Source organism: Glycine soja, chromosome 15 (genome assembly GCF_004193775.1).
Source record: "Glycine soja cultivar W05 chromosome 15, ASM419377v2, whole genome shotgun sequence".
In the NCBI taxonomy this organism is placed as follows: Eukaryota; Viridiplantae; Streptophyta; class Magnoliopsida; order Fabales; family Fabaceae; genus Glycine; species Glycine soja.
Window position 1 is genome coordinate 27,517,280 of NC_041016.1, and position 72,089 is coordinate 27,589,368.

A 72,089-nucleotide genomic window follows, 5' to 3' on the forward strand; every position below is an offset into this window, starting at 1 on the left:
GTTAAGGGAAGGAGCCCAGAGTATCAAGAACCTCAGGATTTGAGGTCAAATCCTTTTCAAGGGGGAGGGAATGATGCAATCCTACTCCGCAAGGGCATTGGATAGAAAAACTCCAAGTAGATTGGGCCAGAGATGCAAGAGAAGGCCCTAGGGTTCTTATGAGCCTTAGGGTAGATTTCAGGCCCATGGGCTAAGTACGAGCCCGCTTATCTTTGTAAATATTAGATTAAGGTTTCATTATTTTTGGGCCTTGTATTTAGGGCTCCATAATGTAGGTAGGGTACCCTAGAAATATAGGATTTTTCAGCCCTTGTATTTTAGGGCACCTAGACTTGTTTTTGTATTAGGGGTAGTTTTGTAATTTCACATGCACTAAGTGGATATTTGATGTGTGTGGTTGGAAATAAATTTAATTGAATTGGTAGAAGCCCAATCCAATTAAATTTTAGAGGGGGAGGTGAGCATTTGCTTACTACACCCCATTGCCACATCATATAGTCACACTTTGTGCATGTCCTTCATGCTTTTCATGCCTCATGACACCTAAGCACACTTAGTGGAGAATCTTGGAATTGATCTTGGATTAGTGGGCTGAACCATAACTAAAATTCACTAATCATAATTAGTGAAATTTTGGCTCCAAAGTTTGGCTCCACAAATTCAATTTCAAATTCAAGTGAAATTTGAATTTCCCTCCAATTTTGTGTGACACTTAGGCTATAAATAGAGGTCATGTGTGTGCATTTTTTTCAACTTTGATGATTTGAATATTAAACTTCAGATTTCAAAGCTCATTTAGAGCACAAAATTTCGTGCTCTTCTCTCCCTCTCCCTTCATTCATCTCCTTCTTCCTCCAAGCTCTTATCCATGGCCTCCTATGGTGGTGAGCTTCTTCTAGACTCATCTTCTCCTTGAAGTGGCGTCTCCTCTCTCTTTCCCTTTCTCCATTCCGCTGCCATTCATCTTCCAAGAAGCAAAGGAATCCATTGATGAAGAAGATCCTAGGCCTACAAGCTCCAATGGAGCTTGCATCATATAGGAGGCTGAACCAGCTTACCAAAAAGGACCATTTTCCCTTACCATTCATTGACTAGATGCTTGAACGCCTGGCAGGTAAATCTCACTACTATTTCCTTGATGGTTTTTCTGGTTATATACAAATCACTATTGCTCTTGAGGATCAGGAAAAGACCACATTCACCTGCCCCTTTGGCACTTTTGCCTATAGGAGGATGTCTTTTAGCCTGTGCAATGCCCCTGGTACCTTCCAGCGGTGCATGATCCGTATTTTTAGTGATTTTTTAGAAAATTTCATAGAGGTGTTTATGGATGAGTTCATTGTATATGGATCCTCTTTTGATATTTGTTTGGATAGTTTGGAAAAGGTTTTGAATAGATGCACTGAAACTAACCTTGTTCTAAATTTTGAAAAATGTCATTTTATGGTTGAGCAAGGTATAGTTTTAGGCCACATTATTTCCAATAAGGGCATTGAAGTAAATCTTGCAAAAATTTATGTTATTTCACAATTGCCTTACCCCTCTTGCGTGCAAGAGGTGCGTTCTTTTCTTGGTTATGCAGGATTCTACAGGCGCTTTATAAGAGATTTTAGCAAAGTAGCCATTCCATTATCCAACTTGTTGCAAAAGGAGGTGGAGTTTGACTTTAATGATAAATGCAAAGAGACTTTTGATTGCTTCAAAAGAGAACTGACTACCACCCCCATCATCCAAGCACCCGACTGGACAGCCCCTTTTGAGCTTATGTGTGATGCATCAAATTATGCATTGGGGGATGTCCTTGCTCAGAAAATTGATAAATTGCCTGGGGTGATATATTATGCTTTTAGGACTTTAGATGTTGCCTAAGTGAATTATACTACTACTGAGAAAAAGCTACTAGCCATAGTTTTTGCTCTTGAAAACTTTCGTTCTTATTTGCTTGGTACTCGCATTATTGTTTATACTGACCATGCAGCTCTAAAGTACTTGTTGAAGAAGGCTGATTCAAAGCCTAGATTGATCCGATGGATGCTCTGGCTCCAAGAGTTTGACTTGGAGATCCGTGATAGGAGTGGAGCACAAAATTTAGTTGCTGATCATTTGAGTCGGATCGAACGTGTGTCTGATGAGGATTCACCCATTCGGGATGATTTCTCGAATGATCATTTGTATATACTATATAGTATTTCTGATTCTTTTTCTACTCCCTGGTTTGCTAACATTGTCAATTATTTAGTTGCTTCTGTTTTTCCTCCCTTAGCATCTAAAGCTCAAAAAGATGAAATTAAAAGTGATGCTAAGAATTTTATTTGGGAGGATCCCTACTTGTGGAAATTGTGCAGTGATCAGGTCATTAGACAATGCATTCCAGCTCATGAGACTGACTCAGTCCTGTGGTTTTGTCATTCTTTCGCACCGGGAGGTCATCTGGGAGTTCAAAGGACAACTCAAAAAGTGCTTGACTGTGGCTTTTATTGGCCCACCATCTTTAAAGATGCGTGGAAGATTTGTAGCACTTGTGAGCAGTGTCAGAGAGCAGGAAGTGCACTTACATGGCGACAACAAATGCCTCAGCAACCTATGCTATTATGTGAGGTGTTTGATGTTTGGGGCATAGATTTCATGGGCCTTTTTCCTGTCTCTTTTGGTTATGTTTACATTCTCCTTGCAATTGATTATGTTTCAAAATGGGTGGAAACCAAGCCCACTAGAACTAATGATGGTAAGGTTGTTGCAGATTTTGTTAGATCTAATCTATTTTGCAAGTTTGGAGTACCTAAAGCAATCGTTAGTGATCAAGGAACCCATTTTTGCAACAAATCAATGCATGCCTTGCTTAAAAAGTACGGGGTTGTACACAGGGTATCCACACCATACCACCCCCAAACCAATGGACAGGCAGAAATTTCTAACAGGGAGATCAAGAGAATTTTAGAGAAGATTGTGCAGCCAAGTAGGAAAGATTGGAGTACCAGGCTTGATGATGCTCTTTGGGCACATCGGACTACCTACAAAGCACCCATAGGAATGTCTCCTTATCGGGTTGTCTTTGGAAAGGCATGTCATCTTCCAGTGGAGATTGAGCACAAAGCATATTGGGCAGTGAAGACCTGCAACTTCTCTATGGATCAAGCTGGTGAGGAAAGAAAGTTGCAACTGAGTGAGATAGATGAGATCCGCCTAGAAGCGTACAAGAATGCCAAGTTCTACAAAGAAAAGACCAAGAAGTTCCATGATATCATGATAATTAAGAAGGACTTCATGGTTGGGCAAAAAGTGTTATTGTATAATTCTAGGCTTGGACTCATGAGTGGTAAGTTGAGGTCTAAGTGGATTGGTCCTTTTGTTGTTACTAATGTTTTTCCTTATGGTACAGTTGAGATCAAAAGCGACTCCACAAACAAGAGCTTCAAGGTCAATGGACACCGACTTAAGCCATTCCTCACAAACCCTTCTTTAGTGGATGTAGTGGTGGAAGAGACTTCCTTACTCCACCCTACTCTTCCTCCACCATGACTTAGGGTGTTTTTCTTTTCCTATCTCCTTCTTTACTTTTATTACATTTGTCCGATTCTATTTGATGGTTTAATTGCTTTTAATCTTTTACTTGTGCTACATTGAGGACAATGTGTTGTTTAAGTATGGGGGGAGTGTTCTTTGGTTTGGCTAGTTTTGTTAGTTTTGTTAATTTTGTTAGTTGTGTTAAATTTGTTAATTTTGTTAGTTTTGTTGGGTTTCTAGTTTAATATTTTAGGACAATTCTGTTTGCATGTACAACTTTCCATATTTTTCTTTGAATTATAGGATATGTTCAAGTAATGGGTAATTGTTTTGAAAATAAAAGTCGCTTGACATTTTGTGATTTGAAGTCCTTGTTTTTCCTCTACATGTCATGATAGTTTTGAAAGCTCAATTTGGAAGTGATAAGTTTACCTTTGTGAGAATTTGAGCCATCATCATAATCATTTGGTGTGTTTTGCCCCATTGATTGCTTGCACAATAGCCTTGGCTTGATTCTTGTTGATGCTTCCTAATTCACATGCATATTTGGAAATGATTTAGGCAATTTTGTTCTAATAAGCCTCTAGCCAAATGGACTTACCTTGAATTAATCCCTTTGATAGCCCTTTGAGCCTATGTTTCCCTTTCTTTGTTTTTAAGCTCATTACAAGCCTTAAGTGAAAGACCATGATCTCACCTTAACCTTAAGGAATTTTGGAGCTTTGGAATTGTTTTGGGAATAAGTGTGGGGGGTTTTGTTGGATAACATATTTCGTTGGCTATGCTTCATGATGTATTTTGGGCCATACTTGATGTACATTGTATACTGGTTAAATGTTGGACATGCTGAATGATATGCTATTTCTCAAATGCTATAGTGCAAAAAAATAAATTAGTTGAATCAATTCGAGAAAAAGAAAAAGAAAGCAATAAAGTTGAGTGTATAATATCTTAAATGGAAAAAGAATGATGAGACTCTTGGCTCTACTCTTTGCGTTTAAATTTTATCTTTTGGTTTTCTTATTTTTTTCTTAATATGCACTTATTCCCCATTGCTCCTCTATTCCTTTGGGATTTAGCTACTTATTCCATATTTTTCCCTACCTTGTCCTTGGCCCCATTACAACATTAAAAGACCTTTTGATCCTCATGTGCTTGTGTTTATGGGTTGATTGTCAATTTTAGAATCTTGCCAAGTTTATGTGGTGTTGGTTTTCATGGGTGCTTTGAGGGTAAATAGTAGCCTAGACACTTGAGAGATAGAGTGTATATCTTGTGAGGCTTTATCACTTTTCATTCTTGAGCTGATAAATTATTTTGCCATGATTGGGTTGCTTGGATGATTTTCACAAATGTCTTGACTCTTTGGATCTCTTCATGTTTGATGTTACCCATTTTTTTCATTCCTTGAGATTCATTGAGAAATATGTAATTGTTGTTGTGTCTGTTTGTTTCTCTTTAGTGTCTCTGAATTTGTCCCTTGCTTAGTTTTTTTTATTTTGCCCAAGAGTGCAAAAGGCTAAGTGTGAGGGGATTTGATGTGTCATCATTTTCTCATATTTCTTAACCCTTTTTGTTACCATTTTAATTACTTACTAGCCTTAATTGTCAAATTAATTATGCAGCTTTATCATTTGGGCCTACTGGATTAATTTTGTGTTTTTAATTTAATTTCAGGAGAATTATAAGCAATTGGGCTTGAATCCAGAATTGGGCTTAGGCTTGAATCCAAAATTAGGTTTGGACTTGAAGAAAGCAGACTATTTTAGTCAATCAAATTTTACCTTATCTAGATATTATTCAAATTTGATCTCATCTAAATATTATTTCATCTAGATCTTATCTTATCTTATCTAGATTTTATTTTATTTATGAGCTTGGATTTAAAACAAATTTGTAAGCTTTGGGGCTGAAAACTATATAACAGCACCAAGGTTCTAGTTTAGGCTCTCTTCTCTCTCTCTCTCTCTCTCTCTCTCTCTCTCTCTCTTTTGTTTTAGTTTTACAGTGCTACTCTCAATTCGTTTTAGTCTCTTTTTCGTTTTTGAAGAGTAATTCTAGTTTTCTTCGTTTTCTACTGATTAATGGAAGGCTAAGTCTCCAGCGTTGTTTTCTCTTGAGGATCAAACACAACTCTCTTTGAGGTTCTATTATTACTATTAAATTCTGATCAATTTTTCCTCTTCACCAATTACTCTGTATTTGTTGCTATTAATCCATTCATGCTTAGTGCTTGATTAATTGCCTCTACGCTTAATTTACGTTCATGCTTAATGATTGTTCATGATTAATTGGTGTATGTGTTGCTTAATCACATAATGAATGCCTTATGTTAAATTTCGCTTAGTAATTTAATTTAGGGTTGGATTAAGTGGTTGAATTGATAAAGGATAATTTCTCGTAACCTAGGATAAGAGACTTGCTTGTGAATCAAGGGGAAACAACGTGTTTTAATTTTGATATTTTTTTTGCTCGCTGTTTAATTTACAAAAACAAACAACCCCCCCCCCCCAATTCGTTACTGTTTTATTACTATTTGTTATGAATGTTCGGTTGACCATTGCTCGTTGGGAGACGACCTAGGATCACTTTCTAGATACTGCATTTTTAATGTTTATTTGATTCGGGTACGGCCTCGATCAATCATGCTTATGATCTTTAGGTGGAGGGGTGCCAACATAGTTGGGATGTCTTCATCCTATTTTGAAGCATAGTCACTACGGCCTTTATATTAAAAAAACATAGTTGGGATATTAATTAATCTCTTACCTTAAATAAAAAAATGATTTTTTAATGTCATTAACTTATACATTAGTTGAAACTAAATTGTTAAATGATATAAAAAAAAGATACTAGACACCAAATGTAGTAAATGAATTTAGCTTTAGCCCATTCCATACATAGAATCTCAAAGCTCCACAAGACAAAAAATCTATATTTTTATACTAACTAAAACTTATTTTTCTTATGAGAATTGAGTCAAGCGGCTAATTAACATCCCTTTCCTATATATAACATTCACAATTTTTGTGTAACAAAATAATTTTACATTTATTTTAAATTTAACATCAATTCACTATAGCATAATATATAATTAATGGCTCAAGTAAAATCAAATACTATCCTTATTGTATGTTTGTTGTTTTTCTCATGTTTTGATCTTAAAATCAATTATTTTATGTTTTGTTTTTCTTTGCAAGGAAATACTCAACTAATATATTATTTGTAGATATAGTTAAGTGACTCTTACAATGTTAAGAGTGTTTGAACCTTGCAAAAAAATTGTTGGGTGGGGCAATCTCAATTCTCAAGTGTGAATCCATTTTACATTCAAAGATTGTGAGAAAACTCATAAGAGGTGAACCAAAAAATTAGAATAAATATATAAAAATTAATCAAATCAAGGGGTTAGTAAATTATAGAGGGGACCAAACTTGAATATGTGGGAGACACTAAGGAGAAAAGAAAACCAAAAATAGTTGTATGCTTGAACAGAAAATTCACCATACTATCATTTCTGATTTGAGTCTTTTGTGTAACTATAAACATTTGAGCCAAATAAAAGATAAGAACCAAATTATTTAATACTTTGTGACTAGACACCTCAAGCCTCCAGTGGTACAGCAGATTCAAGTTTTAAGCGGTTTAATCTGACAGTTCCAAGTAAGTACTCTGGCAGCTCTCCTTCTTCTTTTGCCTACAAATATGCCATCAAAAAATATTTGGATTATGTGAGGAGGTTGATGAATCAAAGTTTAGTTTATTCATTCGTTATTATTGCCCACACTCCATTACCATGTAATAGATGTGGACATACTTTAATACAAGGAATCAAATACGCCTACTCTGTGTGGCCATTCTTTCTCATGATATTTACTTAATGATTCTCAGCTAAAATAACTTATGAAACAAAAAGTATGGACACAAAAAATTTAAAATGCTAGTTTCATAATTTGACTTTTGGAAAAGAGATATGACTATTGTTAATACTGATAAAAGAATATCTTAGATTTGGAAACAATTTTCATAAAATTCTTATTCTATTGGGAGTTTATTATTAATACATCAACATATGCTCGACACCTTCCCTATTAGTCATTCATATTTGAGAAAATAGTTGATGCACTGACAGTGTAAAATATTTTTATATAGTCATTCAATCACAACTCACCATGTATCATAAGTTTGTTGACTTTTACAATAACCACCTTAAAAGTCATACCAACGGTGATTTGTGATTAGTTGACAATATAAAATAATTTTAAATATTCAATGCATCACCATTAAACTCTTCATATTTTTCCATTATTTTATTTTTCTTTCCCACCTCTTTGTTTTTTCCCTAATATGTCATTAATGATATATATGTATGTTGTAAAAGGGGTCTATTATCTTCTTATAAATCATGAGTAGGATGCCTGTAGTATGTACATTATTTTTTATATATAATAATATTATAGACATTAGAATTCCCACCAAATACAAGAGCTAAAAAGACCAGAAATATAGATGTGTGTGATAGATGGCATATTTAACACATGCTAAATATGTAAATAGTTATTACTAGAAATTAGCGATGTAGTTACTACAATTTAGGTATTTGATTTATTCTTATGTATTTATGATTTTTTTTTGTACCTTAATATGTGATTATAAATAAGACTCATGTAAACATATATCATGCTACTCAAACATATTCGGATACTCTATAGCTTGAATATGCAACAAAGTTGTGTAATCTCTGCACATATCACTAATCTATACTCCATTTGGAAACCATGAGTAGGGGGACAAAGAGATGTCACATTACACAATCTTATCCCATAAAAAATGTATAGATAAACATCTTTGACCCTAGATCATATGAGCATCCCTTTCCCTAGAAGATACACCAAAGAAGAAATCACATAATTGCACATTCTCCATAAAATCACAAGTCTACTTGAAATGAGCATGGGAAAAAAGGATAGTTTGTCCATAACATTATGACCAAAAGGAACATACCTCTATCAAAATTGCAAGGTCAACAACTAGGCTTGTGACATATCCTAGAACAAGGCCAATGACACTCCTAGCTACAGAGGATGATCCAATATCTACATCTATCTGCATAACACAGAAATTGTAATCAAAGTGGAATCCACTAGAAATTATGACAATGGCAGATAAGTTAAAGGTAAATTGAAGTTCAATTCCATGACCAATTAGCATATTATTGCATGCACACATGATTTAAACAATGTTTAATTAGGAATCTTCAACAATTGGCAAGCTGCAAATTCAAACTTATGTAAAAAGTAAATGGTAAGGTTCCAAGAGTAAGAGCCATTAGTTGATTGAAAGTGAGACTTGAAATTTGCAAAGAAAATCATAGAAAGTTTGGTACACTAAACCACCATTAAAACTATGTTGTATTGTAGTGTAGTTTAACACCACTATTATCATAGTTAGTTTCCCTAAAGGGAGTGTATAGGGTACATGACTCACATATCTATAATTATTTTCAAATGATAAACTAACATGGATGTTAGCTTTCACGAAGAGTGAAAACGTGAAGAGTTGTGTTACTACTATTGTATAATTTAGTCATATAGAAAAAAAAATGGAATTGAGTAAAGGATATTGTGAAGTGAGTAGTTTTATGGTTAGAAAGACCATTCATGTTCATCTATGTCTTTATTAATTCAATAAATAAGGACTATGTTTAGCACACAATTCTCAAATTAACTGTGATAAATTATTTAAGTATGGAGAGATGTGCAATATAAGTTTCAACCGAAAAATTGCACAAGAATTTGATGGGCAAATATGAACCAAGGAATATCATTGAAAAATTCAATACTCTAAATCTCAAACTAATACCAAAGAATATATCCTATACACATAAAGGTAGAAAGTTTAAAATTTGTGCATAATATTAGAATTTTACTCCTTGACTTGCTACTTTAACTTTACCTCAAAAAAATTATCTTGTTTAAAGTATTTACAAGTGACAGCTTTCCCTAGTAGGCAAGCTTTTGTTCCTACAGCTCGCTTGACCATCCAATATCCCTACATCCGTTGAAAACCATTGGTTGCTCAATGCTATACAAAATAAATAAAAAAGGCATATGAATCATCTTAAAGAATCACACACCTCAACTATGCTTGGAATTAATTTGAATCTTGAGTCCCGAAACATGTCATTTCCATCCAAAAACTTAGCCAATAAAGAATCTTTATTTACAGGTCTGTCAGATGCATAATATAGGACCAAGCTGTAGTTTGGTTTAGCTGGAACCTAAGATCAATGGTCAAAATAAAAATATAACTTGATAAACAGATCCATCACTATAAGCATAAAACAAATTTTCCGTTTGCATTAATTTTTATGTACATAATTACATATATTCATGTATACAAAGATCTCTTTAGCTATTGCAATTTGACATTGTTGAGCAACACCTGAGATTGACTAAGAAAAAGTTGAACATATAAAATATTCATAATTTTAACTGAAAAAATTACATCTACAGTTAAAACCATATATTTATGCTTCCTACAGTATTCAATAAGTCAGCCAAGCTTCCAACATTTGTTTCTTGGTCACAGTGAGGAGCATTCATCAATGCACATTTTTAAAATCTACTTTTGTTTTTTGTTAGAGATTTACAACAAATAACATGCCTTTGCATGGTTCATACTATTTATAAGCAAAAGATTATTTGGTAAACTAAAGAACCAGAAAACCAAAAATCATAAGTTGTAAAGCCGTGGTCCAACAAAAATTTATCATGAACATGCTTCTTTCTTGGGATTATCTCACAGTGTGAAGGTCTGGATGGGAATGAATGTATTCCAACCTAACACATTACAATGAGTGGGCCTACAATGATATTGAGAGACCTAGATGAAGGATGTATAATGAAGATGCACAAGGTAATCAATCCTCCTCCCTTACATTTTCTCCCTCCATTTTGTATCTTACCTTTCTTTTATTGCAATTAGGGGGTAACATACTAACTATTAAAAAATTTAACTAACAGAGGATGGTTTGCTTGGCTCTTTGGGACTTGTCCTTATTTCTTTTAAAATATTTCCCTAGTTAGTTCCTAATTCAGCTATGTTGTGATTCCATTTTAAAAGGACACATGATGCCAAAGACCAAAGGATGGTTTTGTGATGCTAACACATTTATTAAACTTCACATCATGGTAAAACATGCATGAAAAACAATGCCAATAATATTGTTACCTGTAGATTGAGTACGAAGACAAATGGGAGATTTTTCCCTGCTTCGGACTGCATTTAGAAAGGAAGGATTATGTAGTGTAATAACTTTTATATAAAACAATTAAGAATCTCAAAATATTGGAATATACAAATGGCATGCTAAGCCATATGGTTGACCTTACACATAATTGTAAAAGGCATGAAATAAACCAAAGTTAAGCTCACAGAACCAAACTAAGGAATGGATATAGTTCCATATTAGAAGAGACACTAATAAGGAAATTAATTCCCATAAAGTCTAATGAGAAATTTAAAAGCTTGAGTTGATTAATGGCTTTGAGAAAATCTTAAATCAATCTCTCTAATCCAAATTGAGAATTGACAAACCTTAATTCATAACAATCTACATGAATTAAAAGAATATAAAAAATCTTACAGTATCAATTTTACCTGAACCAAACTTCTATGGTGTAGTGCAATTCTGTCTATAGATTTGTCGACTTTTAACCAATCAACTGCTATGAGCTTGAGAAGAGGGTCACCTCCAATTACCTGCATGAGATATATCATATGATATCCATGACGTTTAGCCAAAAAAAAATAATAATATATAATGCCCTTTGTCATCACTTTTTCCATAGATTAAGATATAAAGATTTAGTTCTTTCAAATATTGGTGTTTGAATTACCAATATGCCTAAAATGTTATAATGTTTAATCATCGAAAAAAAATTAAGGGACAAACCAAAATTTGATGCTTTACTAATGCTATACTTTGTTAGAGATAGAGGGAGCAACATGAAGACTTAAGCTTGGAGCTTGAAGTTTGAAGAATTTTTGTCTTTTACATGCTCAACTCTTGAGTGGTATTTATATTGATTGTTATATTGAATGTTGAATCTTAGTCCATATCATATCTTTTGTGCATCATGCCTTATTATGAGTGAGGGAGAATAAAATTTCTAAAGATAAAAAATTTCTTCAGAAGGAAAAACTCTCTTTTTTAATCGATTATAGCCTTATTGTAATCAATTACACAAGTTATCTTAAGCTTGTAGAATTATGTCTCATATTGGTTTAACCAATTAAAGTCTTATCATAATCGATTACACAATTGTTTTTGAGATAATGACTGATTTATTCAAGAGTCTCTACTTTAATCGATTACCATGTCATATAATCGATTACTTCCCTTTCTATAAGTGTTTCAGAAGTGAACAAGAACACTTTAATTGATTACTTTGAGTATCTAATTGATTACATTGTTCTTAAGTTCTTTCCAATTTTTGAGAAGAACAATTTAATCGATTAAAATGATAATCTAATCGATTACATCATTGAATTGATTGATTACCTTGTAGATTTAATTGATTACAGCCAGTTATAGTTGTTTTCTCTATAAATAACCAACTTGTGCTATCTCTAACAACACAACATTTTGATCTTTTGAAGAGCTTGGATCACTTGTTGTTATTAGTTAAAGAAAGAAGAGAAGAAAAGTGCTTAGAAACAGTAACTCACAACTTCAAATCTTTTGATTGTGATAAGTGAGTTATGTTACTTTCTTGAGTTCAAGAAGCCACCTTATTCAGTCAAGCAAGGTTTTGTGGAAAGGATTGATCAGGTTGTGTCTATCTTTGACTCCAGTTTTCCGTGTATGGTTTTACCCATGACTTATTTGTGCATGAATTCTGAAAGCAAGCTAGAATAGGTGTTTTTAGTTTGGGCTAAGGGTAGGTTTCTCTTAGGCTCTTATTCACAGAGGACCCTTGTGTTGGGTGCCTAAGTCTCCTTTTTTTGGGTAGGAATCTGTTCATATAAAGGATGAACATTTTTCTTTTTGGCAAAAGAGAATGCAAATCTTTATTCAATCAAATGATCCCGTGCATGGAATACCATTGTTAAAGGTCCTTTTATACCAACTAAAGAAGTGAATGGTGAATTGGTACCTAAAGAATGGGATGAGTTGAAAGATGATAAAAAAGCTAAAAACATCTTAACTTTTGGTTTATCTTTTGATGAATTCTTTCGTACTTCAAGGTGGAAAAGTGCAAAGGAAATTCGGAATAAGCTTGAAGTCACTCATGAAGGCATAGTGGATGTGAGAAGAGCAAGAAAGCACACTCTTGTATCCGAATATGAAGCGTTCTGAATTAAGAATGGATAAACCAAAGATTCACTCATATTGTGAATCATCTCCTTGGTCTGGGAAAATGTTTGAAGATGATGAGCTGAACATCAAGATCCTCAACAGTCTAACAAGAACTTGGGAATCAAAGATTACAACAATCAAGGAATCCAAGGACTTAGCTACAATATATGATGATGGAAGCTCTCATCAGTAAATTGATTGCATATGAACATGAAATGATTCAACAATCTCATGTAGAAGAAATAGAAAAGAAAAGAAAAGGAATTCCACTCAAAGTTAACTCCTCAAAGGAAGATTACAAGGACAGTTCCAACAGTGAGGAAAAGGCAGAGAATTTCAACCTAATGGTAAAGAAGTTTGGAAAATTTCTCAAGTCCAAAGACAAAAAATTCTCTAAATCCTCCATGAAAATTGAGAACAACAACAACAACTTCACATGCTTCAAATGTGGTAACTAAGGTCGCATCAAATTTGAATGTCCTATCTACCTAAGAAAACAAGTTGGTGAAAAGAAAGGAAAGAAGGACAGAAAACAAAAGAAAGCCTACACAGCGTGGGAAGATAATGCATCTACATCCTTCGACTCTTCTAGTGATGAAGAAGTAGCAAATGTATGCTTAATGGGAAAGTCAATGGATGACTCATCAACCATTGAAGAAACTAAGGTAAATCCTAAACTTGAAGAAGTTTTGGAAGCATTTAATGAAATACATGAAGAAGCTCAAAGGCTTGTTGTGTTAAACAAAAAGCTAAAAAGCAATCTAAAATTACATCTCACTAAATTGGCTTCAACTCAGAGTGAGCTGGATAAATTAAAGCAAGAAAATGAGAAAGTTTTTTCAAGCTATAAAGCCCCTAATTGTGATAGTACCTTTACTTCTTTTAACATGGATGATTACAAGTCTTTGCAAATTGAATTTGAAAATCTCAAAAAGGATCACTATGCTGAACTTATGAAGTTGCAAACTGAGCTTTCCTGTCTTAAAGATCGTTTTAGAAAACTAAACAAAGGAAAGAATGATCTCAATCACATGCTCAGTGTGCAAAAGCATACTACTAATAAGACTGGTTTAGGGTATAATAAGCAAACTACCTTTCCAAGAAAACTGAGTTTGTATCCTCAAAAGAAGAACATAGTGCATTCTAAGAAAAATGTAAAGACCTGTCATTATTGCATGAAAAGAGGACATACATCATATAAATGCTATGTTAGGAGATTTGATGTTCCTAGAGGAAAACGTATTTGAATTCCAAAAGATTTATTTGTGAAAATTAACCCCATTGGACCCAACTTAAATTGGGTACCACCTCTCTATCATTGATTTTGTCTTGTAGGTGTGCCTAAAAGCAAGGGACTCACTATGGTACTTGGATAGTTGCTCTAGGCACATGACGGGTGACAAGTTCAAACTCACTAACTTTATCTCAAAAGAAGGAGGATATGTTATTTTTAGAGACAACAATAAAGGGAAAATTATAAGAGAAGGAAATATTGGAAATCAGTACAAAACACAGATAAAGAATGTTCTATATGATGATGGACTAAAGCATAACCTCAAGAGCATTAATCAACCATGTGACAAAGGCTTCAAAATTGATTTCAACAAGAATTGTTGTCTTATTAGTAAAGCTATGTCTGGTGAGATTGTCCATATTGGCAAAAGGATATGTAATATCTATATGTTAAACATTGAACATGCATCATTTAGTTAGAAAAGACTTAGTAATTTGTCTTCCAAAACTCAAGTTTGAAAAAAATAAATTGTGTGAAGCTTGTCAAAAAAGGAAGCAAGTTAAAATATCTTTTCAAATTAAAAACATTGTTTCTACCTCAAAACCCCTTGAACTACTTCACATTGATTTATTTGGTCCCTATAGAACAATGAGTTTGGGTGGTAATTACTATGGCTTAGTTATAGTAGATGATTACTCATGGTTCACATGGACTTTGTTTTTGAAAACCAAAAATGAAGCTTTTGATGCTTTTCGCAAACTTGCCAAGGTTATTCAAAAGGAAAAAGGTCCCGACGTTGTTTCACTTAGAAGTAATCATCGAGCTGAATTTCAAAATAAGTCTTTTGAAAACTTTTGCGAAGAAAATAGAATTCACAACAATTTTTCTGCTCCAAGAACACCCCAACAAAATGGTGTTGTGGAGAGGAAAAATAGATCCCTTGAAGAACGTGCATGAAACCTTCTAAATGAAACAAAGTTACTTAAGTACTTTTGGGCTGACACTATACATACTATTTGCTACACTTTGAACATAGTACTTATTACACCTATTTTAAAGAAAGCTCCTTATGAACTATATAAAGGAAGAAAACCAAATATATCTCACCTAAGATTTTTTGGTTGCAAATGTTTTGTTTAAAACAACGGTAAAGAGTCTTGGTAAATTTGATGCAAAGGCCGATGAGACTATTTTTCTTGGTTACTCATTGCATAGTAAAGCATAGTGAGTATTCAATAGGAAAACTCTAAGTGTGGAAGAATCTGTTCATATAGACTGGAAAAGGATCTATATGGATTGAAACAAGCACCAAGGTCATGGTATGATAGATTGAGCAGTTTTCTAATTGAGTAATCTTTCACTAGAGACCAAGTTGACAAAACATTGTTTATTAAGAAAGTAAATAGTGAGTTGTTAATTGTTCAAACATTATTAATTATTCATAAGGAAAAACTATTTTTTTTCAGTCGATTGCAGCCTTATCCTTATCGTAATCGATTACACAAGTTGTCTTGAGCTTGCACAGATACATTTTTTATCGGTTTAATCAATTACAGCCTTATTATAATCGATTACACAATTATTTTTGAGACATTGATTGATTTATTCAAGAGTCTCTACTTTAATCGACTACAATGTGATATAATCGATTTCTTTAGGTATCTATTCTATTACATTGTTCTTGAGTTGTTTCCAGTTTTTGGGAAGAACACTTTAATGGATTAAAAAGATAATCTAATCGATTACATCATTCAATTAATCGATCACATTATAGATTTAATCGATTACAGGAAATTATAATTATTTTCTCTATAAATAACCACCTTGTGTTCTCTCTAACAACACAACATTTTGAGCTTTTGAAGAGCTTGGATCACGTGTTGTTATTAGTTAAAGAAAGAAGAGAATAAAGTGCTTAGAAAAAAGTAACTCATAACTTCAAATCTTTTGATGGTGAAGATATTTTGTGATAAGTGAGTTGTATTACTTTCTTGAGTTCAAGAAGCCACCTTATTCAGTCAAGCAAGGTTTTGCAGAAAGGATTGATCAGGTTGTGTCTATCTTTAACTCTAGTTTTCATGTATGGTTTTACACATCTCTTGTTTGTGCATGAGTTTTTGAAAGCATGCTAGAATAAGTGTTTCTAGTTTGGGCTAAGGGTAGGTTTCTCTTAGGCTCTTATTCACAGAGGACCCTAGTGTTGGGTGCCTAAGTCCCTTTTTCTGGGATGGGAACTGAGATTGCTTCTGATTGCTTGTAAGAATTCTATATGCATAGTGAAAATCTAATTTGAGTTTGGATTAGATAACTGGATTAGCTTCTCTAGTGATAGAGAGTGAACTAGTATAAAAAGATTGTGTATTTCTTCTGTTGATCTTATCTTTCTTTCTCATTCTAGTCTTAATCAGTTTACTAAAGATTCAAGAAAATATCTTTTTCGGAAGAAAGAACTTTAACAATGATCTTGTGTAAAGGGTTGATTGATTAAGTTTGGTTTATGAAAGTTTTGTGAGACGATCCGTACAAAAGATGTTTTTGCAACTCTGGTTTTAAAAGTTTACTTTGTTTCGAAAACCAATTCACCTAGCCCCTTCTTGGTTTGTGAGTACCATCACCTTTTTCATACTTAAATTTGATAAAAAATCACTAAATAAATGTTTATCACCCTTTTATTTTATACTATAGTAAGTTCACTCACAAATCTCCCTCCAAAGAATTAAAACACTTATTGATTTGAATATATCACAAGTCTTCAAATCTGTTGGTATCATCATCATTATCATTTGTTTAGGAAGGCAAACCACACCATAATCATGTCCCATGATTCCAACATATACTCAATGAATTTAAATGGTTAACTCACCTTAGAATTATCTTTTAGATAGTTCTTTCCTCTAATCATAAATCCTTCACCACTAGGAGAAGTCCAACAATTTGTGTCATTCTCATCAACACCTTTGCACAAAGAGCCGAACTTGCCACTCACATCAATTGTAATAGAACTTGCATCGGGGTCTAATTCTTTGCTTAGACCTATAGTTGCAAGCAGAATTACTAAGTATTCTAGATTAAAAGTCTGAATGGTAAAAAGAATAAAAAGAGAATTGAGAAATTAAAAAGCTCAAGTAACTTCAATACTCCTACTTAAAATTCAAGTATCTCTTAATCTAGCTTTTTTTTTCTTTTTCTCAAGAGAATAGCCACTAGACAAGTAATTAGATGATAAAGATCTTTGTACCAAAAATGCAAGAAATAAACACCAAAAGAAGAACACAATATAAAATGAAGGAGACTCCAACATATATACGAAATTAGTAGCATGTAATAGCTAGTATTATTAGATGTGTTGCCTCCTATTTGATTTTTTATTATTATTTGTTTTGCAGGAATCAAATATACATATTAACTTTAATTTTGATGTTAAAACAAAGCATGTTGTATTTCAGAATTGGATAATGTAAATAAAAAGAATTGTACGTAGAAAGCTAAACTGCCCTTAAGCCCTATCCTTTACAAATAACAAGAAACAAAGGTTGACCTGTAGTTCGCTTCAAAGCTAATGTTGTCATGGCCCAAGAAACATTCTTTAGTTTGACTTTATGCCCCTAACAAATTGGATAAGGTATTAATTTATATAACTTAACAAAAGAAGTACCTTTTCTTTGTTCCAAACCTGCCACACAATAATATCCATTTCTAATTAAAACTTTCTTGTAGTTGATAAGTATATTGAAGAAGGAAACCTGATCTAGTTCCTTATCCTCTTCACTTTCTTCATCAGATGATAATGACTCAGCAGAAATTGCATCATAAAACTCATCTTGGATTTCTGCATCTACAAATTCAGGGTTGGGCATAGAAGCATTGGAGATTTGGGAATGGATAGTAGTTGCATATTGTTGGAGGAGTGCCGGATTGGCTACAATATATTCCTTTAGACCTATCATTATACATCACATCAATAGTACATACAAACAAGTAACATTCATAATTTCTTTTGTGCTTTTGAGAGGGACAAAAATTTAAATAAGTTTTAATTTGTTCTTTCCATAAATCCCTACTTCCTTATTTGTTACGATTTAATTATTTATACATATTTATATTATTATCTTGATTTGGAAGTTCTGTATTTACATTATTTTATCCCAATATAATTGTGATTTATTGGTTCAATAGTTCTATAGAAAAATCCAAAGTTGAGAGCTAATCTCTCGAGTTATTTTTGCAACATATTCTGATTCTCAAGTTGGCACTAAAGCCTGGATTTTTTGTAGGCTTGAGAAAATGCATGAAATTGTTGGGTAACCCACTAACCCCCATTAGTACTTGGTTACAATGTTGTCTAAAGGATTTCCTGAATGTGCATTACTCACACATATGATGCTTTATTTATAATCAAATAAAGACAACTAAGACTACAATTAAGGATACAAAAAATAAAAGAAATCCCAAAGTTGTAGACATGGAAACTTTATATATATCCCTATTTATATAATAAAAGTGTATCTTTAATACTCCCCATCAGGGTAGATCATATATGTCAAAAACCAAGCTTTTTACAAATGTAGTCAACACAAGATCCCTTGAGAGATTTACTAAATATGTTTGTCAATTGCTCATTGGAGCTGATAAAGTAGAGGTGATTTCTTCTTGGAGCACTTTCTCTCTTACATAATGACACTCTATTTATATGTGTTTAGTCCATTCATAAAAGACTAAATTTGAAGCAATTTGGAAAGTGGCTTAATTGTCACAAATAAGTTTAAAAGAGAAGGCTCATTGTGCATGGAGATATACACTGATGCTAATTGTCCAAGGTTAATAACAAATAAAAGATCCACTTCCAGCCATTGTGCAAGGAGATATACACTGCTTCTCAGTGTGAATCTAGTAACATGTAGGAGTAAGAAGCATAATGTAGTTGCTCGATCTAGTGCAGAAGCTAAGTTTGAATTTATATGAAGAATTATGGATGAAAATTATTCTTGATGATCTCAAAAGTCAAATATAAGGGTACTATGAAATTGTTTTGTGATAATAATTTGGCTATCAACATTGCTCATAACCCAATCAAGCATGACAGAATACAACACATACAGATTGGCAAACACTTCATCAAAAAGAAGGTGGATAGCAACCTTATAGTTACCAGACATATATACCTACATGGCCTCAAGTAGTAATTGTCTTCACAAAGGGACTTCTTAATGCAAGATTCCAAAGATCTAATTAGAAAGTTAGGAATGGTTCATATTCATTTGTTAACTCGAGAGGGCATATTATAAATATCAGAGATATTTAGCAGGTTGTTTACCCTATGAAAAAGAGATTTGTGAATATACAAATATACAATTAATATTTAGCAGGTTCTTCTCCTTTCACGAGTGGTACTAAAAAACTCAAATATGCTCCTAAAGTGTTTGTTAATTTACCCAAACTTATCCTTTTAAATTCCATCCTAAATAAAATATAAAGCTTTTTCTCCATCCCCCAAGTTTCACCATTTTTATGATATTATGTCAAAAAGTTTCTCCTATATCTATGAATAGCTTATATCTCATACTTTTCATAGATTGAATTTGTTAACGATTTTAAAGCTTAGATTGATACAAGATGGAAAAAAAGTTCAATTACTTGACCTGCCACTTGGCACAACAATGCATAAGGGATGCTCTTCTCAAATTTTGTGCATTGTTGGTTGTTCTTCCATCGATACCATGATTGAGAGTGTATCTCTAAAGTATGGGTCACTAAACATCTTGGTCTATTTGATCCCATTGGCGTGTTCAAATTTCTTATTTCCCATGTAGATGCTGCAACCACAACAAAGTACATTTGAAGTTAAAATTAATCAATGGACATAAAGAAGTCAATAGTAATATTTTCTTATGCTTTTTCTTCTAATGAGTTTAAAAAAAGTTGTGAATTTAGAGGAAGATTTAATATTTTATCAAAATCACTTGTTGAAGTATTGGATTCGAATCAAACAAGCACACTAAACATTTTCAAGGTAGTAAGAATATCAATTGATGTTTCTATTTTCCTAAACTATATAGAGTCTTATTAGGGAAGAACAAGGTAATTAAATGGATTGTAAAAGTGTTAAAGAACATCTAAAACATTTAAAGTAAACATAAATCATAACCTTTGGCCTTAAAAATTATTCATGATGTATTAAGTGTAAGAAAATGAGCAAGTAAATGTATGAATAAGAAGCAAAGTATCTACCTGTGTAATGATACTTAGCAATTAATCCTAATATTTTAGACACCCCAATGACACCATGTTTTTGCCTCTATCTCTCTGTTATTGTCACATCAAATACTTATTATATCTATCACTTTCATCTTTTTTTTCTTTCTCTCACTAGGTATAAAATAACGCATGGGGTGTCAGAGAAACATTTATCTAGCTTTTAATACTTGTAGTTGATATTATTTCTTTTTGTTTTTTTGGATAAAGACAAAGTCTAAAGGATCAGCTATCTTTCTGAAGAAAGAAAACCATTGCAATAGAGAACAAATAAAAAAACAAAAAGAAGTAAAACTATAATGTCCTTAACATATTAGTAAGACTAAAAATAATCATGTTCTTTATACAAAGTGGAAGCCAAAAGCCTAATCTTATTGCCAAGAAGCTTTGAGGAAAAAAGTTCTCTTAATGGTGTTAGAGATTATACTCCAATCAAATGCATCAATGTGTAGCACAACTTACACATAACCACAACAACAAAAGCAGCTTATTTCCTTCTACCAAATCCCACAACTTGTGAACAAAAATTGTTCCAACCAAGCATAATCATATAATTCATTCACTTCATCATAGAACCGCGAATTGGTTCGTGTGTAGCAATTCATGGTTTGTTTACATCTTGGGTCACCAAAATTTGTCATTGAATTCATGAAGAAGATGAACTAAAAAATAAAATAGAATACAAGCCAGAACATTAGAACTTAGAACCACTAACAATGAAACAAATTGTTCAAGAAGTCAGAAAACAGAAATAGAACAAGCGAAACAAAAGGAGTAATTTGCCTTTGCAATCCAAAGACATAAGATAAGAAAAGAAAGGTGAGAAAAAAGATATAAAAGAATAACTAATAAATTAGAAGATGGAAAAAGGAAAAGTTGGAAGGTTTTTTTTCTTCTCTTAGGTGCAATTTTGATCTCTCTCTCTCTCTTATTTTAGTCCTCACATTTTAGAAAATTCATAATTTTACTATAATCTTCAATTTTAAGTGTATTTTATTTTTTTTATTTTGGTCCAATTGAGCCTTAAATCTAAGACATTTATTTAAGGTATTGTCAAAAAATAATTTAATTGATTTAAATGTAAAAAAACATATACGTAAAATTTAGAATTCGACCAAAATTATAAATTTTCTAAAATATGAAGACTAAAATTGGGGGAAAAATAGAAAACAAAAATCACAAATAAAAAATTAAAAAGAAATTAAAAATTACACTTTAAATATTTAATTTGTGATAAACCAATGCTGTTTTGACTTTTGAGAGGTGTTTTGTTGTCTGTTGATTTCTAACAATTATTCACTTATTTGAATAAAATAGAGTGCTTTTAATTCAGGTTTTTTCTCCTTCTATCACTTTTCTTGCAAGAAGTAACATAGTTAACTGAAATTTCAATTTTAGGGTAAACTATCTCTTTAGTCCCTATTTTTTTAAAAAAATTTATGTTTTTAGTTCCTAAACTTTTTATATATGTTTTAAGTCCCTTAATTTTTTTTTTCATTCTTACTTTTAGTCAATTAGTTTCTATTTTATTCTTACTTTTAATCCTTTCAAAGGAATAAAATGAAGGATGTAAAAACAAGTTAAGGGACTAAAAACAAATAAAAAAGTTCTGGGATTAAAAACAAAATTTTGAAGGACTGAAAAGATAGTATACCTTTAATTTTAAAAATATAAAATTACTTATAGCAATAAGTTATTTTATATTTGAAGAAAGTAAAAAAAAAGGGTAGATTAAAGTGTATACTTTATTATTTTATTTGTCATAATTATGATTCACTTTAGGATGGACAAATTAAAATCCTTATTTTTTTTAATTCTCTCTTAAATCTCATTCACGATTTGTATCGAGTACAGTACTATTTTTACTACTTATACTTTAATAATAATCTAATTCAATATTTTGAGCACTTGTACCACATATAATGTATTGCAACTTATGTGACTATGGTTTCAAGGACATAAGCACACCCAACACATTACAAAAATTTCAAAGAACGAATTCAATAAAGAAACATCTATAAAAAATGGAAAAAAAGTTGGAAAATTGATTATGAGAACACTCCAACTAACAGACATATATGGGTGGAAATATCCTAACATTACTTATGAACTTGCAACATGTCAATGGTACCAATTAAACATTATTTTCCAAAAGGAGATAACTTTAAAGGAAGTTAGGGTTTGCATGAAAAGAATGGAAGGTAAAATTTGCATGAAAGCTTCAAAAAAGATAAAAAGACTAAAACGTTTATGTAGGTTAGTAGGACAAAAAGTAGTGTTGAGTCTGGCTGTGCTCAAGTCACATTGAATTGTACCAAACAATTATATCCCTAAGGTTTTGATGCTAACAAACTATAAATTTTATGTACTGATCTTTTGTGCTTAAGTTACAAATTGTTTTATCTCTATGAGATACAGGCAAAAAAGCATGAATAGAAAAGCACTGGACGATAGGCAATGTCCTAGTCACTGGACAATACTGTTTTTGCATCCAGCCCTGAGAAGACAAGAGCTTTAGCACTTGGCTCGCAATGCAAAATCAATGGAACAATTACTCAATTCTCAAATAATCACAAGAAAGTGACTTCCACAGACTCAGTAAGCAACTCGTGCTTTATCGCACAAAAGGGAAGATTTAAAATCTTTTGTCTTGATATTCTTAATTCCTTTTGCCTTATGTTGTTAATATTTCTTTCAATTTGTACGCTCAAAGTCATCTCTAAGCACTAGGCGACACTGGCAAAATGTACTCTAAAGACATGCTGCAAGAAACCCTCGTCGCCCCACTCTCTCTCTCTCTCTGCACAGTAGTAACCTCATGTCAAGCGCCAAAGCTATTAAACAATGACTAGCTGGGATCTCTCAATAGATCAAAGCTCTAAAGTCTCAATAGATCAAATCTCTAAAGTCTCTAAAGTCTCAAACCCTCGTTGCCTAATGTTGTTAATCCACTGGACGACAGAAACTTGAGCGATTTGAATTAATCTTAGCATTGCTAAGTTAAAGAGTTTCATAGTATTCAAGCTTATTGTGTAAACACTCATTGAGTGATTAGATTACCTTTTCTATCATACATTTACTATTTGTGAAAGTCAGGAGTGGCTTTGTAACAAAGAATACTTGGGTCCTAATCTCAAGATGAGATTAAGTGTAGTGTCAGCAGTGACCTAAAGTGTACTTGTTGTAGCCAGAAGTGGCATAGAGAATAGTTGGTTGTAATCAAAGATTTTATTAGTGGAAACCTTCAAGGTTTGAAGGAGAACTAGACGTAACTCAAGAGTTGGGGTGAACCAATATAAAACCTTTTTGTTTTCATTATTGCTTCTATATAACTTGTTATTTTATTTAAGTCACTTCTACACTATCATATCCAAGTTTTGCAAACTGGTTTGCCAAGCACAAATCTACTTTGAATCCTTTGAGGTAAAATGCAACAAGTTGAGCCTTCTAACTCGTAAGAATGAACTCTTCAGCATGAAAGAGGGAGAAGATATCCAAACCATGTTTAGACGCTTCAAAACCATTCTGAATATGCTTCGCTCCCTAGGTAGACATTATGAAAATTATGATCACATTGATAAAATCTTACGAAGTTTATCTAGAAAGTGGAGACCACTGGTTATAACCTTAAGAGCCATCAAGAATCTTGACTCAATGACTCTTGAAGAGCTTGTCAGAATCCTTAAAGTTCATAAGCAAGACCTTGCTTAAGATAACGGAATAAAGAAAGGGAAATCACTATCAAAAACCAAAATGCAACCATGCATCCAAGGAGTCATCGTCCAAAGCCTTTGTCGTGAATAATGCTTCAGAAGAAGAATTTAATGATGATGACTCTGATGAAGAAGATGATGAACAAAGTTTGATCACAAGAAAAATCAGAAAGATATGGTGAAACAAGAACCCCTCCAGGTTCAACAAATCATCCAAAAGATCCTTCCACAAGAAAGAGAAAAGTTCAAATCTACTATAAGTACAAGAAACTAGGGCACTTCATGTCGAAATGTCCTAACCTTGGAAAGCCAAAAGATAAGAAAAAGAAATTCTTCAAGTCCAAAAAGAGGAGCCTCATGAGCACTTGGGGAGACTTCGACGATTCCTCGTCCAATGAGGATAGTGAGGAAGAAGCCAACCTATGTCTAATAGCTGATGCGTCCACCAGTAAAGCAAAATCAGCATTGGACGTGAGTTTAGACAATGAGGACTCTCAGCCCAAGGATACTTTCAACTCTGATGGTGAAGAGGTAATATTTGAATCTAGAGAAGACTTAATTAAAGGATACAATCAACTCTTATTTGCCTCTGCTTGCGTCACTAAAGCTTATAGAAAATTAAATAAACATTTTCAACATCTTGAAAAAGAGCATGAGGATCTCAGGAAAGCTCATAAAGTTCACTTAGTTGATTTTGTCTTGGAAACCTCTTCGCCTAGCAGTGAAAAAGATACTTGTGTTTGTGAGGAAGTCAAAGCACTACTAGACGAAAAGGTATTCAGTGGACGAAAAACTCTTCTTAAGGATTTTCAAGACATGGAAGAAAGGGTAAAATCATTAACCACAACTTTTGAAGATTTAGTAGAAGGACACAAGGAAATGATCAAACAAAAACTCATAAATGCAAGGACCTCCTTGAAAGAAGTCATAGTTTGTTATTTATATGGAAAAGTAGGTCATGAAACTCACAAATGCAAGGACCTCCCTGAAAAGGGAAACCCATCAAAGGGTTCATCAAGTGCTTACCAGCACCCATATGCTAACCAAAGAAAAGAACCCAAAAAGATTTGGGTACCTAAGAGCAAAATAATTCTTGTTATAGATCTCCTTGATAGCCAGAAAGAAACACCAATCATGGTATTTGGATAGTGGTTGCTCACAACACATGACAGGCAAAAAGTCTATGTTCCAATCCCTAAGACCTATGTCTGGTGGGGTGGTCACTTTCAGAGGGAATCAGAAAGGTTTGATAACTGGTGTAGGTAAAGTATGCATCTCTCCATATCTTTCTATAGATAATTTTTACTTGTTAAGGGATTGAAGCACAATCTGTTGAGCATAAGTCAATTATGTGATAGTGGATACAATCTCACCTTGAACAAGGATATGTGTATCATCTAGAACAAGTACAACTCTTCACTGTGATTTGTCCAATCAAAAGGTGTCATGCTTACTCTTTATCAAAAGAGCATCATTGGGTATGGCATAAGAAGCTTGGATATGTTTGCTTGAGGTTAATCCCAAAGCTTCAAAAGAACACCATAAGCTTGGGGTTCCTAACCCACAAGGATGACTCATTTGACACCCTTTATAAATTCTATAAAAAGATACAAAATGAAAAAGGTGTTTGCATCTCTTTAATCAGAAGTGATCAAGGGGGAGAATTTGAAAATGATCCTTTTGAAAACTTCTGTCAAGAGAATAGTATTCACCATAATTTTTCCACTCTAAGAATACCATAACAAAATAGAGTTGTTGAGAGGAAAAATAGATCTCTTCAAGAAATGGCAAGAATAATGCTTAACGATCACTCAACCCCTAAACAATTTTGGGCTGAAGCAGTAAAGATTGTCTGTTATTTACATAATAGAATTTATATAAGGCCAATCTTAAAGAAGACTCCTTATGAACTGTGGAAGGGACATAAGCCCAGCATCTCTTACATCCATCTGTTTTGATGTCAGTGTTTTATCTTAAACACGAAGGAAAACCTTGGAAAGCTTGACTCCAAATGTGATTCTAAAATCTTACTCGAATACTCTGAATCATCCAAGGCATATAGAGTGTACAACTCTAGAAACTTGACTGCAGAAGAGGCCATTCATGTTAGATTTAATGACAGCAAGCCTAACACTACAATGTCAGAGTTGGATGAGTCTTTTGTAGTGATGAAATAGAAAATACCATCATGTTTGTTGCTGCGTCCAGTCAAGATAAGCTTGCATCCAACACATCAATGGACGATCAACCTAAAGAAGTTAGAGAACCTACTAGACGCTTGCTAAGATAACATCATCCAGAGTCATAAATCATTGGTGATCCCAAGGACAAAGTGCAAACAAGGAACTCTCAAGTATACAATACTGCTATAAGAGATTGAGCCAAAACACATAGACGATGTTATGTCTGATGAGCACTAGGTTAAAGCAATGCAATAAGAGTTGGACTAGTTTTAGAAGAATGATATATGCATGCTTGTAGAACTTCCCAAAGGTAAATCAACTTTTGGAGCTAAGTGGGTGTTCAGAAAAAAGCTGGATGAAATGGGTAAAGTTGTGAGGAATAAGGCTAGGCTTGTAGCAAAAGGTTACTCACAGCAGGAAGGTATAGATTACACTGAAACCTTTGCTCCTATTTCTCGTCTTGAGGCAATATGCATATTACTATCCTTCGTTGTTCATCATGCTATGATCTTGTATCAAATGGACGTAAAAAGTGTGTTCCTCAATAGTATTATTATGGAAGAGGTCTATGTTGAACAACCCCCTGAGTTTCAAAGTTCTATCTACCCTCATCATGTGTTCAAATTAAATAAAGCTTTGTATGGACTAAAGCAAGCTCCTCAAGCTTGGTATGAAAAGTTAAGTTCTTTTTTAACCGAAAATAGTTTTATATGAGGGAAAGTAGATACTACTTTGTTTCACAAAGATTATGGAACCCTAAACCCTAATCATCTAGATATATATGGATGATATCATATTCGGTTGTACTATTGACTCTCTGTGAAAGGATTTTTCCAAGTTTATGCAGGCAGAGTTCGAAATGAGTGTGATGGGAGAATTGAAGTTTTTCCTTGGACTTCAAATCAAACAAGCAGACGAAGGCATATACATACATCAAACAAAGTACGTGAAGGAACTCCTGAAAAATTTTAGATGGACGATGCAAAATATATGAAAACTCTCATACATCCAACCACTATACTTAGACTAGATGATGATTCAAAGAAGGTGGACGAAAAGACCTACAGAGCAATGATAGGATCTCTTTTGTATCTCACTGCGTCCAGACTTGACATTATGTTCAGTGTATGTCTCTGTGCCAAATTCCAAAAGGAAATAAGGGAATTTCATTTATCTATTGTTAAACATATATTTAGATATTTGATTGGAACTCCGAACCTTTGTTTTTTGCTTTAAAAGAGAAAAGGAATACAAGTTGCTTGGTTACTGCAATGCAAATTTTGTTAGAAATTAAGTAGAACAAAAAAGCACTAGTGGATGTTGCCACTTCATTGTTGGATGCTTTGTTTCTTGGACAAGCAAGAAACAAGGAACAATAGCTCTATCAACAGCAAAAACAAAGTATATATCAGCCACAAGTTATTGTTCTCAACTCTTGTGGACCAAATATCAGCTTGAGGACTACAACTTGTTTGAGAGTAACATTCCTATCCTTTGTGATAATATTGCTGCCATTGATCTGTCTAAAAATCCTATCATGCATTTGCGTGCCAAACAGGTAGAAATAAAACATCATGTCATAAGGGTGTTCAGAAGGGTATTGTGGAATTACAGTTTGCATGCATCTAAGGAAAGCTTGCTTATTTATTTACAAAACCCCTTACTGAGGACAGGTTAATCTCATTAAGAGAAAGGCTTGGCATGCTCCCTATGGAATGAAGTTTCAAATCTATGTGAAAGGTCTGAACACACCACTATGCGTCCAAAGGACCTATCGTCCAATGCGCTTAGTAAGAACTAGTGCACTACACATATGCATCCAACATATGGACTATGACCACTAGACGCAAGTTTAATAACATGCAGTGTTTTAAGAGTTTGTGTGTTGAGTCACTTAAAGCGGGTCAGATCTTTATTTCAAAAGTCCCACTTCGTTTCAACTTCCCCCCATGTTTTCTTTCTCTTCAATCCAAGCAATTAACCATCACCATCATAAACCATCTCGACCTTTCACTATCAAACCTTTTGAAACTCTCTGCATTCTTTCTCCCCCTTAGAAAACCTTTGCACCCAAACCTTCTCGTTCTCTTAGAATCTTAAAAAAAACCCTAGAAATTTCCAAGAAATAGAACCAAATATGAACCACCCAGTCTGACCCAGACTTCAGGAACAACCCACCTTTTGCTTCATCCAAAGAAGGTGAAGTTGTACAAATCCCCAGACCTACACCAATGTCTATCATTGCTGCAAAAGTCTCAGTGAAAGACAAGGAGCCTAAGGTTTACATTGAACACTTCTTCAACATCGATTCATCGGAGATTGTTGGCTACGTCATCAAGGCACGCCTCATGTTATGCTGCATCCACCATTTCTTTGAAGACCCTAAGGTGGTGGTGCCTGAACTCATCTGCGAGTTTTAGAGGACAGCCAAGGTCTACTACAACGAAGTCATTGGCGAATATTTTGTTGGCCAAGATCTTGGCATATCTATAAAGTTGATTGCTAAAACTATTGCCTAAGCCATTGGGTGAGTGATGAGGAACAAAATTTATGAACAATTGGGGCAATGAACTTGAATACCACATTGGTCACTCGTTGTGGGGGCCCAACAGGGCCAATATTCCTAGGAAGTATGGTACCCTACTAAACAAGGCTATCATCCACAAATAGGGGTCTAAGGACTTCTTGTCCAACGCCCATAAGTTCCTTCTGTATCACTTGATGGAGGGAACTCTCTTTGACTTGCCCAGATTCTCTTCAATTGCTTTGCAACTAAAATGTTGAAGGACAATAGCATTGAGAAGGACATCTATCATAGCATTGTCCTAACCAAAGTCCTAGAGGCTCATGGAGTAATAAGGAAATTCTTGTACGAGACTCCTAAAGAAGTATAAGGCAAAATATATTTTGATGGGGTGTTCTTACCCAAACACAAAGCCTTTAGTCGGGAAAAAATCTCAAAGATAAGGTTGGTTGATGATGTCTCCTTCAAGCAGACTCCCCCAGTGGATGAATCCATTCTTTCTGAAATCCACCAGAAATTTAGACTCAACACTGGACGTGATGACCAGTTGAACGTAGTATGGAAAACTACTAATGAAGACCAAGTAGTGGACGTAGACACAATGGCTACTCAAATTGAAAAAAGAAGTAAGAAGAAGATGGATGCACTTTCGTCCAAGGCTGCTCCTACACCCCAATGTCCACCACCCTCTCTAGTTGCTCCCAAAGCAACAGGTGCCATGGCCCATGTCTCAAGAAGGGCAGTGTCTAAGAAGCAACAACCATCATCAACTACGGATCACTTAAGAGAGCTAAGTGAAATTGATGATGATGAAGATGGCTTGGTGTTTAGAAAATGCAAGGTTGCACCACCTTTGGATGATACCTTTATGCCTCAAGTGAAGAAGGTAAAGCCAATACCACAAGCCCTTCCTCCTTCAACTCAACCTTGCATCAGCAAGTGAGAGAAAAAAGGTGCTCAATGGACAAAGCGTCTAGTAAATGAGCAAGTTGATGTTGCTGCTGCTCATGACCCTCAATATGCTAAAATCCCTCCCATTCGAGAACAAACCTCCACAGTCCCACAGTTTGAACACAGTTTAAGAAGAACTGGGATTATTCACCTCAAGAAGAAGAAGATAGCTAAGTCCAATGATGATATGGACGATGAAGTTCCACTACAAGCACCTCCATCACCCATCCACCTTAACCGCTTCGTTTATCAAGGACCACTTGCCATAGACCCCAATCTCTCCGAAGAAGACCTTGCACGGTTATGATTTCCTGTGACCTTTCTCTCTGAGAATGTGTATAGCATTCAAAGGAGATTGGATGCGGATTTCCAACCTACAACTAATTGGACGCTACTGCCTCTGGATGTTGAGGAGGAGATTATCACATGCCCTCTGTCCATGCCCAAAGACCATCAAACTAGAAAGATAGGTTACACTAAAATATATAATATATTAAAGAATATTAAAAGTAACATAATATTTATTATATATAGTTAAAAAAACTAAAAGTTTAACATTAATTATAAAATGTGTTAAACCAATAAAAATTGTTTTAAAAAGTATACATATTAATATTCAAATTTTATATATTAAAACTAATAATTATGCTTTATTTTTTTATATTTATGTATAACCTTTTTATTCCTTTAAAATATAAAACTTTTATATATAGTTTTTTTTCTCTCAACATGGTTCTTGTACCAATTTTGTTTGATCTTTTCACTTGCTTGAACTAAAGAATTTTAAACAAAAAATAATTTTGTTGGAGGATATGTCTAGAAAATTTTGAATCCAAGCACTCCTACCCAATGTCATGCATAATATATTAAATTGTTATACTCCTACCTAAACCATTCCTTGCGTTGAGATGCAACTAAGTGTGTATGCTACTTTTGTTACAGAATATAGGAAAAGTTCACACAGATTGGTTGAAGTGGTACTTTGTTGTTGAAAAAAGAGTCTCACATCAGTAGTGTTTAACTTATGTTACATACTATAGAAAAATCTTGTATAAGTAGAGTGATATGATGTTGAGAACAAAGAGTCCTACATCAAATTGCATACTAAACATTTGAACTTTTCATCTTACACAGGAGGAGTGTACTGTGTTGCAAAATAGCAAGAGTCCCACATTAATAGTACTCAAAATGTGTGCGTTCACAATTCTATAAAGTAAAATACTTTCTCTGGTTAAAATGTTTGTTTCATCTACTGAGTCTAAGAAATGTAGTGATTAGTTAAATATTTTTTTAGCAAATTTCCCTAACCCAGTGAACCTTTAGTTATTGTCAGTTTATGGAATTTTAGGTCGAATTATCAGTCTAAAGTCGATTTGACAACAAAATGATTTCGTGATCAATTTGAATCTGTTGGCAGGTCAGTACTCGGTTGAACTAGTTCAACCAATTAGTCCAATCCAGTTTTAATAACCATGACTATAGCATGCATTTTGATTGAAACCATACTAATTAAAGCAAAATTTTAGTGCATAAGGTTGAAATATATCCTATAGAAAAAGGTTGAAATATATCCCTCGCATATTTAAGGATGTTTTGTTGGATCAATAATTAGTTTAGAAAAAGGATTAGGCCTAAGCATGTAACCTTGTAAGGGAATTTTCCTGACAAGTATGTGGAGATTGGGTACCTTTTTCTTTATTTATATTTTTGTTGTTCCTTGTTAGTCTTCTTTTTACACTACATAGTATCTCTTTTAACCCAAAATCTTTGTAATTATCTTCTTTTTATTATATTGAATTTCTTATTTTCTATACAAAACAAGTATTGTTTTTGATTGTGTGAGATCCTAAGCAATGATGTTTTAGTATTACATAATTGAGTAAAATTCTCTTTGCATGACTTTTCTTGTAGTTTGAATTACTTTTTTGTTCAGCTTTTCATTTACTTTCAACTATGCATGTGACTGGAGGTGGATAGTTGATTTAAAAAGTTGGATTTGTCTTAAGCCATTTAAGCTTTTAGTATGCCTGTAATTCAAAATAAAGTGAACACTAAAAATTTTGAAAGCTGGTATTGCAACAAAGAAGATAAAATACTTATAGTAATAAAAACATCTTACGATTGATTTTTGTACGTCGATATCCGGATCTTGGAGGCTTTTTCTTATGTATTGATGGGAATTGCAAAATAGCTGCATCAGTTAAACATATAAAATATGTCAGCATAATCAACCAAGTCAAAGTACTACATAATTTCATTTAAACCAACAAACATGAAATAATCACTTTGATGATCCACACCAAGTTAGCAACAATAACAATCACTATAGTAATAGTTCACTGTTGCACTTAAGTATTGATAAAATGTTGGCATAAAATAAAATAAAATTGATCCTATGCTTAAGGATAGAAACTTCACTTTTGGAGAGTTATTTCAATTTGACTAGTGTAATTTTAAATCTTTGGTATCTTGAAATTTTAATAGAAAAACTAATTAAAAGAGTAAAATTAATGTATTCTTACTGTATGTTCCATCTTGTGCTCGAAACCATTGCCTAGAGAAGACAAAATCTCGCTTTGAATGCCACCTAGATATGTAAGGTTTTGAGAGGAAATTTATTAATGGACATTTTTAAAAGTAAAACATGGATTAAGTCACAAATACAAATACAAATTAATAATATTCAATAATAAAAATACAAATTAATAAAGAAACCGAAAATGACGTAGATAATCAATGATATATAACTCATGGCAATTAAATTTCATCATAAATAACTATACCATGTATAGACACACACACAAAAAAACTATAAAATAATAATACATCTCTACTATAAAGATTTACAGGATGAAGTTCAATTAATTCAGTGAAGTTGATAGAGCATGCAAATATTTATCTATTATAGCAATCCACACTTAAAAAATTGAAAAATTCTTGAACTATTTTAAAAAAGAATACCTAATTGTTTTTTTTAGAATTGTAAATACTAGTAGCAATTTATTTGCAATAATTTTATGGCCTATTTGGTGTTCAAGATAGGAAGATAGGATTCCATAAGCTACCTTGTCATACATTAATCCATTGCATTAATTCGTTTTCACATAAGAGTTTTTAGTTTTTTCAAATTTATTTATGGAGTGGATCATATGATTAGATATCACTTGGTGGGAGCCTATCCCTTGATTTCTTAGGTTTCATTATTTCCACAATTAGTGTGGATTACCTTCTTTTCATATTTATTGATTGTTGTTCATGGGTTTTGGTCTACTCCCTCCATCATTTCTTGCTGCTTTTGTTCTTTTTATCTTCCTTGATAATATTGTAGCTTGTTGGCCTATGATTGATAGGTAAGGAGGTGACAACTTAGTTAGGATGTCTTTGTTCTATTTTGATGTTTGGCTAATTAATTATTTTTATTAAAAAAAGGTTTAATTACTTATTAGGTTCCTATAGTTTTATCATTTGTACCTTTTAGTCCTTATAGTTTTAAAGTGAGTTTTTAAGTTCTTATAGTTTACATTTTAATTGTCTTTTAGTTTTTGTAGTTTGAAAGTGGTTTTTTTAGTCCTTATAATTTATATTTTAATTTCCTTTTAGTCCTTATACTTTATATTTTAATTTACTTTTAATCCTTACCATCAAAATATGAGTAATATTATCAATTACAATTAATGACAAAAATATTAGCAAGTAATTCATAACTAATTTATCGTAAGATAATTTGTAATGAAAAAATAGTTGATAATTTATAACTAATTTGTAACTAATTATTTTTATATAGTTTTTTTGTAGTAAGGACTAAAAGGTAATTAAAATACAAATTATATGGACTAAAAATACCACTTTTAAACTATAGGGACTAAAAGAAAATTAAAATACAAACTATAAGGACTAAAAAGACCACTTTTAAACTATAAAAACTAAAAAAGAATTAAAATGTAAACTATAGAAACTAAAAAAACCACTTTCAAACTATAACGACTAAAAGGTACAAGTCATGAAACTATAGGGACCTAATAAGTAATTTAACCTTAAAAAAAGATATTATATGTATATCATGTTAGCTTATCTAACCTTGTTCATTATTTTAAAATTGATGAGCTGGGAGAGTTGGGTTAAGAAGAAGTGGAATAAGATATATAGATGTTCTTCGTTTTACAACCTCAACCCAATGCTAAAAATTATTCTTCCTATTTCTAAGAATCATAGATCAAGATGTTAAAGGAAGATGGGGGAACTATTTTTATAAGCTTTCCAATTTTGAGCATAGATCAACCTGAAATATGGAATAATAAAAAATCCAAGATAACAAATAAAATTTGTCTCACTATCATAAAATTTCGTTTAGATTGGTAAAATGAGCTTTTAAGAGACAAGTAATGGTAAAATTATTTGCCTAATGATATTCCTATTAAAATTTGGAAATGTGTAGGAGGACAAGATATTATTTGGCACACTAAGCTATTCAATAAACTAGCTTATAAGTTGGGGCACATCAACAATTTAAATTGCAATCATAGTCATAGTTACAATTTCATCCTAATCCTTGATAATATGAAAATTGTGGACAAATGAGATCAATGCAATTGCAACTGTAATTGTAATGCAGTCCTAGAAATTCCTAAAACCTTTATATTGCAACCAAAATCACAATCACATACAATTTTTTAATTCTCGGCCACAATGGCAAAAGGGGACACATGAAGCATTTTAGGTTTGTGCAACGTGAAACTATGGCTGAGTCAGGCATTGTAATTGTGGAAAAGAGATTAAGGTTTATAGATACCAAATTAGGTTTGGTAATTGTGTGCCTAATATAGATCACACACTATTGTATTTATATTTACATGAGGTACAACAATATTACAATAATGATAATCAAGTTCTAATCACATATACTTGTGTTGAAACTAATTTAAGCATGTGCTGCATGCGTTAAAGGTACTACATCTGACAAATTCTACCTAGGGAGACAATATTGGTGTGGCACCTATTGAGGAAAAAGCGACCAAAATTAGTTACTGTTTGGACATTTGAAAAAGTACTATTGGAGGCACCAGTGAAAAAAGTAAGTAAATCATATGGTTCCTAGCCTTTCAAAAATAGGTAGAGAAAAACCAAGAAGAGCATTAGAGAAAATTATTAAATGGGATCTCATTGTGAATAATATTTATAAGAATTTGATTTTTGATCTAGCTCAATTTCATTAGTCATGATTCACTAGACAACCTCACCTATGAAATAACACTATTGTTGTTGTTATGGTACTATCTACCAAGTTGTCTATTATGTGTTGATTATTGGATAGGAGCTTATTATGCTTGTATCATTTTTCACTTTTTTTTCTCCCTTATCATCGTATCCTATACACTCTTTTGTTATCACAACCAACAAATGAACCTTAAAATTTTCGAAGATGTCAACATGCACTAATTACCGAGTTAGATACTTAGGATCGTATGTTCCATAAATAACATCATAATGTCCATCATAAGTTTCTACCAACTCCAAGTCACCCATCAACATATCCCACCTGAAAAAGTAATTATTGGAATGAATAAGTTCTCCAATATGTTATCAAGACTCTCAAATACTTCTTATAGACAACTTACTCATATCTTTTTTGTCGTTCAGTGTTTAAAAACACTTCAAAAACACTATCTGCAGTTGCATCAATAACACCAACGGACTTAACGAGGACACCCTTACCATTCTGTAAAGCATAAAAAGAATGTCAAAGCAATTTCAAAGATAGAAAAAATAGGAAAACAAAAGTAAGAACTCATTCAATTGTTATGTAATATAGTCAAGTATTGTACTTTTACAACTTTGTTAGAATAACATACATGAATTCAAAGATAATAAGTTTTGAAAATATATGATGAGAATTAGTTCACCCATGAGTCCCAAAATCTTATGTGCATACATACCTTATGACTACAAACATCCTCAAAGATTCTAATGCCTGAAACCACAAACAAAAGGAATCTAGAAGGATAAGGATAAATCTAACTATAAGATTTTCAATTATGACCAATGAAATCAACAACTACAAGTAGAAAATATATGAGCACAAGCATCATCATTTGTCATGAATAATTTAAAACACACATGATGCCCAAAGGAAAAAGTCATGCATACCACTACTTAAGTTGCCTTATCCCAAATAATTGAAACAAGTAGAATTTATTATTTGCTTCAATTATAAAGTTAAATGATTTTTTTACAATATGATATCTATGTAAGCAAAGACCACCATATGAGGACTAATTCCAAATTAACAGACTTTGAAATAAACTGATTGGTGAAAACATCCAAATAATGGATGAATGAGTAATAAGGTTTTAACCAAAAAAAACTTTAATAATACAAAATTATTAAACATATACTTGTTGATCATAAAAATGGCTCTTCTAGGGTTAGATATCCCTACGTGATTCCTTAATCCTTGTCTGTTGGCTAGGGCGGCTTCATCCCCTCTTGCGATCATTCCATGGGATTTTCTCATGAATGATGCCCCTGCAAAACCTAATAATTCTCTTTCATCTAAAGTTTTTCGTGCGCCAAGGCAAAAATCCTTTCCCCAAACATTGAATATTTCATGCAATATTTCCGCTTAATCAATTGCATGTTCCATGATTGAAGGGCGATGCTATGACTCTCAATCCCATAAGAGGATTACAAAGTAGGATTAGAAAGCTGCAAAAAACAAATCTCCATGGGCTTTTGATGCTTTCCTAGGGCAATACCCCTCCTAGGGCTAAAGAATTAAATTCTGTATTAACAATGTTATGGCAACCACATGGTCATTCGCGCATGGTACCAATTGGAAAAGGGTTCTTTGAATTCTCTTTTGCATCTATTGAGGATCTTTGAAGGGTCCCTGAGGTGGGGGATTGGAATCTTGACCCAAGAGTGATGAGGAGGCTATTCTCATGGACTCTAAACTTTAATCCAAATGTTGTTAATCACACAAATTCTCAGTGCTGGATAAGAATACATGGTTTGCCCCAAGAATATTGGAGGCCCACAATTCTTTTTGCTATTGCTATTGGCATCGGGATCCCTTTGTTGTTACATGATGCAACAATCAACAAAACATATGGTCACTATGTGAGAATTTTAGTGAACGTTGATTTAGCCAGGGACTTGCATGATCAAATCTTGATTGAAAGGAAGGACTATGCTTTCTTCGTTGATATAGTATATGAGCATTTGGCTTTGTTTTGTTCCTCTTGCAAGGTTGTAGGGCAATCTCATGACAATTGCAAGAAGAAAGAGAAAGATGTTGTTTTTCGTCAGGACCCTCAGGTGGAATCCAAGAAGAAGCATATCGATCAACCCAAGGAAAAGAACAAGGCTATTGTTCTGCAAAATGACGTGATTATCCTCTGGTCCTAGTTATACCGCTAGGGCAACAGTAAACTGTTAGAAAGATGATAACCAAGAACCTAGTGGAGCAAAAATGCATATTGCAGAAGCGAATATGGTTGTTGTTACCCAAGTACCTGGTGGTGTGATAGTGCTAAAAGAATAATGATGCAGTGGGAGAGGTCCAAAAATTTGTTGTTTCTAGTATTGTCGATATCCAAGATGATCTTAACTCTTGTAAGGAATCGTTACATCTAGAATCTCTTGTGATGAAGGCTCTAGTTGAAGATGTCAGTACCCAACGTATTGCTGAGGATATTGGCAATATTAAAGGCCTTTGGGGCGATATTGTAGATGATACGCAACATGTCTCCTAGACAATATGCAGAAAACAATATTCCTTTTGAGGATGATTTTACTGTGGTCTTATCCAAGTCCCAACAGAAGAAACTCAAGAAGAAGTCCAAGGATACTAAGGCTCGGACCTCTGTCCCTCGAACTCGTTCCAGAGCTGGCCCCAAAAATCATACGGATGAAGGCCATTTACTTGAACGCGCGGGTGTGTCCAATGAAGCTACACTTATTTACCTTAAGCACCTTTGCTCAATCCATTCTCCATATTTTCTTTTGATAGCTGAACCATGGGTTGATTCCTCTACAGTTCCAACTCAATTCTGGAAGAATTTAAACCTCAAACTTTTTGCTCTCAATGATCAGGGTTCACTTAGCCCAAATCTTTGGCCCATTTGTAAAGAGTCCTTACATCCAGGTCTTATCTCTTCTTCGCTACAACATATTTCTGTTTCCTTATGTGTGGATAACGAAAACATATATTTTTGGCTATCTATGCTTGCACTGATTACATTTTACACATACATCTTTGGACAAAGCTGGCTCTATTACAGCAAACTCAGGCTGGTCCTTGGTGTTGCCTAGGGGATTTCAATTCTGCCATGGGTTCTCATGAAAAAAAGGGGTGGTTACCTCCACCTCCCTTTGTCTTGTTCAGATTTTCTAGCATTGTTTGACTCTTGTTTCCTGGTGGACTTGTAGTCTCTTGGAAATTCTTTCACTTGGACAATAAGTGAATTGATATGAGACTAGATAGAGGTTTTTGGAATGACGCAAGCATCTCCTTTTGGAATTTTCTCTTGTAATGTTCTCACTAGAGTGCATCCTGATCATACTCCGTTGTTGTTGACTTTTTAGAGAGGTGAAAAACCTGGCCCAGCTTCCTTTCGATTTCAGAAGATGTGGTTGGAGCACAACGACTATGAACAACTTGTCTCTACTACTTGGAACCAATCCATTGCTGGTTGTCCAATGTTTGTATTGGGTAGCAAGCTTCGTCTCTCGAAACAAGCCTTTCGCTCTTGGAATAAATGTTGTTTTGGCAATGTTCATGATAATGTTAAAGCTTGTCAAGATGTGGTTAATGTTGTGCAGCGTGATATTGACACTTCGGTTTACTCTGATGAGTTGAAAGATAGGGAATCTCAAGCTCAGATTGACCTTGAAAAGCTTTATCCATGCAGAGGAAACTTTTTGGAGGAAAAGGGTAAGTATTAAATGGCAGCGTCAAGGAGATCAAAATACAACTTATTTTCACAAATTAGCACATATTAGGCATGCAGCTAAGAGGATGTCAGTTCTTCAAAGTGGGGATGTTATGATGGAATCCCAAGAAGCTCTGGATGTGCTTGGCTTTTTCTCTAATATTTATGGGAGACAATAACTGTGCCCAATTATCTGATCAGTAGAATCATTCTTGCTTCAGTCTCAAGTTAAGACAACTGTTTCCTTACCAATATTCCATCTCGTAAAGAGGTGAAGACTATTGTCTTCATCATGAATGAGGATGTGGCCTCAGGCCTGGATGGATTTGGGGAATGTTTTTTCCAAAGGTTCTGGCATATTGTTGGTTAATCTGTCTTTCAAGTTGTTCTTCAACGCTTTCAACAGGGTTGGATCCTACCTAACATGAATTCCAATCTAGTGGTTTTGATTCCTAAAGTTCCAGAAATGGATACCGTTGATTAATTTCGTCCAATTGCCTTGGCGAACTTCCAGTTTAAAATCATTACGGGAGTCTTAACTGATAGACTTGCAAAAATAGCCCCCAAGATCCTTTACCCCGATCAGAGAGGCTTTGTGAAAGGAAGACATATTAGTGACTGCATTTGTATTGCTTTTGAAGTAGTGAACCTTCTGAAACACCGTTCTATTGGAGGTAATTTAATTTTGAAGTTTGATTTGCGAAAGGATTTTTGATACTTTTGATTGGAACTTTTTGCTCCAAGTTCTTAGTGCTTTTGGGTTTGATCATAAATTTGTTCAGTGGATTCTTGCTCTTCTGCATTTTGCAAAGCTCTCTTTCGTTGTGAGTAGCAAGGCAGCAGGTTATTTTATCTTGTCAATGGGGGATTCATCAAGGAGATCCCTTTTTCCTTCTTCTCTTCTGTTTGGCAGAAGATTCTTGTAGCAAGGGCTTTTTCACCCTATCAGAGACCCAAAGGATGTTTGCACTCCAAGTCATGTCCTTTTTGCAAATGATATCCAAGTTTTGGGAAGAGGGACCAAAAAGGACATTCAAAATTTAATGTCTCTTTTTCAAGAATATGGTCAAGCCTCAGGTCAATTCCTAAGACTTTCAAAGTTCACTTTTTACTCATTCCATACAGGACATCGCTGGAGATCTATCAAAGAATCCTTGGCATTTCCTCAAGGTTCCCTTCCCTTTATGTATCTTGGGGTCCCTTTGTTTCAAGGGCAACCTAAGAAGATTTTTTACAACCTAGACAGGTGCAGTTAAAGTTGAGTTGTTAAAGAAAACAATTACAACATTTACATAAACTCTGTACAATTGGGACATTAAGTTTAATAAGTATTAGGAAAAGGGTGGGGTATTAAAGCAACAAGCATTGGTTTTCATTGGTTGCAAAATTGTTTATGGTAGAAGAAAAGTACCGGACATGGTACGAGCACATTTCCATTGATGGGCTTCAAATGCATCTCCATTGTTGTCTTCAAACCCATCTGAACTACCAAAAATCTTTGATGATAGACGTAAAAGTGTCTCTGGGCCTTTAGAAAGAAAGAGTAACGGTAATGTCAATTAGTATATAGACATATACAGGATCATCTAACCCCACAACATGCATTGAATTTAGAAACAAACTTGATATTACTTGAAAAAAATACAAATGATCATTCAAAATCACACTTCCACAACTATCTTCCAGCAACAAAATTTTTGGTGCATATCAATAGTGTAAATTTATCTCTTAAATTAGGAAACAAAATACACACCACCATACTGCTAAAATAAAATAAAAATAATAGATTATGTAACCCAATCCATAGTAAATGAAGATACAATATAATGATATTTCTACAAGTTAGAAATATATTAAGCATGTTAGGACATCAAAAGCCATCTAATGAATATTATTTGATTAAACAATGTGGCATTTTACCTTGGCCAATTTTTTTAAGCTTCCTTAACCCAGAGGCATACCGTTTCATTTTATGTCGATTGCCTTGTAAATTGATCCTTGCACACCACACAAACAAGTTATACGTTATTTATGATAAGTTTTCTAATAAAAGGATGACTTATAAGACAAGTAATTTGATAATGTTCTCAACAATTACATAGATCTTTCCTTATGCTAAACATCAAAACAAGAGGAATAATATTCTACTGTAAGACATATTCCTTAAAAATATTTACAAGAATCATAATATTTGGAGTTTATAAAATAAAATATAAAAAAGTATAAGAAATTGAAAGACTATTGAGGCTGAGAATATCAAAAGCATTGGAATCTTCTGCTAATACATATGTCAACAAAACCTCATTAATCATTCCAAATCAGGATTGCATGATTGTTCATCTGATGTTAATCTATCATATATTTGATTAAGTGATGTCAGGTGGAGTAAAAAAAAACATACTCCATTTCTTGTATTAATTTATCTCTGGCACTACTTTCTGTTGACAACTCATGCTCAGCCTGCAAAAGTGGTTATATGAACAAAATTTCAAATAAGCTTATCATGGTAAATATGGATATAGTTCCATGACATCCCAATTCTTATAATTAGGCAAAGAAGATACTCGCTCCCATATTCTTTACAATATGAAAACCTACATTTTGAATTTTTTTTGTTAGATAACCCATAGCTACTGGAATATTTAGTTAGCTGGGGGCAAAGATATTAGAAAGAGGCATGTTGGCTATAAATAAAAAAGTTTTCAGAGAAAGGGAATTTTAGAGAATTAGAAATATTATAAATAAGTTAAAATCTCCATGTATATTCAGAGTATATTTTTATTTATTTAAATAAATCTTTGTCCTACTTTCCCTATTTCCTTTAATATGCTTAGTTTTCCAAGTTTTTTTAATAATTTGGACCAAAGAAAATGGATTAGACTTTATATTGCAAACACACAAAAATATTTAGTTATTCCGTTGTTAAGATCTTTCTATCCAAGTAAAGAGTTGAGTGAGAAAGGGGTCTACACCACTCAAAACATATGGAGCATTGTGTCATTCTCACTAAGAGATTTCCCCTATTATTCAATTATGTTGGGTGTGTTTTTTGATTGTTTTTATAGTGTTGAAGGAGGAAACTCCTTGTCAAGGCAGTAGCATGTGTAAGCAATTACGTACTCAGATTTTTTTTTTGTTTTGGAAATTCTTGAGTGTAATTGCACGCCTAAGAAATTAGGGTTCAGACTTAGAATAAATCGTTTACCTACCAAAGTATTGGGATAAACTAAATTAGAGACTTTGGGGATTGCCTTGAAAATATTTCTACGAGGTATCTACACTTATTTAAATTTGTTGTTTCATATTCATGTCTCACCTGCTCCACCAATAAAATAATGACACATCATTTAAGTTGTCATGCATTATTTTCCTTCAATTTGCAAAATACCTCTCACAAATCCCTAATCCCTTCCCAATAGAGAGAAAGGCACAATAATAATACAGAGTACTGATGACACGTTTCTGCTTACGGCACACGATCAAGCAATTAAACATACATACAGAGCAGGCAATTAATGTTGCAATACACGATAAAAAAAAATGGTAGCACGACAGTTAGCCTCTCTTATTGCTTGCATGTTGCACCATCAATTTGAAGCATATGATCATTTAAGAAAGGCAATAAGCTTTTGTTCAATTCTCAATTGCGATCAAAGAAGGCATAGATTTTGTTTCCGATCGAACACAATGAATTCAAAGATTTTGATTTTCAAACCTGTAGTCGAAGGGGGTATCTTCATCATGTTGAATTTTACAAATACCCTGCATACCGATTTGATATTTTGGATCCAGTTGAGTTTCAACATGCAGGCAATTCAATTTTGTTAGTTTTAGACTTCAATGCAAATCTCGTTGATCATGTGTAATTGTGAGAAGAAACTTGTCGACAATGGTATTATTGTGCCTCACTCTCTATCGGGAAGGGGTTAGGGGTTAGGGATTTGTGAGGGATACTTTGTGAATTGAAAGAAAGATACACATGACAACTTAAATGATGTGTCATTATTTCATTGATGGGGCCAAAAGTGAGACATGAATGTGAGACAACATATTTAAATCCCTGTACACTCCTTTGAAGAAAGATATAAATTTTCACAAGTCTCAATCTGTCCAAAAGACTATGGGCATGTAAAAGTTGTCCTACAATTTCAAGGTAGAAATGCAACCTATGAGGAAATGGAGTAAGGGGAGCACAAGAATCCTGTTAAATGCCAATCATTTTGGAAACTTTGGAATCTCCAAAATTTGATCAACTTCTTGACCAAATAGATTAGACTCCTAATACACTTGTAGAAGCAACGATACTCTCTTTCAAGGCTAAGAATATAATAAATAAATAAAGTAGACGTGAGAGTGTGACAACAAGTTTACTTGTAAGTCAAGTTAACTTGAGAGTGGAACAATAATTTGTTAGATAATCCATAGTTAGTGGAATACAAGTTAGTTAGAGGCATGTTGCCTATAAATAAGAAAAAGTGATGAGACATGGCACTTTTGAAAATTAGAAAGTTGTGTGAATAATGAGTTAAGCCTCTTAAAACATTTGGCGCATTTATTCTAGTAGAAACCTTGAAAGAACCACACCACAAAAGCTAATTAATATAGGTGGAATGCCCAAACTCTTATAAATCCAACACTAGAATCTTATAAGCCCAAAGTCCTAACATGCCACTATACTTCGTAGCCTTGACACGAACGCAAGTTGGTTATGAATTATCCCTTGATCTAGTACAAGTCAAACACTACAATTCGAGCATCACCACTTCTAGCACTCATTTACAACTTAGAAACATAGTAAAATACTCATATACCAATTTATAAGAATCTTGGGAGAACCACATTGCAAAAGATAGTTGTTGTAGGTTAAGAGTCCAAAGCCTTATAAATCCCACACTATAATCTTATAATTCCAATGTAGGACTCAAGTCTTATACATTGCAATTAGATCCAACATTTATGGAGAAAAATATAACAACCAGATTTTCTCCTTATAGGAATTCATCTTGTTTGATGTGTTTTAAGGATTTAATTATTTCTTGAAATTAAATTGTTTGATATGAATGAGTGTGACACGCAAGGAATTGAGGTTAATTCCTTATATGTTAATCTAGTGGTTTGTTACTTTTGATTATAAATTTATTTCATCCTAGTTACGTTGCATGATTTAATTTATTTGTTTATATAACTTAATTTGTTTTGATCTGTGCTATTTATTTAGTATGTTTATCATTATTCGAAGTATGTGAATTAAATTTATTGTTGTTGGAAAATATATTTCTTATGTCTTATGTTTTAAATCATGTTTGTTTGAATAGTAATTGGGCTTAGGACTAATAAAATAGAACATAAAGGTTTGTACTTTAAAAGAATAAAAACAAAAATATGCCAGAAGGGGTGTGTATAGAAAATAAGGGAATGTGGCTAAAAATAGTAGGCTGACACTAATTTGGGTTAATGTTAGTAATTTTGAGGTGAAAACAGTAGCAATAATTGACTGTATGTTTGTTTTCGATCCAATAAGTTAAGAAAAAGATTTTTCTCATGAGCCTTTTTTCACTCTAACGATACCAACTCATATTCTCATATATAGGGAGATTTTTTGCCTAATATTCTCTCTATAAAATTTGATATTTCTCATTGTTATCATACCAATAATCACTTTCATACCATGAATTCTTATTCAAATCCCTTGTCCTATAAAGACTTTCCATAACAACCAGGCTTAGGTTGTGTAACAATTATTAACACTAGTAACATACTAAACGTCCACATTATAAAACGAACATTACAATTATTCTCATACCTGTTGCTTGGCATGATTAAAGGCTTCCATCCATCTTTGGGCTTCTTCTATTGTGGCACAAGCAATCTTGAATAAACATCATGTAAAAAAAACTCATTTCTATACTAAATAAAAATTAACACTTATGATATGAAGGGGCTCATTTAATTTCAAATAAATAAACTCTTCAATACAAACAATCAAGCATTTCTTGGATCAAAAAGACTATCATTAAAACTTCTAATTAAAAATTTGAATTGTTAGTTTTTATTACATATTAACTTAAATATATTTTTAGTCCCTCAATGTTAGGGGTCTATCTTTTTTTGTCATCCAAATTAAAATTTGTATTTTTTAGTCCCTTAAATTTGTAAAATATATTTTTAGTCTCATGTACGGTCATAAATTGTGTCAAGTTGTGCATCTAAATCGCTAAAAATGAGTCAAGAGGAACTAAAAAAAAGCATTGCTGAATTTGAGGGACTAAAAACTACAATTTTAATTTAGGGGTCTAACAAAGACAAACAACCTTAAATTTGAAGTTAAAACAAATTTAAGACTCTTTTTTTTTTTTTTTTATGGAAATCTAGTTTGAAGCATTTTGGTATTATCCCCGACAATGATGGTAACAAATAAGATGAATACTAGATAACCAAAATTTTTGTCACTATAACATGACTCCAAATAACTTATCAATAAAAAATTCAATTGTAAAATCTAGTGATTAAAACACTAGCATTTATCTTGCATAAAACAGTGAGACTAAAGTAATTTAGAGAAATTATAGGCAAAAAAGATTATAATGTATGAAGTGGATTTTATAAAATTTGTAAGCAAAAAATTAATGTGGCTAAGCATGCAACTTTCTAGGACAATTGTTGGATCTCCTAATGTTGTAGTAAATAGAAAATATCAAGAAGATATTTATCTACTAGTCACCTTATTGTCACTCATTTTCTATAATTTTTTATTTTATTGTACTATTCCAAATTTTTAACTAAGTGCTATTTAATAATATAAATTATTTTAGAGACAGTAAGTGTTAATTCTAATTGTCAGTGTTAACATTGCCTTGAAGCAAAACAAAAAGCACTTGATAATTTGGTTTGGTCTTTTCTTAAAAGTAACATGCTAATTTGTTTTTGAAAATAAAGTGACATGCTAACTTACTAACAAAAAGTAGTGATAGTCAATAATCTTCCCAGATATGAAAAATCTAAATGTTGAAAAGCATAAAATAGACAGTAAATTTATTGATGTTATGAAAAAAAATTAAATGAATTTTTGTACGGGATGCGCCAATATAGAATTGAAAGACATATTTTCGAATAAGAAAATCCCAAATTATTGAAAAAAACTGCAACTATTCAAAGATAAAGAATAACAACCACCAGAGGCGCTAAGGCAACAAACAAGGATTCTGAATCACCTAAAGAAATTCATGTAGATTAATTCACTTAAAAATACATTTTCATTTATGAGCCAAGAGATTTCACATATCCTTCAGTTTATAAGTTTAAGACTACTGAACAAACAAAAGCTTATAATTTTTATTGACCAGTTTATCTCGTATATTATCTTATGATAGTTCTCTATTCCACAAAAGAAGGGTGATGTTAGACCATCGATAATCAATGCAAATCTCTGTTGTCTTTATGATACACTCTAACCCTAGGTAGTTACCCTAACACATTTATGGCTCAAGGACAATTAAGAGAGGAAGGAGTAGAGGTGCTACATTGGCCCTAGATATAGTGGAAAATAGACTAGAGTTTTTACACTTTCCAAGATAGATGTAGGTGAAATTGGTCAATCAAAGTAAAATTTATTTTGGCACTTGGAGAATTGAAACTATTTCAGGAGAATTAATGGAAGCATTTGAGATCATGATTAAATAAATGTCAAACTTTATGAATCTTCAAGATAATAGGTGGATTAAACAAAAGGTTATTTTAGAATATAAACATTGGCTTAAATTTAAAAGTCGAGCAAGAAATAAGGAGTGCATTATTGTGAGAAAAATTGGAAGATAATGTGATCAAGGTTACAACTAGCATGCAAACTCCCCGGTGTGTAATTAAAAAAATTTATAACAGACTAACACTAGATTAACACCGCTTTATTTTTGTTTCATATCTTTTAACCTTTGTATCGATCACACTTACTAGTTGCAGCCAAGAGCTGGTGACTCATTGCTTTATATAAATGATGTAGTCATAGTTAATGAGTTGAAAGAGATAATTTTTAACTTGAGTGAATTAAGGAAACTTTGGAATCAAAGGATTTTCAAAAGAAGTAGGAGTGAAATGAAGGATATAAAGGCAAGTGAGCAATGTTTCGTAGGTGAAACTTTGGTTTCAAATCATATCACAAGTTGGATAGCATAAATACATTGGATCCATATAACAGAATGATAAGCAGGAAGATAGATAGAATGTCATGCCATGCATAGAATTCAAGCTATGAGGATGAGATAGAGAAAAGCTAAGGTGGATGAATTGACAATAAAAACAGGTGTATTAGAGGGATGAGAACGCTAAGGTGTATGGATTGACACACAAGAAAATAAAAACTAGGAATGCTTGTATCTAGAAGAGGATTGTAGTAGCACCGACAAAGAAAGATACTCCCATAGAGGATAGATGAAAAATTAACCAAACTTAGCAAAATCCACTTTTATGAAGAAAAAAAATTTGCAAATAGTCTAAATGAAAATTTAGTTTTTCATTGAGCCCAATGGTATCAATTGATCAATGTTGCCAACCCCACAAACTGAAATAAGGCTTGGTTGGTCCTTGTCAATCGTTACTAACATAGCACGAGCACCTCAAGTTAAATTTCCCAAAAATTAATGTTCGTTGTACAAAAATTATGATCATGAAAATTAAAATTGAATACAGAATTACATGAAAATTATTGAAGTTATTCTACATTTTAAAACATAAAAGAGAACTTTACAATAGTTGAAGGAATATCCAATCCCTTATAGTAGACAACTAGCCATTGAAGATTATTTTATGTTTTATGTCAAAAGTTTGAAGCTTGTACTATTATTTTAAATTTGATGGTGTGTAGGAATTAAGAGCTACCTTGAAGTCCTTATGAAAAGTTACACCGGTTAAAAAGCATGGTTGACAAGTATCTTTCTACCAATAGTTATTAGAAGAAACAATTCAAAACTATAACTTACTTCTCCTTTTCTGCTCTCATCTAATCGACTACAGAATTGTATTACATAAAGTTCCTGGAGAAGGAAATGAAACATACTTAGCTTCCGCCAAATGTATAAGGAAATGAAATACACACAAACACACAACATATGTATATACATTGAAAAGTATACACCATCAACTCAATGCAAAATCAATAAATTTGGTAAATACAAGAGATGAAAACTTAGTGTTACCCCATTATTGACCTTTCGACGTCCTAGCTCCTCCACCACTAGTGTGGCACCCATGACTCCCTGTCTAATGGGTTTCTGAACAAAGAATAAAGTTTAAATGTGATATATCTAAGAACTGTAAAGCCTAAAAATGAGATATTACTGAATAAGAAGAAATAATAAACTAACAAGTGATTACAACTCACATTAAAGTAAGGAAGAGCATAAATTTATTCAAACATTACAAGTGAAAATTTACACAGGACGTTGAAAGATTTCCCCTGTATTGTTTTGATCCACAAAAGATCATCTATTTAAATTGGTTTCCAAAGGGATAATTATGAGAACTTCAGTAAGATGAACTAATTACTTGAAATAGTAGAAAGTTTTGGTAGGGTGAATTTGTTAATACAATGACAATGTCAGAGGCTAGCTTTTGTTGACAATATCTTTCAAGACTAAAGTAAAACAAATAACAGTTTTGATATTCCAAACTACACATTTACTCAAGAATTATTAAATATTTGAAACAAGTATGATTCTGTGAGTGCATATAAACATATATATGCACATTTCCACGTGAGAAATTGATATTACATTAATTTTTACAATAAGGAGGTTTAAAATGTATAATTTAATTTAGGTTTAATTATTTATTTCCTATAGTTACAAAAGCTTTTTTCTTAGTTCTTATACTTAAAAAATATCCCAATTTAATCCCTTACACGTACTATTTTTAATACATTTTATCCCTACGTATCATTTTAATTATTTTTACTCACAACGAAAAGAACTAAAATGAATTAAAAATGGTATGTGTAGGAATTAGGAGGGATGAATTTAAGTATAGAGACAGGATTGTTTTTTAGTTATAGAAACCAAATGATTAATTGAACCTTTAATTTAAATGCATTACTTTTGGTAATCACGTGTGTTAAGTTCTATAATAACTACTATATAAGTGATACCTAAGATGATAAATGATTTTTTATTAGTTAGGAGTTTTTAAAAAATTTATACGAGCAAGACACAAAAATTAAAGTCTAAAATGCATCATGCTTTATTAATTGGATGTGGTGGGAAATGGCAGAAAAAATAAATAATGAAGAGAAAAGAAGAGAGATACAATGCCAGGATTCTGGTGAGGGTCACGCTTGTACATGGCAACGCACTTGCCCCTGACCAAAAGGAATCGTAGGTGGCAATACTCGCGACCTACGGAATTGACGCCAATATGATAAACCCAACCAAAGTATTGAAACATCCCTTTCTCTTCGTCACGCTGAGATCCTTCTCCGCTTGACGATGCTTCCATCCTCTTTCTCTAGCGTTGCGTTCTGTTACACCAGATTGAATTGAATGGAATATAATAAATCAAAATTCAATGCACTCATCCTCCATGCCTGAATTTCTCTCAAATGCTTGGTTGTTGTCCAACCTCTAATAAACGTTTCCTATTTGAACACATAGATCTCTGAGGTGGTCCTATTTCTTTTGTTTTTCATACCTAATGAGGTTGGCTTGTTGTCCCTTGATAAACTCTTTTTGTTTTTTTTTTACTATTTTTTATTCTTTTTCCTGGTTTGAACCAAATTTAGATAAACATGTGTGCCCAATTTCCTAGGTTGCATGTCAATGGTAAAAATAATAATTTACTTAAAATTATATGAGCATTCTATGTATTGTTGTTGATATATAATAATTATTTTAAAAATTTTATTTATAGTAATTTTTAATAGGTTGATGATATAAATTTGTTTACATTAGCAAAGCACAACAATGAATATTTATATCAATTATAGAAATTATCATGACAATGTAAAAGATTTTTCTATTGTGTTCCGTTAAATTGTTGTCATGTATAATAAATTGTTAATTTTTATAATAACTATTTTAAAAGTAATACAAATTTATTAACTTAATATTTTATAGCCTTAAATATGGTTTTATTTTTTTTATATAAAATGAATGACCTTTGATTATGTATTTTGGGATGTGTATGATTAAATTAGATACCTTATACTTTTGAAACTTGAATACTAAAAAAAGACCAGTTAAGGAACTATAACACTAGTGACTTTGTTAAGTAATTGTACCCTCAAAATGAATTGAAATCAACCTAAAAGGAATTAGGAAGGAAGTAGACAAATCCTGTATGACTAAAATAAGAATTTTTTACTAAATGAAAATTAGGGAGAACTTTTATGTTTCATGAGGTTCGACCATCTTGGTCTATTAATGGGATGTAGATTAAATATTAATGATGATTAATATATAATTATGTGGATTGAAGATTATGATTGAATGTAATATATCTTGCTCATTAATGTGAATCTTGATGTCTAATGGTTCTAAATTTATGTATGTGTGTGAAAAATATCATATCACAAAGGAAACTTTGTAAGAAATCTAAGAGAGATTGAAGATTGTATTAGTAAAACTTTAAACCCTTTTAACAAAGATGAAACCTTTCCAAAAGCACTTAGAAAACACATTGGTCAAAAGATATGTTTGACAAAGATTTTAGCCAAGTTTTGTAAAACAAGGTTATACGCAAAGATCGTCCAAAGAGGCTAAAATTAGTTTCCTCAAAACAAATTTTGTTAAGAACTTGTGCCTCCAAGGTGTGTTAAAATGATTACAAGAGAAAACAAGTATAAACTTAAAGAGAGAGGAGTATAAATACTTGATGATTTGTAGTGATTCACTCAAACTCTAGAGCTATATTCAGTTATTTTTTAAATCCTTGAAGAGTTTCATTAATCAAAACTGATTACAACCTTTTCAATGAAGATTTATTTTCTTAATTGTCTCTTAATTAAATAAGTAGTTGTAACATGACTCCTATAAAGTGAGGTGAAATCATTAATATTTAATAAGAAAATCAAGGGGAAAGTCACTTTAAGAAGTGTAATACACGGACGATGTTAGGACAAGTGTGACTCCTAAAACATTCTAGCAAAACATTTGTGTGTTTATCATTTTTCTTAATTTAAACCAATGTGATTTTTTCCTATGGAAATAAATGATACTTCCTTCGATAATTGCCGTGTAAGAAAAAAATTTATCCCAATATAATTGTCATTTTAGTTTTTTAATGTAACATTAATTATTTTTTTTTCACTTATATTCCTTATATATTAATGATGAAATACAAAATCTAGAAATAAATTAATGATGATGTAACATTAATTTGTAAAATTACTACTCCTTTTGTTCTATTTTATAAGAAAAAAAATTGATTTCACACTTATTAAGAAGTTTATTGGGACTGAACATACCTCATTTGGAGAACTAACTAGAACCAAAATGATTTTTCCCTTTTTGTCATGTTAAATTTTAATTTAATTGAATTGGACCAGCTGTTTTAAGTTTAATGAAATAGGCAAAAAGAATTTTATATCTTTAAATTAAATCAGTTTTACTTTATGATCATCACCATTAGAGACTAATTCAAACAATCTCATTTTTAATGCATTGAAACATGAAGCGGTTGCCTTGAGTCCAATATACTTTAGTGGAGAGCCTAAAAGAGATGAAAATCGAAGAGATACAAACAAAATGCAGCAAATGGCACATGGTAGTGTCATGACAACGCTTTTTCTAACCATGGTTTGGAGGAAATTCATCAGAAATTATAATGTCTATGCAAGTGTTTTAGGACTTTGCATGGTCTCTGATATCACTTAGATATTTTCCAAGAACTCATTGCCTATGTTTTGTCAGTTAAAAGCAGGAAAAAAAACTTTTGTTATTTTTATCTTTTATTAAAATTAAAGAAGTCTAGGAGGGAATCCTTATACATTTGAGAAAAAAATTAGATAATTATTTCTACATTATTTTTAATATTTATAAATTAATTATTATTATCGAGTCATTGTGATAAGTATTTTTATTTTTTAATAACTAGATTAAATTATTATCAATCTGACATGAAATTCTGAACAATTACATTTAACATAACTAATAACTATAAATTAATTATGGTAAGTGTCAGACTCTAATTTCATTCGGGTATGATATTTTTATCATTCACTTGTGATGTTTTGATCATTAGTAATTAAATTACGGTGTATAGCACCAGTTGCAGTGCAAGGTCGAGGGACCGCTCAAGTTGATGTTTGATTGTCAGATCTGGGAACAAAAACCACAATGAAAGGGGGCAAAATGGCCACTTTTTGGATGTTTCCAGGCTTGAGCTCGCCTAGGCCAGCATCTGGCTTACCTGGGCCATGGAATGCCTTCATCCTTAAGCAATCAGCTCTTCTGGGCGAGTTGATACCTTCAGCTGTAAGAAACTAGCTCACTTGGGCGAGCTTCCCCTGCACGAAATGGCCTTTTCCTATAAATAGCCATGCAAGGGAAGGGTTTCAAGGACTGATTCTGGTGTAAGCTCCATTGGAGCTTGTAGGCCTAGGATCTTCTTCATTAATGGATTCCTTTGCTTCTTGGAAGATGAATGACAGCGGAATCGAGAAGGAAGAGAGAGAGGAGACGCCACTTCAAGGAGAAGATGAGTCTAGAAGAAGCTCACCACCATAGGAGGTCATGGATAAGAACTTGGAGGAAGAAGGGGATGAATGAAGGGAGAGAAATAGAAGAGCACGAAATTTTGTGCTCTAAAAGAGCTTTGAAATCTGAAGTTTAATTTTCAAATAATCAAAGTTGAAAAAATGCCCACACATGACCTCTATTTATAGCCTAAGTGTCACACAAAATTGGAGGGAAATTTGAATTTCAATTCAAATTTCACTTGAATTTGTGGAGCCAAAATTTCACTAATTATGATTAGTGAATTTCAGTTATGATTCAGCCCACTAATTCAAGATCAATTCCAAGATTCTCCACTAAGTGTGCTTAGGTGTCATGAGGCATGTAAAGCATGAAGGACATGCACAAAGTGTGACTATATGATGTGGCAATGGGGTGTAGTAAGCAAATGCTCACCTCCCCCTCTAAAATTTAATTGGATTGAATCACCTGTCCGATTTCAATCAAGTGAGTCGTCTAGTCTCGAATGTAGTAGGCCAAGGAGGCGAGGTAGCAGAAAATGCATGTGGGCCTCATTATGTTCGGGTTTAGAGCAAGCATTCTTTTCCACCATATGATTTGCCTCCCAATTATACACTGCCCATGTTGTGTATGCTCCTGGCGAGAATGTCAACAATTCTGTAGCTATACTCATTGAGAATCAACAACCCCAACCTGATCATGCCTGTTAGACAAGTGGCCTCAGATATCTTAAGAAGGGGGGGTTGAATTAAGATATTCCAAACTTTTTCTCCTAATTAAAAATCTATCTTACTTTTTACTTAAGTTATGAATTCCCTTAATGACAATCTTCTTAAATATTAATTCAAATGAAGCAACTTGAATATGAATATAAAACAATAATAAATAAAGGAGATTAAGGGAAGAGAAAATGCAAACTCAGTTTTATACTGGTTCGGCCACACCCTTGTGCCTACGTCCAGTCCCCAAGCAACCCGCTTGAGAGTTCCACTAACTTGTAAATTCCTTTTACAAGTTCTAAACACACAAGGACAACCCTTCCTTTGTGTTTAGAGATCTTTTACAACAAGAGACTCACAGTCTCTTAATCCCTTAGAGAATGAGAAGAAGAAGAGGAACAAATCTCTCTAGAAAGAGATGGATTTTACAGATTGAGCACTCAATTAATTCCTTAATGAATTGCAATTGAATTGGCCAAGGAATTCTTAAGAGAATTAAAATGAAATTGCTTTTTGAGAGGATAAACACTTTGTTTTTCTGAAAAATCTCTGAGCAATTTCGTGTTTAAGTCACATATATATAGACCATTGGTGGTCATGAGTAAAGCCTTTGAAAAGTTGTGACTCTTGAAATTATTTTTCTGAAATTCCTGTCTGGTAATCGATTACAGTAATTGTGTAATCGATTACAGCTTTTAAAATTTGAATTAAAACGTTTACTAACTGCTGGTAATCGATTACCAAAATTGTGTAATCGATTACACAGTCTAAAATTTCGAATTCAAATTTTTATAGCTGTTATAAAACGTATTTGGCCACTGGTAATCGATTACATCCTCTGGTAATCGATTACCAGAGAGTAAAACCTTTGAAAAACACTTTTTATTTTAAATCACTTGGCCAAACCTTTGCTAATTCAATTAGGAATTCCCTTCCTAATATTCTAGTGATCATCTTGATGTTGTGCCTTGTAATCTTGAAGTATTGTCTTGAATTTTAATTGCAACACATAATCATGATCATCATCAAAACATCAAAGCCAATTGCATCTACAATCTCCCCCTTTTTGATGATGACAATACAATACCTGAAATCAAGATTCAAGCAAGCAACAAACAATTGTATATAGATAAAAGGTGCATCCGTTTTCTCCCCCTATATTTCGGAATACATGATCACTTGATTTCTAAGTTTGTTAAGCTTTTTCTTAAGCTTTTTCTTTGCTACAACCTTTTTCTCCCCCTTTGGCAACATCAAAAAGCCAAAGAACTCGGAAATCAACATAGTTACAACAATGGAGTAGCAAGATATAAGCATCAGAGTGTTAAATACAATAAGCCAAACTCACAAACAAGAAATAATCAAACCAGAATCCAAATAACTGAAAATGTCAACAACCACAAAACATCCAAGACTGAAATTTAAAATCCACAAGATAAATAAGCAAAGTACTTAGCATAATAATGTAAATTCTAAGAAACTAAAAGCCAAAATACACGGCTTATAAAAGATAAATAATCAGAATCTAAAAGCTAAGAAGACGGAGGAGGTGGTGGAAGATCGAAACTCTGACGAATGTATCCGACATCCTCTTCAAGCTGTGTAAGACGAATGTCCATACCGGCAAAGCGTGAATCTAACGAGTCAAAGCGGTCACCAACATACGAACGAAGACCCCGTAATTCGGAGAGGACTTCATTCATGAGAGCGGAATCCTCACGTTGAGGAGGAGGTGAAGGAGTACGTTCATCTTGAGGAGGGAGTGCATCCTTCTTCAGCCATTGTCCATTCCGATCTTTACGATACCCAAAGGAGGTCACTGCACCAGCACCAATTGCAAAGGAACGCTTGACTTGAACAAAGGGTTCATCATCAAGCGGAATTTGAAAATGACGCAAAAACAGAGTAATCAAGTGTGGATAAGGAAGAGGTGCATTGGCCCGTAATGCCTTATGCATTCGGTACCGAACCAAATGGGCCCAGTCGATCTGACGACCGGTTAGAAAAGCCCACATAAGAATCAAATCCTCCTCAGAGGCTTGTGCTAAATTTGAAGACCGAGGAAGCAAAATTCTAACAATGATATAATGCATGATGCGATTATCAAAAGTTAATGACCCGGCCAACAATCTATCGGTCATGTCAGCTTGATCATTGCAGACCATGCGACGAGCATCATGACTCGAATAATCGAATTTCCAGTCATCAACAATGGTGCCCTCAAAAGGTGCACCTTGACTGGGTAAATGAGTCAAAGAAAAGAAAAGTGACTGATCAATGACCATAGAAGTACCATGCACCTCAGACATAATAATACCATCCTGAATTTTTAAATTGCAGTAGAAGACCTTTACAAGTTCAGGATAATATGGCAATTTAAATGACATGAAATCAACAAGACCAGAATTTTGAAACACTTGATAGCAATCAAACGTTTCATCATTAAAGAACTCTACGTCTAGGTACTTAGGGTCTAAGATTATTCTAGAAGAAAACTGAGAAAGGTACCGTAGACGTTGATCATCGGATGAAAACAGTGTTGATGATCTTGGAGATGACAAAGAAGGAGGAATAGGTGCTGTGGGTGCTCCGGATGGGCCGTGACGGCGATGGGCAGCAGCGGTGGCGGTGGAAGATGATCCCTTTCTCTTCTTTGATGGCTCTGCCATTTGATGAAGTTTTTCTGGATTTTGATCGGTGGAAGTGAAAGAGGAGTGAAAAAGAGGAAGATTGGGCTTTACGGGACGTGATTTGGTGAAGAATCGAGTGAGAATCGAAGGTTTGAAGTTCTAGGTATGGAGGAAAACGTGGAGGAAGCTTTGGCTGCGCACGAGCTCCGATTTCGTGAGTATTTATAGAAGATGACGCATTGTAATCGATTACAGGTATTGGTAATCGATTACAATCCCAATAAGCCTTCTGGTAATCGATTACAGGATGTTGTAATCGATTACAGGCTGCCTGTTCAAGTGTAATCGATTACATTGAGTGGTAATCGATTACCAGAGCCTATCCTAGGCTAGTTTCTAAGAGAATATCTATATTTATGCTCAAATACATCTTATATGACTAATTTTCACTACTAATACACTAAATTCAATCATTCAATTACTATATACACAAGAAATCATAAATTCTATCATAAAAACAAGAATTCAAACAAGATCAAACAAAATAATCTACAATCAAAAGGTAAAAAGTAAATCAACCAATCAATCAACTAATCAATCAACCAATCAATTCCTATTTTTCTAAATCTCTTACATCTAAGAGACCTAATTCTCTTCTAATAGAGAAAAACACTTCCTTGGGGAGAGGTTTAGTGAAAATATCAGCAAGTTGATTCTTAGTATCAACAAATTCTAATACACAATCTCCCTTTAAGACATGATCTCTAAGAAAGTGGTGTCTAATCTCTATATGTTTAGTTCTTGAATGTTGAACTGGGTTTTTGGATAGATTTATGGCACTAGTATTATCACACTTAATAGGTATGCGATCAAGAATGATGCCATAGTCAGATAATTGTTGCTTCATCCATAAAATTTGTGCACAACAACTACCGGCAGAGATATACTCCGCTTCAGCAGTAGATAAAGCAACACTGTTTTGTTTCTTACTATGCCATGAGACAAGAGCCGATCCAATAAATTGACAAGTTCCACTTGTACTTTTTCTATCAGTTTTAGACCCGGCAAAATCAGAATCAGAATATCCTATTAAGTTACATGTTGAATTCTTAGGATACCATAATCCTAAATTGATTGTTCCTAATAGATATCTCATGATTCTCTTTACTGCACTTAGATGTGATTGTTTAGGGTTGGATTGAAACCTAGCACACATGCATACACTAAACATAATATCAGGTCTACTAGCAGATAAATAAAGAAGAGATCCGATCATACCTCGATATTGTTTTATGTCTATAGACTGACCAGATTCATCTTTATCTAAGTAACAATTAGTGCTCATCGGTGTAGACATGTGTTTTGCACTATCCATCCCAAATCTTTTGATCAATTCCTTGCAGTATTTGGATTGATTGATGAATATACCTTCTTGAGTTTGCTTGATTTGTAATCCCAGAAAGTACTTTAGTTCTCCCATCATTGACATTTCAAATTCACTTTGCATATCAAGGGAAAACTCCTTGCACAATGAATCATTAGTGGATCCAAAAATTATATCATCAACATATATTTGAACCAACAAAATATCATTATGCTTTCTCTTTATGAATAATGTGGTATCCACTTTACCTCTGGAGAATTCTTTTTCAAGAAGAAAATTACTTAATCGTTCATACCATGCCCTAGGGGCTTGTTTCAAACCATAAAGAGCCTTTTGTAATTTATAAACATGGTTTGGTTTATCAGAAATTTCAAAACCAGGGGGTTGTTCAACATATACCTCTTCTTGAATTAAGCCATTTAGAAAGGCACTCTTAACATCCATTTGATAAAGTTTAAAGTTCATTATGGATGCATATGCCAAAAGCATTCTAATGGCTTCTAATCTTGCAACAGGAGCATATGTTTCTTCATAGTCTATTCCCTCTTCTTGATTATACCCTTTTGCTACTAACCTGGCTTTATTTCTAATAATAATACCATGTTCATCTAGTTTATTTCTAAAAACCCATTTTGTTCCAATGACAGGATAATTTTCAGGTTTTTCTACTAATTTCCATACATTGTTTCTTTCAAATTGGTTTAGTTCTTCTTGCATGGCAATGATCCAATTATCATCTACTATGGCTTCTTTTATATTTTTAGGTTCAATCATAGATACAAAAGCCATATTATTGCATAAATCTTTAAGAGAATGTCTAGTTGTTACCCCTTTTGAGATATCACCAATTATGTTGTCGAGGGGATGATCTCTTGAAGTTTTCCATTCTCTTGGGAGTACATCATTGGATTTGCCTTCTTCTGGAGGATCTTCATTGTTTCCTTTGTCATTTCCTTTGGAATCTTGTTCATGAATGTTCATATGTTCTAAAGAATCTGCAATGTCATCTAGCATATTCTTTGTTGATAATATAGCATTAGATTCATCAAAGGTAACATGAATGGATTCCTCTATATTCATAGTTCTCTTATTATATATTCTATATGCTTTGCTTTGTAAAGAATATCCAAGAAAAATGCCTTCATCAGATTTTGCATCGAATTTTCCTAGATTATCTTTACCATTATTAAGTACAAAGCACTTGCAACCAAAAACATGTAGATGAGAAATATTAGGTTTTCTACCGTTAAATAACTCATATGGGGTTTTCTTTAAAATAGGTCTTATCAAGGCTCTATTCATGATGTAACATGCAGTATTGACAGCTTCAGCCCAAAAATACTTTGGAAGAGAAGTATCATTTAATAAAGTTCTTGCAATTTCTTCCAATGACCTATTTTTCCTCTCAACAACTCCATTTTGTTGAGGAGTTCTTGGTGCAGAAAAATTATGTTCAATACCATGTTCATCACAAAATAATTCAAAATCTTTATTTTCAAATTCACCCCCATGATCACTTCTAATGGATGCAATCTTGAGATTTTTCTTGTTTTGTATGACTTTAGCAAGTTTCCTAAATGCATGGAATGAATCACTTTTATGTGTAATAAATAATGTCCAAGTATATCTAGAGAAATCATCAACTATAACTAAGGCATAGTAATTTCCTCCAAAACTCATGGTTCTAGATGGACCAAATAGATCCATATGCAATAACTGTAATGGTCGAGTGGTTGAAACAACATTTTTAGATTTGAATGAGACTCTTGTTTGTTTGCCCTTTTGACATGCATCACATAATTTATCTTTTTCAAATTTCAATTTAGGCAAACCAACTACTAAATCTTTTGAAATTAATTTATTTAAGTGATCCATGTTTATGTGAGCAATTTTTTTATGCCATAACCATGGATCATCATCTTTACTAAGAAAGCAATGATTGTTTTCTTGTTTTATACTTAAGTCTATCATGTAAACATTATTGACTCTATGTCCTACATGCTTTATATTACTGTCATGCTTATGTTCTATAAGACATTTTTGAGAATCAAATGATACTAGATAGCCTTTGTCACATAGTTGACTAACGCTAAGCAGGCTATGCTTAAGACCTTCAACAAGTAGAACATTTTCAATGGAGTTTGAAGAATTTGTACCTATTTTACCCACTCCAAGAATTCTACCTTTGTTGTTGTCACCATATGTTACATGCCCGCTTTTCTTTGGAGATATGTGTGTAAAATTTGATGCATCTCTAGTCATATGTTTTGAGCATCCGCTATCTATGTACCACTTCTTTCTCAAAGATACCTGCATAATCAAGTTTTTGACTTAGGTACCCAAATTTTATTGGGTCCTTGCATGTTAGTATAAACTGAGGATCCTTTTGGGACCCATATCATTTTAATATTACTGTAATTTTTCTTGAAGTAGCAAGTTGATATGCCATGTCCTCTTCTTCCACAGTAAAAACAAGTGATGGAATTAGAATTACATTTTTGTGTGGAAGTGGAAAAGTTTTTATAAACCTTTTGTAGTTTTTCAGATTTATACCCTAGTCCATTTTTATTTGACACATATCTTTGTTTACTTAATATAACATCTAAATTATTTCTACTATATGAAAATTTTGCAAGTGAATTTTTTAACTCTTTAATTTCTTTTACATATTTATCACAACAACTACAAGAATCTGTTATTTTCTTGTCATTAATAGTGGAGATATTAACTTTTTCATTTGTTTTAGAGATTGAAACTTCATTTCTAAGAAGATCTAATTCTTTGTTTAATTTTGAAATTTCATTTTCTAAATTTGAAATTGTTTTCTTTGATGATGAAACTAATTTTGCAAGTTTAATTGATTCTTTATGCAAATCAGCAAATGCATCTTGCAATTCATCAAAAGAAATAGATAAGTTGTTTGAAGATGTTACCTCTTCATCACTTTCGTAACTTTTTGCCATAAGGCAAAGATTTATCTCTTCTTTTTCAGAATCATCAGAGGATTCCAAATCATTTTCATCCCATGTGATGTATGCTTTCTTTAGTTTCTTCTCACTATGATTTTTCTTTTCAGATTTTTCCATCTTTTTCTTGAAGATGGGACAATCAATCCTCAGATGTCCAGGTTGATTGCATTCAAAGCATTTTAGAGTAGAGGATGAATTTTCTGTCCTTCTCTTTGATTTAAAATTTGGTCGCCTCTGATTTCCTCTTACTTTAAGAAATTTGTTGAATCTTTTTACAAAGAAACTTAGATCATCATCATCATCTGCATCATTATCCTGATCACTTTCTTCTTGAATTGAGGATGATGCTTTAAGAGCAATTCCTTTCTTTTTCTTGTCATTTTCTTCATTTTGGTGCAATCTCAATAGTTCCATCTCGTGTTCCTGCAACTTACCAAATAAAGTGGCAAGAGACATGTTAGACAAATCTCTTGATTCAGAAATAGCCGTTACTTTGGGTTGCCATTCTCTACTTAAACATCTTAGCACCTTGTTTATAAGATCTTCATTTTGAAATTCTTTGCCTAAGGCTGCTAGATGATTTACTATATGTGTAAATCTCTTTTGCATACTCTGAATATTTTCATTTGTATTCATTCTAAATAATTCATACTCATGAGTTAGTGCATTTATCCTAGATCTTTTAACATCTGTAGTTCCTTCATGTGTTAATCGAAGAGTGTCCCACATTTCCTTAGCACTCTTGCAATTTGAAACTCTGAAATATTCATCCATTCCTAGGGCAGATGTTATTATGTTTTTGGCTTTTAGGTTGTATTGTACACGTTTTCTATCCTCTTCAGACCATCTATCTCTAGGTTTTTCTATGGTTATGCTTTCACTTGATGAACTACCATCTATTGAAACTCTTTCTACTGAGGTGGGTATATAAGGCCCTATTTCAATGGCTTCCCAGATATTTAGATCTATTGCCTCGATAAAAATTTGCATTCGGGTTTTCCAGTAGTGGTAACCCTCTCCATTAAAGATTGGAGGTCTATTTATAGAATTCCCTTCTAGAAACAAGGAATTTGCTGAGGCCATCTTTTTCTTGAAGCTTCTAAACTTTGTACAAGAATGAAGCTCTGATACCACTTGTTAGACAAGTGGCCTCAGATATCTTAAGAAGGGGGGGTTGAATTAAGATATTCCAAACTTTTTCTCCTAATTAAAAATCTATCTTACTTTTTACTTAAGTTATGAATTCCCTTAATGACAATCTTCTTAAATATTAATTCAAATGAAGCAACTTGAATATGAATATAAAACAATAATAAATAAAGGAGATTAAGGGAAGAGAAAATGCAAACTCAGTTTTATACTGGTTCGGCCACACCCTTGTGCCTACGTCCAGTCCCCAAGCAACCCGCTTGAGAGTTCCACTAACTTGTAAATTCCTTTTACAAGTTCTAAACACACAAGGACAACCCTTCCTTTGTGTTTAGAGATCTTTTACAACAAGAGACTCACAGTCTCTTAATCCCTTAGAGAATGAGAAGAAGAAGAGGAACAAATCTCTCTAGAAAGAGATGGATTTTACAGATTGAGCACTCAATTAATTCCTTAATGAATTGCAATTGAATTGGCCAAGGAATTCTTAAGAGAATTAAAATGAAATTGCTTTTTGAGAGGATAAACACTTTGTTTTTCTGAAAAATCTCTGAGCAATTTCGTGTTTAAGTCACATATATATAGACCATTGGTGGTCATGAGTAAAGCCTTTGAAAAGTTGTGACTCTTGAAATTATTTTTCTGAAATTCCTGTCTGGTAATCGATTACAGTAATTGTGTAATCGATTACAGCTTTTAAAATTTGAATTAAAACGTTTACTAACTGCTGGTAATCGATTACCAAAATTGTGTAATCGATTACACAGTCTAAAATTTTGAATTCAAATTTTTATAGCTGTTATAAAACGTATTTGGCCACTGGTAATCGATTACATCCTCTGGTAATCGATTACCAGAGAGTAAAACCTTTGAAAAACACTTTTTATTTTAAATCACTTGGCCAAACCTTTGCTAATTCAATTAGGAATTCCCTTCCTAATATTCTAGTGATCATCTTGATGTTGTGCCTTGTAATCTTGAAGTATTGTCTTGAATTTTAATTGCAACACATAATCATGATCATCATCAAAACATCAAAGCCAATTGCATCTACAATGCCCATGTTTCTCAACCCATCGGGGAAACACATGAAGCTCCCCAAGACCACACTCTGGCCGATTTCGGGCCCCACCCCGGATATACCACTAAAGGGCATGCATTTTCTGGTGCCCTCGTGCCAAACGCTCTGTGGGGGCCTCAGTATCAATCGCCACCCTGACCCTTGCATTTTATGATAGGAGGAGGGTCTTCCACAGTACTTTAGAAGGAAAGGATTGAGCATATGGAGGAGAGGTTGAGGGCCATTGAAGGAGGAGCAAATTATGCCTTTGCTGACACGACAGAGTTATGCTTGGTACCCAACGTGGTCATTCCTCCAAAGTTCAAGGTGCTAGATTTCGATAAGTACAAGGGAACTAATTACCCAAAGAATAACTTGAAAATGTATTGTAGGAAGATGGGGGTGTATGCAAAAGATGAAAAGTTGTTGATGCATTTCTTCTAGGAGAGTCTTACTGGGGTAGTTATTACCTGGTATACCAGTCTGGAACCTTCTCAGGTCTATTCTTGGAAGGACCTAATGGCTACCTTCATTAGGCAATATCAACATAACTTTAACATGGCTCCAGATAGAATACAACTACAGAATATGTGTAAGAGAGATAATGAATCTTTTAAAGAATACACTCAAAGGTGGAGAGATCTGGCAACTCAAGTAGCACCCCTAATGATGGAGAGAGAGATGATTACCATGATAATGGATACATTGCCGGTGTTCTACTATGAGAAGATGGTAGGTTACATGCTTCAAGTTTAGTAGATTTAGTGTTTGCTGGCGAAAGGATCGAAGTGGGTCTGAGAAGATGGAAATTTGATTATTCTTCTACTACGAGTTTTGGTAATAGGAGGCCTGAGGTGAATGGAACAAAGAAAAAAAGAGGGAGAAACCCATGCCATGACTGCAGTGCCCACATGGCTGAGCTTTCCGCAAACCCCTCACAACCCCATGTATCAATATCCCCCACAACAGTACCATTACTCGGCCAATATCGGTCCTCCCCCCTACCCAATGCCCCTCCAACCAAGAGCACCTAACCAATTGTAGAGACCTCCCCGACATCACCCACAAAATCCATTCCCTATACAACCCAGACCAAATGCAACTCCCAATCCCAACATAAACACCAACCCATGGAGGAATTTCCCAGAAAGGAAACCTGTAGAATTCACCCTAATCCCAATGCTGTATGCTGACCTACTACCATCCTTACTCAACAACCAGTTGGCAGTAGTGAGCCTAGGAAAGGTTTATCAAACTCTATTTCCTTGATTGTACAATCGTAACGCTGCATGTGCCTACCATGGTGGCGTCCTGGGGCACTCCATTGACCAATGTGTATCTTTTAAGCATAAAGTGTAGAGTTTGATTGATGCGGGATGGCTTACTTTTGAAGAGGATAGTCCCAATGTAAGAACTAATCTGCTTGCAAATCACGGAAGCTCATCGGTGAATGCTGTTGAAAAAGGGGAGTCTTAGGAGTTGAAGAAAATAAAGGATCTGCCGACCCCAAAATGATTCATCTTGGAGGCTTTACATAAGGCTGGCATGGTTAAATACAATGGCAATAAAGGGGATCAGTGCCCATACATCTAGGGGAGTTGCATGATGTAGAAACATGCCCAGTATCCAAGGTGTTGTTGCAGGGATTGATAGATGAAGGAAGAATTAAGATTGGCTGCGTAAGGAGGAACGAGAGGTGTTCATGCAGTCAAGCGACACCAACCTAGGTAAGCCTAAACCTTTGGTAATTCATCTTACCAGAGATGTTATCACTCAAGTACCTTGAGGTTTCCAACCCGCTATGGTGAGGACACCATCACCATCCCCTTACAAAAGTGATAAGGCAGTGCCATGGAGGTATGGCGTGCAGGGATCTAGCGAAAGGCAAGACGCATCCGTCATGCATGTTAGGGCTAGCATGCCGACTGCTAAGGTCACGAATATTTTCGGTATGAGTGGCATGACACATAGTGGCTATATTTTTGCTCCTCCTGAACTACCGACAAAGTCGAATGACAAGGGAAAGGCGAGGGAGGATGTGGTCGAAAGGGAGAAAATAGGCCCTGTGACGAATAATGATGTCATACCCTAATTTCATTTGGGGACAATTTTTGTCAGCGTATGGACCTTGGTTGATCACTTTGAGACGATTAACACCCATCGACGTGTAATCCGTAATGTTTTGCAACGTTTCGGAAAGAAATTAGCCAAAAACACAAAAATGGGGCTGCACTTATCAAACTTGGGGGTGTAACTAGCATCAGGACCATCTAGATCATTTTGTAGGGGTGCACTCATCAAATTGGGGTGCGCTCAAGAAACTTGATCACTAAGCAACCTAGAGGGGGCTGTACTCATCAAATTGGAGGGTGCGCTCAGGAAGCTTCGTCACTAAGCAACCTAGAAGGAGGGTGTATTCATCAAATTGGGGGGGTGCACTCAGAAAACTTCCTTCAGAAGCCTTTGGGCGGCAACCACCTCCATTTTTCTCCTATAAATAGAGGAAGGGAGCTGAATTTAATAATCCAACAATTTTTGTACTAAGCTTTCACTTGAAATTAGTGAGGAGAAGAGAAAGAAGGAAAAAAAATCCAAGCCGAGGTGCTTCCGTAACACTTCTGAGACGTTTCTGTGAGTGATTCCGTGGAAGTTCTTTGCTGTTCTTCGTCGTTCTTCATTCGTTCTTTTGTCTTCAACCGGTAAGTTTCTGAATCCGAAGCTTTCAATTTAGTCTTGTTTTGTTCGCTTTCATTCTTCATCTCGTTTACTTTTGGTATTATTTTCTTCCGCTTTTACGAGCTTTCAACCATTTATTTAAGCCGTTATCTCGTTTAATAATTGATAAAATGAATTTGAACACATAATTTATGTTGTAATCTCGTTTAATCACTGTTAAAACAAAATCCAATCGGTCGTTCATGTTGTAACCTCGGTTAAATAAAAAAAGGTAAAATAATAATAAAATAATCAAAATATCTTTGAAAAAAGTAATAATAAAATAATCAAAAAAATCAATCGGACATTTTACTTTGAAAGTTTCCTTTAAATGAGTTGATAATAACCTAGTGAAAACTAATGCTAAAATCAACTCACAAACCAAGCTTTGTTCGCAAAAATCACTTGAAGCCGTTTTAAGGTCCAACACCTTAAACGGTCATGAAGAACTACGTAGGTCTGAGTTCCTCATCGCAATTGAGGATACATAGGAGCAAAAGTCCCGCTTTTGTCGACCACCCCAAGAGATCGTTAATGGTCCAACGCCATAACGTTTCTATCCTTTCAAAACCAAGAGATCGTTAATGGTCCAACGCCTTAACGTTTCTCTCCTTTTCAAAAATCAAAAGATCATTTAAAGGTTTAATGCCTTGAACGACTTTTGTTCGGTTAAAATATATGTTGCGATAGTTGGCGACTCCACTGGGGATTATTTTTAGAGAGTTAGGCCTTCTAATCTTGTGCAATATCATGACTTCCCTTTTTATCGGTTTCCCTTTATTTCTCTTACGTTCTTGTATATAACTCTTTGATGCTTTTAGTGTGTTTTTAAATGTATGCATGAGATAGATATTTATTCATTTGATGCACACGAACACCAACATTTTGTTACACACACGGTGATTGGAAAAGGGGCCTTACACCCGGGTCCGTGGGAACTAGGAAGTGGAGGTAAATCTGTGGTCATGCTAAGTCTCCAACTTGCTTAATGACAGTGAAATCTCATCTAGAATTTTTCTCGTCGATGATATATTGTCGCTGGTAGTCCCTACCTCCACAATGTTGATATAAAGGGAATAATATCTCTAGAAACCGTTAAGGGAGATACGACCACCTTGGGAATTATCACTAAAAACCTTTTAGTTCCTCCCGTCTAGGTTCCTAAAAAAGGGGCACGAAGCGAACACGCTGCGTGTTTGTTTACACTGCCATGCATATCACCTAAATGTCATGTATGTCTGTGCTGTATGATTATTTATTGATATTACCATGCTTTGTGTGTTCCCATGTCACGCTTTTTGCATGCTCACGTCTGCATCGTGTCGTCACGCACACGTCATATGTCAGTCTCGTATTCTGTCACGGGAAGCCAGAAGGTCGGTGTCACCTTCTTAATTGCTACATAAGGCACTGTGCCCCCAAATGTTGCAAGTAAGAAGAGATGGTTTTTCGGGCTCTCATGTCCATTAAAATGCATTCACATCATGCACCACATAAGCATCTCTTCATGGCATCATAATGGACATATTGTTCCTGCATTTTTTATTTATCACATCTATGCATTGCATTTTGCATAAGTCATTTCATCACCATGCATCTGCGTCTAACATGCTTTTTACATACCTTTTATTTTCATGTTCACTCATGCATGATCCTTGCATTTTCCTCTGAAAAACAAACAAAAAAAAAACAAAACAAAAAAGAACAAAGGGAGCATGAAAGTTCACACTGCATTCTTAGTTACATGTGTTAGGTACCATGAGCCAACCATGTTGGGATCATAAAGCCGTTTCTCTTAAAAAAGCAAAATGATTGAACATGGTAGCTAATGCATGGTTAACTAGGAAATGATGTTTCTTCGGGCATCTCAATCTCATACTTACATTTGCCATGCATAGCATACGTATGCCTGAGTCATTCATCTCTATGAAATGTTGTCAAAATATTGGCGATCAAAATTGTCATTCCTTGGGTTATGGGGTTGAACCAAGCTCATGCTTTTAAGAAAAGGTTCATCAAGTCAAGTTGAAGTATGGAAGTAACTATCTTGCAAAAATTGGGGCAAAAGATGAATCGAGTTACATCGCTACTTTGTCTACTGCCAAACATATTTGGGATTGTTGATGTCCCTGTTACTTCCAGTTTGACAAAGATGTCATGGACCATGTTGAAAATCTGAATTGATTCAACCCCATTTCTTGCGTACAAATTCGCAATACTTCAACCATGCATCATTCAAATACATCCATGCTTTTCATTGGTTGCATTGCTCATTGCATTATTTCCTTGAAAATTGAATTGTAATAATTGTAATCAAACGAAAGAACGTGCTTTACAGCGCCCTTACCAAATACATGCTAGAGTAATGGGTGAAGTAGATGAGGTACAAGAATAGATCAAGGATGACATGGAGGTCATGAAAGAGAAAATGGCCACAATGATGTAGGCCATGATGAGCATAAAGGAGATAATGGAGGTCAATGCGGTTGTAATAGCCGCTACCAGCACCATTGCTGAGGTGGACCTAACCCCCCCCATATAGCCTCAACCAAATAAATCATCCAAACCTTAGATATGGTAGGAATGAAAAGAGTTGGGAAGTATGGGCGACCCTCATTTTGTGCAAAACAAGCATGCCTTCCCGCCATATGGCTTGCCTCCCAACTATACACCACCCAATGTGGCGTACAATCCCGGTGAGGATATCAATAACTCTGCTCCCATACCCATTGAAAGCCGATAACCTCAATCTATTCATGCACGCATCTCTCAACCCATGGGGGAGACGCATGAATACCCCACTGCAATCTAGCCGACTCCGAGCCTCGCCTTGGATATGCCACTGAAGGGCAAGCAGTTGGTGGTATACCCCGACCAAACACTTTGGAGGGCCATCAATTTTTCCCACAACCACAACCATTGCATTTCACAGCGAGAATAATCCCTCCTACTATGGCGGAAAAGGGAAAGTTGGATCATCTAGAGGAAAGGCTTAGGGTCATTGAAGGAGGCGGAGATTATGCCTTTGCTGACATAGAAGAGTTATTCCTAGTACCTAACGTGGTCATTCCTCTGAAGATCAAAGTTTTGGAGTTTGATAAGTACATGGGGATTGCTTGCCCCAAGAATCATCTGAAAATGTATTGTCCAAAAATGGGGGCGCACGCGAAAGATGAAAATTTGTTGATGCATTTCTTTCAAGAGAGCCTTACTGGGGCAGCCGTCACATGGTACACTAATATTAAACCCTCCCGAGTCCATTCTTGGAAGGACCTAATGGTTGCCTTCGTTAGGCAGTATCAGTACAACTCTGATATGGCTCTGGATAGGATGCAACTACAGAACATGTGCAAAAAGAGCATGAATCCTTCAAGGTATACACCCAAAGGTGGAGGGATCTGGCAGCTCAAGTGGCACCTCCAATGACAGAGAAAGAGATGATCACAAGGGTAGTAGACACATTACCAGTGTTTTACTATGAAAAAATGGTGGGTTACACACCTTCAAGCTGCTGATTTGGTCTCTGCCAGCGAAAGGGTCAAAGTGGGTATGAAAAGAGGCAAATTTGATCATCCTACTTTGATGAATGCAAAAACTGGGGCAAATGAAGAGGATGAGAATGAGGGAAAAACCCTTGTTGTGACTTCCATTCCTACACGGCCAAATTTCCCACCAGCCCAACAATGTCATTACTCAGCCAATAACAACCCTTCTCCTTACTCACCACTCAATCATCCACAAAGGCCATCCCTAAATCAACCACAAAACCTGCCTACCATAAGACCAATGCCAAACACCACCTTTAACACAAACCAAAACACTAACCAAGAAATGAATTTTGTAGCGAAAAAGCCTATAGAATTCACCTTAATTTCGGTGTCCTATGCTGACTTGCTCCCATATCTACTCGATAATTCAATTGTTTCCATAACCCCAGCCAAGGTTCCTCAACCTCCATTTTTCCGTGGATACGACTCGAACGCAACATGTGCTTATCATGGAGGGGCCTCGGGGCATTCCATTGAGCATTGTAGGACCCTGAAGCATAATGTGCAAGGTCTAATTGATGCGGGCTGGCTGAAATTTTAGGAGAATCACTTGTGAATCCTGACATTGGCAAAAGATGCCACTGTTGGATTTCCCCAGCAGTTACTTTTTGGTCCAATTTTTCCTTTATACAAATATGTTGAAGGGAAATCCGATTCGCCAGAAAGCGCACTGGGTCGTCAAGTATTTAAAATTAAAACGGAGTGATTCGAGTATCGAACTCAGGGAACTTACTTATTAGACAAAGTTTTATTTAGAAATAAGGCATTCTTGATATAACATTGATAATTGATGGTTAACACAGAATTAAACTAAGTCTAGGCTAAAAATAGTAAAAATGCATGTAAGTAAGATTGACAATAGTAGGTAAAAGTGTTGGGTCTTTCTAACAAACAAGCTGATGCATATAAAGTTATTTCTCTGATCAATCATGCTTTTATGTTTTATGTTGTAGCCTAAAGTACTAAACCTTGATCTCTCATTAGGCTAGCTTAACTCAAGCTTCGTCCTCAGATTCCTCTTGTTGGACTAGGCTTAACTTAAATAGCCCTTGTAGGTTTAGACTAATTTAAACTAAACTTCGTCCGTAGATCCCTCATTTAAGACTAGGCTCAACTTAAACAGCTTACGTAAGTTTAGACTAATTTAACCTAAGCTTTGTTCGTAGATCCCTCATTTAAGACTAGGCTTAGATTAAACAGCATTATCATCACAACATGTTAAGAAAACTAAAACTTAATCCGCAGATCCTTCATTTAAGACTATGTTTGAATCCTGCTTCTATCAAGTTCTAAGGCAACAGTACATTTCCCAATGCTAAAGTCACCTAACTAAACATACAAATGGGTGATCAGACCAAGAGCATGCAGAAATTAAGCATTGAACACAAAGAACATAATCAATTAGATATTAAAGTAATTACATCAGTTGTTCCTTAGAAATTCCCAACAAGAGTGTTTAGCCAGCCATACTGAAAACCCCTAACACAAATGAGATTAGGAGTAGAGAATAATTGTTCCTTACACAAGAAGGGGGATCCCTCCTCCTTTTCTCAGCATCTCATAATCACTCTGCAACTCACTAATCTCTTTCTAATTACAAAACCTAGGTCTCTCTGCAAAAGTTGCTCCTCTTGCTGCCTCTAGAGCTCTTTTCTCGAAATAGGCACTGTGGTGTGCTCTAACTTCTATGTGTGATGGTGATTCTCTGGATTGTTGCCCTAATTCTACACAAAATAGCTTTAAATAGGCTCTGAACCCGTGACATTGCGCTTAACACCACTCTCACGCTTAGCGCGAGTAAGTGGATTTGAGCTTAGCGCTTGTCATGCGCTGAGCCTGGTTGAAGACAACCGCTGTGCTTAGCGCATTGATCTCACGCTTAGCGCGCAGACTTGATATTGGTGTTGCGCCAGATTCTCTGTCGTGCTAAGCGCGCTGAAGTTGTGCTTAGCGTGGGATGCGTGCTAAGCCCAAAAATGGTGAGCTTAGCCCAACTGCCACTTTTTCCACACTTAGCCTCTTTTAACCTGAAATTTGCACTAATTTTATCATAATTCCACTGGAAAGTATTTTATAGACAACTTTAACAATAAACAAGATTTATTTACAAAGTACCACAAAATAACCATAAATTGGGGAACTATACAAGTTTTGGAAAATGTTTTCTATACAAAAGTTAGTCGTATAAGACGACTAACAGCCACACATGGGGCAATTTGAAGGTTGTTGTTAGATGTCTCTAATGACTCATTAGGATTTTCAAGTTTATGCCATTATTGTAAACCACAGTTACAATGCTAAATAATATGGATAAATTTGACATCCTTGTCTCTCTTATCCTCTCACAATTACATCTTTGCTTATTCAACTTCCATCGGAATGTGAGTGTTAGCCATTGGTTTGTTTGCTCAAGCGACCTACGCTCCTGAGTTTTTGACTTCCAAGACCGTTCAATCAGAGATTACTCATCCTACACGTTGGTGGGGGTGCCGTAAAATGACGAGTAAAGTTCAAACAATAAGTTTCAGAATAAGAAAAAAGAAAAAAGCATTTGATTGACTGTGTTTTCAAGTAAAAATATAGACATTCATGTAACCTCATTTTATCATTCCTGAAAGTTTGTCTTTTTGAGAGAGAAGTGAGTTATCAAGAATATGAGTCATTTAACTTAATCCATCAAACTAAAGAAATCCTTCAAATGTTTCTCATCCTTGAAAAATTCTTTTTTGCGAGAATCAACCGCTTCTTTCATTCTTCCTTGCTACAAGGTTTTGAAAACAAGACAATGATGGATACCTCAGAGCCCTACATTGGGGAAATGAAAGGCACCATGCATAAACCTCAAGCGAACCTAGGGGCAGATAAGAAATTCTCACCCAATAGGTTCCCTGCTACAATGTCATGACGAAGACAATGATTGATACCACATAGTCCTACATTGGGGCAATGAGGGGCACTATGCATGAGCCTCAACCGAACCTAGGGGTAGATCAAAAGTTCTCACTCGTCAATGTTTTTAAATGAAAAAGGGGGGGGACAAACCCTGGGATTTCAATGGATTGATTAAATGACTCCATTGCCGTCACTCCAAAATTGTCAAGTGACTAAATCAAATAGAACATACGCTTTGAGGGAGTTCCCGAAGAGATTTGCTAAAGATAGGATAAGGTTGCATGAATTATCACCTCTTTCAAAAGGACAGTCAATCTGTGTTTTCCAAAAAAATCAAATCAAAATCAAAATCACAAAATAGGAAAAAAATGTCATGAACATTGTACAACTTTCCATTGCATTGTATTATTGCATACAAAGTCTGCATTTATCGCATTTCAAGACAAAGGTTGCATGCATATGCATCCCCAAAAATCATGTTAACTACATAGATTTCCTAAATCTAATGTCCAAACTTTTGAGTTTGGGATGAGAGGCCCTCTCACCGAGTCAATCTCTTGCTTTCTCATAAGGTTGGACCCCTCGAGGGCTACACATCTTCGCCTTCAGAGGGCTGTACATCCTCGCCTTCAGAGGGCTACACATCCTCGCCTTTAGAAGGCTACACGTCCTCGCCTTCAGAGGGCTAC

At 34.1% G+C, this 72,089-nt stretch overlaps 1 protein-coding gene across 1 annotated transcript; it reads right to left on the reverse strand.

Annotated features, from left to right (window-relative positions):
- Positions 1–7,038: 7,038 nt before the first annotated feature.
- LOC114386621 (protein ENHANCED DISEASE RESISTANCE 2-like) lies at positions 7,039–49,251 on the reverse strand. Its single transcript, XM_028346651.1, has 22 exons — positions 48,949–49,251; positions 47,844–47,918; positions 47,628–47,681; positions 44,459–44,524; positions 41,057–41,115; positions 40,576–40,652; positions 40,067–40,183; positions 35,659–35,693; positions 35,341–35,441; positions 35,166–35,261; positions 32,248–32,312; positions 31,845–31,916; positions 19,742–19,915; positions 17,846–18,042; positions 17,641–17,707; positions 16,966–17,135; positions 11,167–11,268; positions 10,738–10,785; positions 9,641–9,784; positions 9,460–9,555; positions 8,509–8,610; positions 7,039–7,201 (listed from the first exon to the last, which is right to left on the reverse strand). The coding sequence occupies exons 1-22, from the start codon at positions 49,135–49,137 to the stop codon at positions 7,109–7,111; spliced, it is 2,199 nt and encodes a 732-aa protein (XP_028202452.1). The 5' UTR covers positions 49,138–49,251; the 3' UTR covers positions 7,039–7,108.
- Between the last annotated feature and the right edge of the window lie 22,838 nt (positions 49,252–72,089).

Bases quoted from the DNA above. Each gene is read 5' to 3' on its own strand.
- LOC114386621 (XM_028346651.1), bottom strand. From the start codon at position 49,137: ATGGAAGCATCGTCAAGCGGAGAAGGATCTCAGCGTGACGAAGAGAAA. The intron at 32,313-35,165 runs GTAATTAGTGCA...TTACATATCTAG, and splicing joins GATCCTAAGTATCTAACTCG to GTGGCATTCAAAGCGAGATT. The intron at 9,785-10,737 runs GTAACAATATTA...CATTGATCTTAG, and splicing joins TCTTCGTACTCAATCTACAG to GTTCCAGCTAAACCAAACTA.